Raw genomic sequence first — 72,089 nt, forward strand, 5'->3', positions numbered from 1 at the left:
ACACAGTTGATTGATCCTTGTGAGCTGTTATATGCCCGTTGCCATTGGAGCTTTGAAGTTCATTGATCTGGCGATAGTATTCCAATTTGGACTTAAGAGGGGGATTCAGAGGGAGCTATCTAGCTCTGCGATACAGGTGCCCATGCAAGGAAACAAACCTTGCACCGGAGGCAGTATCAGTTGCATTATTGTTCTAGGATCCTCTGTTGGAGTGATGTACCAGTACCAGCAGTTGGATTATTGTAACAGATGACCCAGTGTATCATTACTAGATCAGATGAGTGTATCTAGCACTTGCAGCCTAGGAGCAACAGTTCCAGGTTTCCAGTGATTGTGTTGAGGCTATTCGTGCCGCGAGGGGGCTTCTTCGACAGTACCTGTGGCAGTCTTTAGCGGTGGAGCATCACACGACGGATTCCTCCAGTTGTTCCAGCGGCATACCCTGAAGTAGGTTAGAGTGGCTGTCCCGGGCCTCTTGCACGTTGCCACGAAGACAATGGAGGTTCCTAGGAGGGGTGTGGAGGAGCGTGGCCAGATTTGCCCTGAGGGGCTGCATGGTTGTGACCTTATAGGTGCCCTACATGAGGGCTGGAGAGTAGAGGGTGGGCCGACCTGCAGGTCGGTCACCTTGGCTACAGTCAGCCCCACTTTGGGGGGATGTGTGCCCTCTCTATAGGGTCATATGCAGCCCTAGCAGTGGGTTGGCCCACACTTGCTGGTCGGCCCCCTAGGAGCCCTTTTGTAGGGCTCTGTGCCCAGCCCTATGTGCTGCAGTCGGCCCACCTACCAGCAAGAGTCGGCCCTAGCCTAGTAGCACCTTGGCAGAGGAGCAGAGCCAGCCCAGTCTTGCACTTGAGGAGCAGGGTAGTGGAGCAATTCATCCACTTCCTAGCGCTCCCTTCCTCTTGGTTGTTGAGCTGTGTGTTGTGAGCTCTCGAGCAGCCTGTTGTTTCTGAGGTTTTCCCCTAGTTGTAGCGGGGTTTTCTCTAGAGATCACTTGCAGTTCTCCTGTGCCTTTCTCTCTCCTTTCTCTCCTTCTCAATGTGTGTGTGTGAGGCATTCTATCTCTCTCTCTCTCTCTTCTGTTCATTTCCGCTGCACTTCTCACAGGAACAGGATGGATATTCATCCAAAAATGACGATTTCTTCTGCAGCAAGTCGGGGAAGAGTAAAACAGCCACTAAACCAGTAGTAGGTGCTCCGAAACACTTTCAAAGAGGTCTGAAAATGACTGTTTTAGGTCTGCACCGACAGTAGGTGATGAAACCGTACCCAAACAGCAGAAAATGCTATTCCAACATCTCAAAACTGCTCCAAAAATAGCACAAAGCAGTTGAGCTTCTTCACAAGAGCTCCAACTGGAACAAGCTTCTAGAAGGTCTCCATGCCAGAAACAATGTCCCCAATGCGAAACAGTAAAGAACAGGTTCGCCCAAGTTTAGAAGAGCTCCAAGTGACCTCTGACAGAGGTGGCCAGCCTTGGAAAATGTGCAGACAGGAAAAAACTAGATTGCCAGCATCAGAAATGCGTCGAAATCAACACCAGAGAGGTTTCCCAGCTTGTAGAACTGCACAGGAGGTGGCGCCCTGCTCGGAAACAGGTCGGGGAAGAGTAAAAACCAGTAGTAGGTGCTCCGAAACACTTTCAAAGAGGTCTGAAAATGACTGTTGTAGGTCTGCACCGACAGAAGCTGCCGAAACCATACCAAAGCAGCAGAAAATGCTATTCCAACAGCTTAAAACTGCTCCAAAAATAGTTCAAAGCAGTTGAACTTCTTCACAACAGTTCCAACAGGCCTGGAACAAGCTTCTAGAAGGTCTTCCTGCCAGAACCAATGTCTCCTGAAACAGTAAAGAACAGGTTCGCCCACGTTTAGAAGAGCTCCAAGCAATCTCTGACAGAGGCAGCCAGCCTTGGAGAGTGCAGACAAAAAAACTAGATCACCAGCACCAGAAATGCGTCGAAATCAACACCAGAGAGGTTTTCCAGCTTGTAGAACTGCACAAGAGGTGGCACCCTGCTCGGAAACAGCAGTAAGAGGTCGTGGCTGGTCCAAAACAGGTCAAAATTAGAACAAATCGCTCCACATAGTAGCCGCCCACTCAGAAAATAGTAGTAGAACTTCTCTAGAAGTGGCATACCCAGTCAAGAGAATGTGTAGGAAGCAAAAAAGAGCTTTTCTGCAATAGTTTTCGTGATGGAACGTGAGATTCTTTGCGATGGAATTGATCCACCGGGCTCGGGCAAGCACGGGGAGGTGTTGGGAGGCAAGGAGCAGCCTACTCTGATACCAATGTTGGAAAATGGAGAGAGGGTTTGAGGATAACACAAGTGGGAGCAAGCTGTATTGACAATTCAACAACACACAATGAGAAACTACACTAGGGTAGTCACACAGACAAAACCATAAAATGGACTGTAACTGTCTCAATAGACGTGTTGATTGACTCAACCACAAAGTCAACCACTAACTATGGGTATGGGTGAAAAATCTTATAAAGCGAAAAAGTGTCCCTAGCCCTTATTATATTGGCCACTGCCTTAGAGATTAATATTTCTAATAGTCGGCTAGGGACAGAAGAGATTAATTCAGCCAATAGTGGCTTTGGCTCTGGTGAGGAAGGAAATCAACAATAGAGGGCTGCTGATGCTCAGCTTGATCAGTTTGTTTGGGCCCTCTCTTCTCGTCTGTGGTCTTAGGTAGCTCGTCATCTAGCGAGCACCACTGCCACTCTAGTAGTGTGTCTCCCCGAGTAGAAGAGTAAAGCGGAGATAATTGTGGTTCTCATGTGTGGGTAAACTCAAGGGTGAGTGAACCGTTTTGTGCTCTTTGGCTTCCTTGTTGCCTCTAGCTTTGGTCATTGTTATGGAAGAAGTCTATGTTTGTCCTCTGGCTAGACTCTGACGGGCCCTCATGGTCTCGTCTTAAAATCGAAGGATTTTGGTCTGTATGTTGCTAGGCCTTGAGTAGGAAAAGATCTTCAAAGAAATTTGAGAGTGGTCAAAGCCCCTTAAATACATAGTAATGCTATCCACGGTTCTGATAGTACAAAGGGCATTTGAATGCAAAGTGCTCCTTTGTCTCAACCTTCTGCATGCTGCATAGAGTGCAGAGCGGGCATGGGGTGCCTTGTGGTTGTCCTATTTCAACACGTGTAGGTGAGAGGATACTTATAATTGCCCAATCGCGATCTTCAAGGCATATGGTGACAAAATATGAAGAGGGGAGAGGAGAAGAGTGGAGATGAGGAGAGAGGGCACAGCTAGAGAGCACACTACAAATGACTAACTGTACACTAGATTTAGTTGAAAAAATAGAATATATACAAACCCTTTTAGGGTTAGGATTAGGGGATGTCACGGGGGCGTGAAATTCTAAGTACTTTAATGTACTACAAGACCGTGACAACTTTGGTTTTAAAAGTCCAAGCATGGGCTTAATAATGTGTAATTAAACGCGGCATGGTGCCTAGTACATAAGCGTAATTAATCCCTAGGCCCAAAGGCATTCCAAGGAATTAAAAGAGTGGTTGTTGGGAAATGATGATGTGGCATTTTTAATGGGCCCCCTAAAGGGCCATGTACCTTCAGTGGCCCCCCTAGACTTCCAGGTGGCTCTAGTGCCTTCTACATGCTCCTTTGCCATTCCTGGGGCCTTCTAAAATTCACATGTGTGGTTTTCTCTCTCATCTTCTCCCTTTGTTGAGATTTTGGACTGGTTTTTCAGCCTCCTTCAGCTGAATTCCGTTTTTCTTCATAACTCCTCACCCGTTCGGATTCCTCGACTTCCGTTCGGCCCGATGGCTTCCCCTCTGCCTCCCCTTCGTAGTGATATGCTTTTCCCTCGGTGCGTTTGGTAGAACGGGCAGAGCTGAGCACATCTTTTGCTGGTCGAATTTGCAAAAGTGGCTTTTTTTGGACCTTTTTGCTTCTACCGCCTCCTGGGCCTCTCCTCTTGCAAAGCTACAGCTTTCTGTTGAATTTTGAGTGATCCCACGCGCTGGTTGACTGGTTTTTCTCAGTTTTGGAGGACTTTCCGGCGATGAAACTTCTCCAAAACCTTCTCAATGCATTCCTCTATGAAGCACGCTTCTTTTGAGCCCAAGAACTTCCTCGTCTTCGTGACAGAAGTGCTTCTTTTCGCATTTTTCAGTGGAATTCTTGCTGGTCGGCTCTTGTAAATGCTCTTTCTTCATGCCTTTGCACTCCTCTTTGGCTGAGAATGCAATTGGGCATTGGCTACTATGTCCTCTTGGCGATTGAGGACTTGGTTCGAGTTTTCAGGGCTTGGTGAGTTGTGATTTTGCTACTGCAATTTCTTTTTGCCATAAGCTATTGGTTGGCCTCGTGTGCCGCCTCTTTCTCGGCTCATAGGTGCCCAGGCAGTGCTACATGAGTCATTCTTTGGTTGGGTACTTTGCTGATTTTATTTTGGAGCTTTGAAAAGCTTTGTGAATACCATTTGGAAACCACTCAAAGAAAGTGCAGCTGGGGTGCAGTGTGATTGCATCTGGACAGCCAATGGAATTGCACTCGGAAAAGAGAATGCCTTTGGGTTGAGCCTATGGGTTAAGTGCACTTATGTGATGGTGTTCTATGCTTGAAAGCCTTGCGAACGCTTAGTGAATTGGGGCTGCGTGCTCAGTTGCAAGGAAGGTCTCCCAGATGCAACTTGTAATCATTTCACTGTGAAATATAAAGAAATACGGAAAGGGGCGCCACGGTGTTTGGGTCCAATCGGGTGCACTTGTCTATGTTTGTTGAGCAGGGGCATTCTAGCCTCCATCCCTTTTTTAGTGGTTTTGTTTGTGAACAAATGGGTAAATGCCAAATGGTGATCATGCAATGGTTAATGGTTGTGATATAATCTTTGTGAGCTGTAAATAAGTGCTGAAGTGATTAAAGGTTTAGTTTCACTGCCCTCTGAATGATTAGAGGCCGGTTTCATTGGTTCCATTGTCGGGACACCACACACTCTTTCTCAAGAGGTGGGCCTTGGTAGTTTGGTGGAAGGATATCTTTGCTGCACTTTTTGACAACTGAATATTACAACCATAAACATGGTGAGTAAGAGAGCTCCACAACTCCTCAAAGGAGAAGGCAAGAAAGCCTTAATGATCCAGCTAGTGTACAGCTGCAGGGAGCACAACAAATGCCTTTTGAGCAGGCCACATATGAAGCTAGAACTGAGCTCAACGGTGATACTAGTTCTAGCAGTGAGTCAGATGATGCTACTATGTTGAATGCATAGCTTGCAAGTGCAGTGACTGCTTTGACTCAGCTGGCTCAAAATTTGGCTCAGATTGTGCAAACAAATGCCAAGAAGAAGAAGAAATCAAGAAAGCACAAGCACGGAAAGAGTGAGTACACACATGCATCAGCTTCTCATGGCGGACCGCACACTCATGCATCAGTTTCCCATGAGGGACAGCCATCAAAAATGACTCAGAAAGTGACTTCCAAGAGAGAGGAATCGCCCAAAAGAGCACTTGAGAAAGAGGTACAAAAAGTACAGCCAGTGCAACAGTATGAGCAGCCAGCACAAGGCCTTCGTTTGGGTACTTCTACTCCTCAAAATAATAATGTGCAGTCCATAAATGTGGCTCAACCACCTCAGCCATATTTGAGGCAGCAACCTGAATATTTTGGTACAGATTCTATCTTTGATGCTATGTTGATTTCACCGCCAATTGGGCATAGAAAGCAAGCCATGTATGACAATGTGGGAACGCAGCCAGGCATGCAAGCCACAGCATATGCTCCCATGCCTAATGTTCAGCCAAGCATGGCTCTCCCTAGTGAAGGGAATGCTGCAAATATACAGCCATCTTTGGGACAGCCAATATCAAATGTATATAAAGAATTTAAGGATGGTGGTTCTCATGTCAAGTTTGATACATATAATGGAGTACAGGACAGGTACAAAGCCCTCACATTCCTTCAACAGTTTGATGCTGCATTTCTTGGGGGTTTGTTTACAGAAGCATCCAAGATGAGGAAGGTTGCCACATTTTTGAAAGGCAATGCACTTAAGTGGTACACCAACCTTATGCTTCATGGAGATGCACCTGCTACTTGGCTGGAATTTAAGCAAGTGTTCTCTTCTACTTGGCTTACTCCAACTTTTGAAGTTGAAGTACTTTCACACTGGCATGACTTGTCATACAAACTTTGCAAGAATCTTGATGATTACACCCAGAGGTTTTGGGATGTTTTACTGCCATTGAGCTCTTACAGGCATGTTTCTTTAAAAGAGCAAATAGAGAGGTACTGTTGTGGATTGCCTAGTGAGCTACGTGATTATTGCATCAAAACCAAGGTGGGTTCTATGACTCAATTAATTGAGAATGCAAGGACAGCATATGCATGGATGCAGGAGAAGAATTTGGGCTTTATGGACAGCAAGAAAGAAGACAACAAACGGGCTGTCAAACATTAGGATAAGGACATCAAATCTAAAAATAAAAATTATGGCAAATGATCGTTTTAAAAGGGAGGAAAAGCCCAAGGCTGGTCAAAGGCGTGGACAGCCTAATAAACAGCCCCATACCAAGTTATCTGATGAAGAGAAAAAGTCACTCATGGAGCAAAACAAATGTTTTATATGCAAAGGAGAGGGACACTGCTCTTATGATTGCCCATCCAAGAAAAGAGACAGGTCAGATGATGATAAGAATGGTGATAAACAGGCTGATCGGAAGGGCAAAAGGCCTAAACCTTCCACAGGACTTCTTCTAGATGTGATTCGGAGTTTGCCACATGCACATGATGAAGAGGAAACGAAAAAGACTGAGATGTGCAGAGCATGGGGAAAAATCAGAAATCAGAATTGTTTGTTTTTCTTTGATTCTAGGGCAAAGGTGAATTTCATAACTCCTGATATGGCAGGAAGGCTTGGCATCAAGCCTGAGGAAATAGGGCCATCCGGCATGTGTGATATGGCCAACCCTGAACTCAACACACCTGTCACTCCTATCATTGGCAAGTTGAGGATGCATATCCAGGGATATTAGGATGTAGAGGACTTCTACATTATGCCTTTGCTAGAGTGTGATGCTTTGCTTGGGATGCCTTGCATATCCCTGTGTCGATCTCCTGGTCTCATGATCTCCGGCGTAGTCACTGTCACAGTATCCATGCAATTATGGATGACTTTCTCTGTATTCTATCCCAAACTGTCTTGTACCTTTGATATATCTCAAGACTCTTTTGGTTGCATTCCAATGAGACTGCTTTGGATTTGCCATAAATTGTGCTAGTGAGTTTACTGCATAACAAATATCTGGCCGTGTGATTATCAGATATATAAGAGATCCATTGTAGTATCTGTTATTGACTGTAGGCTTTTCTGAATCTTTAGTAAGTTTCAAACTCTGTTCCATGGGAGTGTCTGCAATCTTGCAATCTGCCATATGAAACTTCTTCAGGAGACTATCAACATACTTGAGCTGACTCATGAATGTGCTATCTGAATTTCTTCAGAACTCAATTCCAAGACAATAGTGCATAAGTCCAAGATCTTTCATGTCGAACTCTGCAGATAAGTCTTGTTTCAATTTTCTGATGAAGCTATCCTTGCTTCCTGTCACAATGAGATCATCTACGTACAAAAGTGTAATAGTAATGTCTTCCCCTTGAACTTTGTAGTAGAGAGTATGATCTACATTGGACTTCATGTATTCCAGATCAGCAAAATACTTGTCAATTCTGCTGTATCAACTTCTGGGTGCTTGTTTTAAGCCGTAGAGACTTTTCTTGAGATAGCAAACCTTATTCTCCTTTCCTGGTTCAACATAACCTGCTGGTGGTTGCATGTAGACTTCCTCGTCTAGGTAACCATTGAGAAATGCATTCTTGACATCAAGCTGATACACATTCCATTTGTTGAGTGTCGCTAGTGATATTAAGAATCGTATGGAATCCATCTTTGCTACTGGAGCATAAGTCTCATCATAGTCTTGACCATATTGTTGTGCAAATCCCTTTGCAACTAATCTGGCTTTGTATCTCTGAATACTGCCATCTGGATTGTACTTCACTTTGTACACCTATTTGTTTGCTATGGCCTTCTTTCCTGATGGAAGTCGCATAATTCTCAAGTATTAGTCTTATACAAAGCATCCATTTCTTCATTCATAGCAGTTTGCCATTCTGGCTTGTCTACTGCGTCTTCGAAGTACACTGGCTCTTCTGTAGCCATGATGGTAGTCATAAGAGCATAGTTGGTGGTTTCCACCTGAATTGCTTTGCCTTTCTGAGCATATGTCAATTTGGCTGGTGGTTTGCTTTCCCTAGTAGATCGTCTGAGCTGCTATGGCTCTGCTACAGGTGTTGGTGGCAATTCTTGCTCTTCTTCATCAACCTGTTCTGTAGATGAGTGTGAAGTCGATGCTTCTATCTCCTGTGTAGGTGAGGTTTTCCATTCTGATTCCTCATCAAAGATTACATCTCTGGAGATAATGACTTTGCGATTGATGGAAAGTAGTTAGCTGTAGCTATTGCTTCTGCCGAATACTGATTCAGAAGATGCTTTTCACTAAGCATTGCGCTAGCATTGTCTGCTAAAGTCCCATTCTTCCTTTCAGCTCTTGCATTCTGCTGAGGAGTATCTGCACATGTGAATTGTCTTCGAATGCCGTGACTTTTGTAAAAGTTCATGAATGTTGAAGACATGTATTCACCTCCTCTGTCTGATCTCATGACCTTGATCTTTCTGCCTGTTTGGTTTTCTACCATGGCTTTGAATTCTTGAAATCTGAAAATTCAGAAAGTAGACCTAAAAATATCTGCTGTAGTCGTCGATGAAAGTCAAGTAGTACAGTGAACCATTGATGCTGCGGGTCTGGGCATAACCCCATACATTTGTATGTATCAAATCAAGAATACCTTGTGCACGAGAGATACTTTTGATAAAGTTGGTTCGCTTTTGTTTGCCGAAGCAGCATGCTTCGCAAACTTTTTCAAGAAACTATAGCTTCGGAATCCCAATTGCCATATTTTGATTCCCAAGATCTAACAAGTACTTGAAGTTGACATGACCATATCTCTTGTGCCATTTTGCAGATAGTGGCATTTGTTGCAGTTGAGCTGACATGGCATGCTTATCTGGTACTGTAGCTAGCATTCTGTATAAGCGTCCTTCCTTGACACCTTTTGGCTACTAGCTGACATCTTTTGGATTTGTCTCTGATAGTGCATTTATCACCGTCGAAGATGACTTTGTAATTGTGTTTCGTCCTTTGACCTACTGACAAAAGGTTCTTGCTGAGCTTCGGAACATAGAGCACATCTTTGACTAATTCTTTTGTACCAGTGAAATTGTTCATAGGGATAACACCTGTCCCTTGAACTGGATTCGGTGTATTGTCTGCTGTGTAGATGACATTTTTCTATCCTTCTAATGGCTTCATTTCTGTGAACCATTCTTGATGATTTGTCATATGAGATGATGCACCGCTGTCGATGTACCAAGGATCTTGTTCCACTTGGTCGACTTGATAGCTGAAATCCTCTTTGGGATTGAAATCAGTGTCTAGGTACACTGTATCAGTCTGATGCAATTTCTCGCTTGCAAGAAACGTATTTCCATATTCATTTGCAAAATGACTGTGACTAGAATATCCACCACGATGATTTCCTCTGCCTCGGGAATTCCCTCGATTACTATTGGATTAACCGCCTTGGTCGTACTGCTTCTTGCGGCAATCTCTTTCATAGTAGCCAAACTTGTGACAGTAGTTGCACTGGATGTTTGATACGTTGGTGGATGCATTCCCTCGTCCTTGGAATCTTCCTCGATTGGATTGATTTCCTCTTTGCTGATTTTGATGTTGCTGAGGATGATGTTGATGCTGATGCTGATGTTGATTCTGGCTTTGATTTTGTTGCTGATGACCACTTTTCTGGTATGATTTACCTCTGCCTTTGCCTTTGCCTCTGCTTCTGTTTGAAGTTGTGAATGCCTGATCATTAGAATGACCTTTACGTGCTTGAATGGCCTGAGTCTTGAGTTCTTCACCAAGTAGGACTGATTGAAGTTCTTCCATTGTTGGAATTTGCCATCGGATGGTAATACTTTGGACTAGATTCTCGTATCCCCCCTCTCCTAGTCCATTCAGGATTACTTGAACCATTTCTGCGGGGTTCATAGTCTCTCCTGCTGCTGCAAGTTGATTGTTGTAGTCTTTTATGCGGAGTACATAAGCATGACCGGTTTCACTGCTGTTGCGGAAATTCTGGTTGATCTGGTTTCTCAGGGTGAGAATCCTAGATGTGTTCTTGGACTCGTAGAGAGTTGCGAACATATCCCATGCTTCTTTTGATGTCTTGACTGTGTTGAGTTGTCCTAGCATGACATCTTGCACATTCTGCTTGATCAGGTGATAGGCATACTTGTCTTTCACATTGCCCGAGAAAGGATCTGCTATGGCAATGGCAGGATCTGCTACTGGTGCGAAAACTGTTTGTGTAGATGTAGATCTCGTTGCTGTTGCTGTGACAACAGATGGAGTAGAGCTACTGGTAGCTGGATCCGCCAATGGTCTAGGTGTAGATCCATCGACATACTCCCATTTGTCCTGAAGCACAAGAATGGTCTCCATTCGGTATTTCCATGTACCGTAATTGGAGTTGTCTAACTTAGCAGATGCCTCTAGATTGAGGTTGCTAGTCGACATGGTGCAAGAAATGTACTTAGGTGTCGTGAAAATCTCTGTATGAATCAACTGCAAGTACACTGACTATGCCAAGTGAAATCTCTGTACCATCGGTGAAGATAGAACTGCAGCATATAAAATCTGATATGTATTACAAGGCTTGTGGCAATGATGCCAGGAATAGCCAAGAGGCTTTACAAGGCTGAAATGATGTGCACGATGCCGTCAGATAGCCGAATAGGGTTTACAATGGTGGCATGTGTGTGTGAAATCAAATGCTATTAGCCCACTGAATCAATCTGCAATGCCTCTGAACTCTGAAGTCTGCTCACTGAACTGATGAATGTAAGGTTTCAGGTAATGTAATGATGTGAAACCGTATGTGAGCGTATGGACTGACTCCGAGTAGGTAGTACTAGTCGAGAATTTTGGGCATGGCTTAGATTGGCAACTTGGGGAAATTCAAAGCGTCCCCTCTATGGCGATCTAGTCTACTCTGATCTAGATCTAAACCAACCGTAGATCGATGAAAGAACAACAAATAATTTCTTTTCTTTTGTTCTTTTTAAGTGTTGGGTCAGATGCGTCGATGTAGAGGCAAATGTGTGTGAAGGAAGTGGTTTTGTCGGCGAGGCTAAAACGTGAGTGTAACTTGCATCGAAATGTGCACGTGATGTTACGAGTGCGTAGAGCACGAAAAAACGAGCGACTTTCCTTTTTGGAGCGCCCTCAAATTCTTTCTGGATCAAGAGATACGACTTGATCTAGGTGGAGGGACAAAAGGAGTGCAAATGGTGCTCAATGATGATGTGTCACTGTGAGTCACATTCAGTGATGATGTGGCACTGTGCCTAGCAAGAGGGGTGCCAGTGGAGCCTATGCTGAGGTGGCAGAAGTGGTCACATGCAGTGATTGTGAAGAGGTAATTGTGTTTGCAAGGAGGGGTCAGTGCTAACTGGACAGTTGAGGTGGCACAGATGATGTTAGCAAGGTGACGTGGCAATGATGATGTGGCTGTGATGATGTGGCATTGATGACGTGACAGGATGATGTGTCTTGATGTCATGGCAATGGTGACGTGGCAGTCGATGATGATGTGGCAGTCGATGATGACGTGGCAAGTTGAGCTGGATGGTGACGTGGTAGATAAGCGTGCTTGTTGACGTGGCAGATAATCTACCACGTGTCAAATTGTTGACCACTCCTGAGTTGAGTGCTTACCCTCGGATAGGGTTGCCACGTGTTGTAAATGGGTGTATGCCTTATCCTCCACGTGTCGGGTGTGGGTAGCCGGAATCTTTAGAGATGCTCTAGAATCTTTGAAGATTCCGTCGATAGAGTCATTGGTCCGCGGGCATGGAAGGAGCTTGGGCTGCGCCTCAAGAGCCGCGGTTGCTGGCCGCGGTTGCTGGAGGAGCACTGTTGCTGAGATGAAGAAGACCTGTGAGAGTCGTCGGTGCTGGTGCTGGCGCTGTCCGCTAGCTTTTCGACTAGTGTGGTGTGGTGATCCTTCGTTGTTGGAGGAGCTAGCACTGTGTGTGCTGTTGGAGAGGTCGTTGGGCCGTGAGCGTTGAGCCACTTGCATGGAGCTGCCTAGAGCATGGAGCCACGGATGGAGCAGCCTAGCTGTGTGGAGGAGTTACGTTGCTGTCGGCGGGCAGACGTGAGGTTGGAGATGCGTGCTTCAATGGTAGTCCGGTTTGTAGGAGCTACAGCAGGTCACAACTCCACTGTATGCAAATCCGTCAATAGATTTGGAGTTGGAGAGGTCTGTGGCAGCCCATGAAGATGCGCTGGCTGCAGGGTCGGCCGGTGAAGAGACTTGTGGTAGATGTTGGAGTCGCGTCTATTCATAGGCGATAGAGGTAGAAGCTCGTTGTTAGCTTGGCCGTTGCAGTCCCGGAATAGAGCAGAGTCGCAAGGTTGGAGCTTGCTACCGTGAAGCCGTTGATGGGCTAAGGTGCTCAAAGAAAGGTTGGCCTTCGGAGATACGTTTGGAGCGTTGGTATTGTAGCTGGCTGTGGAGAGCTCTCGTGGGCTTTGAAGACTAGTCCACTGCTGAATTAGTGCTTTGAAGGCTCGAGGAGGTGCGCGGCTATCTCCACTAACAGCATTAAGCTTTCTATCTCTCAAACAAGACTCTATTCATGCATTATCACAGCAGAATTTCTCCCTATATCTCTCTCTATATCTCTCTCAGTTAAGGGAAGAATACCTCGCAAGTAAAGCACTCTCTTTGTCTCCCTAAGAAGAACGGAAATTTTCTCTCAAATGGACGGATGAAGATCTCTCACCGGAAGTGGACTCTCACGGAGAACACTCAAGAGAACTCTCAATCTCACAATCTCTCTCGCACTCTCAAGAATCACAATGCCTCAGTGGAAGGCAAGGGAGCTCTGATACCATGACAAAATATGAAGAGGGGAGAGGAGAAGAGTGGAGATGAGGAGAGAGGGCACAGCTAGAGAGCACACCACAAATGACTAACTGTACACTAGATTTAGTTGAAAAAATAGAATATATACAAATCCTTTTAGGGTTAGGGTTAGGGTTAGGGGATCTAACCCTTTCCTTTATAGCACTCTATAAGGTTAGTGCTATGCACATATGATCACGTGATGGTGCTATGCACACATGATCACATGATGTTGAGCGTGAACTCTCAACATATGGGAGATGGATCCGAGGATAACTAGGGGGCTCGACAAACCCTGTTTTGAGATCTGTAGGCAATGATCTCAATACAAGCTGAGTTCTACCAAAAGCTCATGGGGTGCTAGGTAGGTCGTGTATGTGTGGAGCGGTAGGAGGTCCTCTTTGCTATCTTGGTTCACCTTGTGATAGGTGAGCGGAGTGGATGGGTCAAGGCTATACTGAAATGGTGGTAGCCTGTCCATATGGAGTCCCAAGCATGCAAACCATTTGCGTGTTCGAGATTACCAGCTGCTCTGATCTCCCTTTGCGTGCAATGCCATAGACGAGGTCAGAAGTAAGAAAGGTCACTTTACATGGCTCCAACATAAAGGTGGTGATCTCATTGTTTTAATCTTCATACAAGGAGACCGTAGATTCCTTTATCCCTTACCTCTTTATTAGTTTCACATGCATTTATGATGGATGAAAGAAAGAAAGTTTATTAAAGTCTTCGGAAGACCGATGGTCTATGAGATTGTGAGAATCATGATACAAACAAACTGTGAGGGTGGAGCTACGAAACGAGCATCCACCCCAATGCATAGTACAAAAAGCTAGTGCTAAGTACTACATAGTCATGTCAGAGTGATCGACTACACGCCAATACATCATCATCATCATCATCATCATCATCCTAATCCTCATCATTATCAGTTCATCTAGGTGGATGAGATAGCAGGAGCATGAAGTTGGCAATAGAGTGTTGTCGGCTGCTCATGGGCGTGGTCTTGCGTCCTCTCTTGGTCATAGCTCTGCGCCTAACAAGGGCTATAATGACCCTTGTCGGTCGAGCACCGACTTTGAATAGAGAGGGGATATCCCCAAGTGTAATCCATGTGTCAACCCTTTGTCTGAGCTGTCGTGTCGCTGGCTCTGGATCTCGATCATGTCAGGGCCTCGTAGTAGTGTGATCGAGCTCTGAGAAGGGTCTATCAAGGAGGTGGTCTGCTCTTTTCTCCTAGACCGAAGTAGATGCTCGCGGTGCTTGACTGCCTCATGGATGAAAGCTGCCAAGCATCTCTGGTTTGGATGGGAGAGAAACCGAAATAACATCCCAGAACTGTCTCTGAAGAGGCAGTAGAAGCGTCCTCTGAAGAGAAAGCAGTGTCCTAGCTTCTTGTATTGGCCAAGGCCAAGCAAGGCACTCAAAATATTCTAAGGTTCAGTGAGCATACAGCTTTTGTGAAAGCGATTCCTTGGTTACCTCATCAACATGGAACTTCTGGTTTCTGGTGGTAGTACTGCAGAGAGATGCATAAGATTCGGGAACACAAGCAACACACACTCACATGTTGTCTTTGGACTACGTTAGCAGCAGGGCAGTTGATAGGGCATTCTATAGCATTTTTGGACGGTCATTTATATCGTGGCATTCTTATTGATGAACTGATTTATCCTTCCCATGTATTGTTTGTCTGCAGGTCAAAGAATGCCAATGGACTTGTCAGCACACATCGATATTTACAAAATCAGATAATTGTGTGGTGTGACCCCGCAATGTCAAAGGCAAGCTTTCAATTTGTATTTGGAGATTTAGATTGATCCAAGGGTCTGTTTAGAGATGTCAGAGCATACACAAAGAGGCATGATCAAGCCAGCAGCTGTCATCAATGTTAGCACTAGTGTAATAACAAGATATCTGAGCGGTCAGAATGACGATCAGCTTTCCAGCTACCATATTTTTTTCCATGTTTTGTTTTCAAGTCCAATGGGGAGCTTTGCTTTTCTGAAATTGCCATGGTTTGTGCAGACAGAAAGTCTTAAGCTGTGCAACTGGCTGAAATAATATCTTGCATCACACTCCATCATTTGGTTTGCAGTACATCATTGTTGTGCTAACCTCAGGTATATTTCTATACTTTTTTACAGAGATCTCTCTGGTACAGCAGTTTGCTTCATTTTGGTTGTGAAAAACCATTTATTTCTGATTGATCGTTCCAAAAGACTTTAGTTTGATCTGCTTTTCAACTACCAACTCACTTCCATGATTTATTGTAAGTTCAGTTGGAAGCTTTGCTTTTATGAATATTGCCACGGGTTGTGAAGACACAAAAAATCTACACACAATTTGCCATGCTCCTTCTGAAATAAGATCTATTTTCTGTCATACAATTGGCTGGCAGGACTTCGTTGTTGTGCTAGCCTCAGGTAATATTGGTATGCTTTTTCACAGTTCTCTTTTGCTTCAGCAACTTTGCTTTACTTTGGGTTGTGAATTTTGCTGTTGGTAAAGGTGCTACCATGGACTGTGACGGTCCCACCACAATCTCTCATATTGATTCTGGTCTTTTAAAATTGAAGTGCAATCTTGATGCTTACATAAAAGATGCTTGGTTTCGTGGTTCCACCACTTTAGCGCGTGGTCTATGTGCGTAGATCTGGATTAAGGTGCTGCTTTGCTATTCAATTTGTTGGTGCAGAGATGAATTCCGTACACAGAAAGAGGCACCGTCAAGCCAACAGCTGTTGTCAATGTTAGCAGTAGTATAACAAGCAGCAAGATTGAGAGAGGTCAGGATCATGGTCTGCCTTTCAAGCGCCAGATTTGTTTTCATGCTTTGCTCTATGTCCATTTGGAAGCTAGCTTTTATGAATCCTGCCACGGGTGGTGCAGACAGAGATTTGTATACAATTCGGGGTGTGCTACTGGCTGAAATAAGCTCTATACTGCATCAAACTACACCACTGGGCTGGCTGTCCATCATTGTTGTAGTAACATCAGGTAGTATTTGCATGCCGGTCTACACTTCTCCCTCTGCTTCAGCAGTTTTTGACTTTGAACAGAGGCCTGAACTACTTTTATTTTAGGCCGAGCCTGGTTTTTAGAAGATGTGCACGACTCTTTAGCATTGACTGACATCACTATTCAATGTATGCTGCTGCATGGTCTGACACCTGTGAATTAATGATTGCTTCTAGTATTACCTCTTGGTACTGTGCCATCAAGACTTCAGAAGAGGTTGGACTGTTCCTACTTGGACTGCAGCCTAGATGTGCAGGTTCTAGAGTCCAGAGCCATCCACATAATCACTTTTCCAGGTTGGGTGCCTTCTTTACTATTTTGAATAAGAATTACACTTTTCCTGACCTCCACCCGCCCCGAACTCCCCCTTCCATCCCGGCCCCCGAACTCCCCCTTCCATCCCGGCTTCATCATGTTGTAGATTTAGTTGGTTCTTTTCCCATCAAAGGACCTTTCTAATTTAAGTTATTGTCTACCTTTTGGGGGCTGTCTGCAGGTAGAAGATTCTTGTGCAAACCATGGATCCCAATATCCTGCCAATTCCTGGAGAATCGGGTGAGTTTAAATTAGCCCATACTACATTTGGGTGTCAATTCCTCATTGAACAATCATTTTTTTGCACCTTGTGAGCTATAAGCATTTTGTTGAGTGTGAGATTGTATCCCATTGCAAGATTGGGTTTGATTGTCAATGTGTATTTGTATGTCCGCATGGGTATGCTCTCAAAGCAGAGAGTATCGACCTAGCAATTCAGAAGCAAATGAATTACAAATCTGTAGCATCGTGTGAACATATTGAGAAATCCGAGTGAGAGGTCCCAATTGGACAATTAAAGAGAGGGCAAGTGCTAACTCAAGCCTGAGCACGCCCCCCCCCCCCCCAATGGGTGGAGCCTCCAAGCGGGCATCTACACCAAAACAAGTGCAACACAAACATAAAAACACTAGTACAAAATGCTTGAGCCCATGGAGAGGATGGAAGCTGTAGTGCGGCCCAATGCCATGATCCTCTAGATGCTGGTGGAGTCAAGTCAACGGACCCAGTGGTGTATGGGGCTGCGGCGGCATAAAACCCATGATGGAGCATTGGTTCTTTTGTAACCTGCTTGTAGTCAGCACTTATAAGTCTACATGCTGTTCGCTGATGAATGTCTTAACCATTTATGTGCTACTTCATTGTCAAGACAAAGTGAAGAAATAAAAATCCCTCTTACCGGTTACTTGGTACTGTACTTTATTTGTCAAGGCTGCTACTGGGAGTTGCCATGTAAGTTGTACATTTCTCTGTAGGCTTTTAGGATGTGGCTTTTCATGGAAGGGGAAGGTTTGAATGGAACCATCCACTGATCAAGTACGGATACAGGAGTTAGGTAGTGCACGTATGAAGAGAACTTTAATTTTGACGTGCAAATATCAGTTCTGATTGGCCATATTACTTGATTGCGGTGTGTTGTTCTGCTTTTGTGGGAGGAGGAGGGAAACAGAAGGAGCTGGTAATGATTTCAGAGTAGATGACTGCTATGCTATGCTATGTGTGCTTACGGGAGTAAAAGGGAAGAAAAAGGAGCTGGTAATGCTGTTAGAGCTTTGCATTTGTCCTAAAAGAATGGGATCATTAGGCAATTCTGTTGAGTGTATTTGCCCTGATTTGCACAAGGATGAAATGTTAACCTGGAGACTGGTGGATTAGAATTGTGTACTCAGATTGGAATGTCAGGTTGTTCTCGTTCACATGATAACATATGAAATATCTTGCCGCTGTTAGACTATATCGCATTCTTGCACTTGTGTAGGGTAATGCTGTCTTGTGCATCGCATGGAAAGCATTCCTTGTCATAGAAAATGATCTGATGGTTTGTATGGACCATACTGTATTTGTTTGCTTATATGTTTTTGTCATATGCAAGGTTATATCAATTTGTTTCAATGGAAATACTTTTATTAAATAGGCGAAAGCCCCAAGAGCAAATGCTCATGTAAGAGTGCATCATGCATCTGAGTGGATCAAAAACCTGCTCATCAAGAAGAGTCTGTAAAGCTCTAAGGTTGAGGCATTGAGTGGGAATCACACAATTCTTTATTGTTAGATTTGAAGAGTTCCATAGGTTGGTCAGGACTCTTCACTTTGACTACTGGCTAATTCATGAACGTCTTGCTCTAAAAAAAAAGAAGATTCTGGATTTAGGTTGATATTATTAAACGTTGGTGCAGATGATGAAAGGTTTGATGCTGCACAATATGCTTTTTTTGGTGGAGATGTTAGCCAGGAGGTTGAGCTTGGTGGCCTAGATGAAGAGGATGATGGTGGACTAGGTGGTGCTCTTGGGGATGATGATGAGAGGCTAATGGGCTTAAGTGAGAAGGAAGAGGTGACACTTGACTTCTCTAGGAGCTTTCTTAAAGTCAAGGCAGTCGTCTTTTTACCCTCTTGGATTTGCTGGTTTGTTGCATACGGGCTTGGAGACCTCACATTTGTAATTTTTTGCAGGTTGAAGATGCTGTGTCTCAGCCAGACGACATTTCACTGGACATTTCGGAAGTCAGTAGCTCTTATATGGTAAATGCTGATCTTAGTGCTGAGAGGATCTGGATGAGTGGTGCTATATTTTTTATTGATAATCTGATGTGTTCATTTATGGGTTGTCATATTCTTGCAATTACTTTTTTGCTAAGCACAAATCTCTGTATGATGGGTTAATGCCTTTTGGGCTCATTTATGAGCTGTCATATTTCATATTCTTGCAATTACTTGTTTGCTAAGCACAAATCTCTGTATAACGGGTTAATGCCTTCTGGGTTCCCTTAGATCTGCAGTGAATTTTTACAGCTGTTTTGCTAAGGAAGCCGAACCTGTACGCCCATAGAGTTTAGAAAGGTGAAAGCGGAGCAGTATGTCTAAATAGGGCTCTTCCGAGCCTGGTACTGTAACCATTGCATGAATCCAACAAATCTTACATCCCACTCTCTGGTCTTGATAAACACAATAGTTCTCGGCGTTTTATCTTCCAACCATAGCTCTAAAACGGACAGTGTTGAGCTTGGACCAAGTTTTTAATCCATTTCCTGATTTTACCAAAAAAATTTCTTGTGCTTCATTCAATTCTTGGCTCTCATAGACTTGGACTCTTTAAATAGTAACCTTTGTTAGTACTTGTCTTTAATCTCAGAGGATCCAGTGTTACAGGGACATGTTTTAGGTCCCATATTTGACCAGTAGCATAATGTAGTGGTCGATTGTCTAGCGCCAAGCTCTTGGGGCTAGTCTTCAACTTGGTCGACTGCATGAATTTTAAAGTCTCATGCACCTGAGAACCTTTAGAGTGGCCTTTTGAACACTTCAGAGCAGCACATCTCCTTGAAGGCCATGTCATTGTTCCCTGCAGCCTTCCCTTATGCCTTTGCAATGAAGTCTCCCCCTCTATCCACTATAAGGTTCTTCACTTTGGCTCTTACTTTCCAAAGCGCACTGTCTCTTACGAACTTTCATGAAGCTTTTGTTGAGCTCTTTGGTGCTTGGCGTTGTTGCTTCAGTGAAATTACTGCATGTAATCATTCCTTGCTTGAATGCACCAAATTTCTGCTTCTCCTTAATTTTCATGTTTCTTTGTTTGAGACAATGGTACTTCTTTGGCTGGTTCCTGGCCTTCTTGTTGAATAAGGAAGGTTGCAGTCCGAGTTCTGCCCCTGCCCATATTGTGCTAATCAGAACCTCTGATTGGCCTCCCTAATGCCCTCAGTGGCCTTTTCTTTTTCCAACTTGTTGTTTGGCTTCAGTGCTAATAATTCTTTGTTCTTTCTACAGTGATGGCCCTTCTCGTCTTGGCTATCGATCTTCAGTTATAGGTGTGACAATGCTCTATCGGTTCTTTATTGGTTGCATATTTTGTCCCAATCAATTCACTTGCATGGTTGCAAAAAGATGATGACAGCCTCTCCTACCAACAGCCCAGCAACATAAAAAAATGTAGTAGTCAAATTATGGTACATGGGGAGGCATGTTATGGATGGAGAGATTGGCTGGAAGAGGGAAGCTCAAAAGAGGAAGATAGAGGATGTGAAGGAGAAAGAGAGAGAGAAGAAACATGCATAGTAACCAAAAAACATGTTTCGTCAGGTCAGAATGGGGCAAAATGCTTCTAGCAGTAACATGGATTTTGTCCACATTTTCACGTTTTCCTTAACATGTCATTCATGATTGCCATTTTTGTTCCAAAGTTGTATGAAAATAATGTTATCACGTTTGCAACCTGGAAAAATCACTGGTGAGTTGGATAAATATAGTGGTGGTAATATTCTTAACACTGGCGGTAACATGCTTTATATTGGTAGTACAAGCAAGAATACCGGCGGATTTTTAAAATTACTGGGGTATTCGTCTTTGTACCACTGGTATTATGATTTAGTGTTTTGAAATTTACTGGTGGTATTTTCGATTGGCTTTCTCGCCTATTTTTTTTCTTAAATAGCTTGAGAGAGCTTCATGCATCAAGATTGTAGTCCATAGCTCTTGCACAGAGCATGGTGGGGTAAGGTGGACCACAATTGAGTTGTGTGAGAGAGAGGGTGGGGGGGAGAGTTTTCATTGAGGTTGCGGAAGTGGTTGACTGCTCCAATATGTAGCGTATTGGCGTAAGGATCATCCACAATTGCAAGCCAATGAATGTGAAAGAGATTGTGTGGTAATGAGATTTCCAAGAGGTATTTTTGCCTAATTTTTTTGATTTGGGAGATGGCGCAACTTGCCTTTGTATTTGTGTGAGGTGCCAATTTCATTTGGAGAGATTGTGTTGATGTGCGTTTATGCATTAAACAGTTGGACTTTTTGTTTGAAAACCGGATTTGCATCTGGTGCCACCTTTTTGATGCGCGACGATGCAAGATGATGATGTAACATGATGTGATGCATGACAATGCAACATGCAAGCGGGTATGGTGGGCAGACAACTGATGGACAGCGCACAGGATGATGAGCAGAAATAGAGGTGCGTTGAAGCAGATTGATGGTAGATAGGAGCATAAGTGGTTCAATGGTCAATGGAGCAGCTAGACTAGAGGGTGCACAAATGGCGCAGTTCTGGGAGACGCTGAAGCAAATCTGGAGCCAATGGTCAATGGAGCAGTTGCTGGACAAACAGTGGAGTAGACGTTGGATGGCACAGTTCTGAAATGCAACTGAAACCTGGAGCAAACGTGCTCGAACAGTGGGGATGACACAACAAGTTGGTTGGGTGATGGCACCGCAAACCTTGGAGCAGACGAGTTGGAACGTTGGCGCAGCAAGATAGTGTTAGAAATCAACCAACGGAGGGTACGCATAGCGGAAGAATGATAGAATAGCCCAAGAGCTCACACAGTGTGTATGGGGTGTGGAATCACAACTTTCTTAAACTTATGTGCTTCAAATAGATGTGCAGACCCATCAATAGACAATGATCCAACCAGATATAGAAGCTACCAAAAGAATATACTTCCGTCCAAAACTATGGACACAATACAAAGAGTGATAGATCCAGAGTCCCACCAGAGCGCGGTCCTTTGATCTTACCACCACATACTTCTACTATTTGCTGCCGGATATCTCTAGAACTTGAGCCTACGTGCTCCACCATGAGCGTGTGTAGACTCTCCGTCCTTTGACCTCAGCTCCTTGCTGCCGTAGAAGACAGCCAAGGTCCCAGCCCTCTGTGAGCTCAGTCTGCTGCCCTTGTGAACTCCTCTGCCTCTTGGATGTAGGCCTGAGGAAGTGTGCACTGCTGCTCCTGCTGCTTTGAGTCTGCTGGCTGCTGGATTCTGTGAATGAGGCACTAGGCCTGTTAGAAATGACCCAACAGAGGGTACGCACAGCAGAAGACTGATAGAATTGCCCAGGAGCTCACACAGTGTGGTGTGGGGTGTGGAATCACTAACTTCTTAAACTTATGTGCATGACATAGGTGTGCAGACTCATCAATAGACAATGAACCAGCCAGATATTGAAGACACCAAAATAATATATTTCCGTCCAAAGCTATGGACACAATACAAAAGAGATAGATACCAATGGTGTGGTCCTCTAATCTTACCACAAGGTCCTTCTCCTTTCTGCCGGATATCTCTAGACTCAAGCCCCCGTGTTGTAGACTTTCTGTCCAGAATGGTTCTCTCTACCTTACTGCCTGTATTTCAGCCTCAGTAGGTAGCACTTACTAGCTCAGTCTGGAGCCTTCTTTAGGTCTCCTTTACCTCCTGGGAAAAGGCCCAAGGAAGCCCTGTCTGCTGTAAATCTGCTGGTCCAGAATGAGGTATGAGGGCACAAAGGCCCTCCTTATATAGGGCACAAGACCATCCAGAACCAACCGACCAGCCAGCCCTAATATGGCCGACTGGCTCGTCTGTAACAGCCCTAACCAACCGACCAGATGGTTGACTGGTTGGCTGTCTATCCAGCCCTATTTAGGGCCTTTTGCTGGCCCTTTGTTCCATGCAGGGCCCAGCCCTTTTGGACTGCTTATCCTGCCACCTGCCAGCCCTGTTTGCAGGCCATAGACCTGTCCAATACCTGCTGCAACAGTGCGACTCCATGCTGCTACTGATCCGCCTCTGCCCAGCCCTTGTCCGGACCCTGGCGCACCCTGCACACCTTCCGTACACTGCCCTGCAGCAGCCCGTACTGATCCGTACAGTTGCTGTACCCTTGCTGATATCACCTGCCATGTGGCACCATGTTCAGGGCTTGTTTGCAGCCCCTACACACGCTTTGCTGCGCCTCTTCCAGGCTGTTGTGCTGCCCATATGGCAGCCCATGTGCTGCCCATGTGGCAGCCCCTTTAGCCCTTTCCCTATGAGGTGCCCCTTCTCCACCATGAGTCTCTTGCCCACATGACAGCCAAGATGCTGTCCATGTGGCAGGCCATTCCACCTATGGTTCACCCTTGCGATGCACTCATTTGGGGGCTCACAGATGGGGAGGTGACCATTCCAACAAGGCCTCCCTTTTATAGGCCCCAAGGGCCCCTTGAAATGACCGACTGGCCTGCCTCATAGTGGCCGACTCAGCCTCCAAAAACCTGCCCCGACCAGCCCTTTATCTTGGGCTGTGGGCAGCTCTCCCTGGGCTGTGTGCCCTCTGCATTTAATTGGGGCCCAGGACTCCTTGTAGTGTGTGCTAGCTCCCTCCAATCACCCCCATGTATGGGGCTGTGGGCTGGCCTATGTGGCCGATTAGACTGGCCCACCAGCTCCATCCCCCACTGGTGCTATAAAACCGGGGCAACTGCCCTTATTTCAGTGCAGGGTCCAGCCCCCCTGGTTAGCCCATCTCCAGACCTTGGTTGGTTGGCTCCAACCAGTCCCACCCGCCTCTGCCAATGGCCGACCTAGGTGCTGCCGCTTCCTTCCTTCCATGGTTGCGCCACCTGTAGGCTCTGTTTTGCAGGCTGTCCATCTGCTCACAAATGCCCTCCACATAGGTGCCTCTATGTGTGGAATCCCTCCCCATGTCTGCTGCTCTTGACTGACCTCTTGCCAGGCCAGATCCAGGACTTGCTGTCCTTGCCATCTTTTCCTTCCACAAGTTCCATCTGTTGCAGCCATGCTGGTCTCTCCAGATACCTTTCTCTCCTCTCTTTGATTCTTGCCCACATGGCAGACAATACTCTGGCCATGTGTCAGTCTCTCAAGACCCAGGTCCACCCCCCCAATGCTCTCCTCATATGGGGGCTCACAGACGGGGAGGTGACGTCTTATATTCCAACACCCCATCTCACCGACCTGTCTTTGCCCAATACCAGGTCGATGCAGATGCTCTAGTATCTCCTGTTGGGTGTTGGAAGCAATGGAAGCTAAAAAATGGAAGCACAATAGAGAAAAATGAGATGCTGTAATAGATTGCTGCAAAATTGAAGTGTGGAGGCTCAAGGGAGAGCCAACATAACAAAACCCTAGGGCTAACTGCCCTAACTGGACTAAGTGTCCTAATTGACCTAGATGGTACATAAACTAACTGTACCAATAGTCCTAACTGACTATAACTAGGCCTACAAGGCTCATGGTATAAGTGGCATCTATGGATAGCCCATGAGATAGCCTATAAACCCCCCTCCATGGTATGGGCTGAAGTATCCTGGACATGGCTCAGGATACCTAAATAGCTAGTATCATGGTTGCACATGTTCGTCCTGCAGGATATAGCAACCTATGACTGTACAGAGTACAACAGATCAAGTTACAAAAGGTACTAAGTTTAAAGCTTGCTGAAAAGCCTCAAACTTAGGTCGAGGTACAGCCTTCGTAAAAACTGGATTCCGTGCGACAGCCAAAGCACTTTGACTATCAGTGACGATGACAGTAGGAGCAGTCTGACATGCACAAAGATCTGCAAGTAGCTTCCAAAGCCAAACACACTCCACTGTAGTTGTAAAAGCCGCTCTGTACTCAGCTTCACAGCTAGAGGTAGCAACTGTGCGAGAGCCAAAGCACTCTGACTATCAGTGAAGATGATGGTAGGAGCAATTTGACATGCACAAAGATCTGCAAGTAGCTTCCGAAGCCAAACACACTCCACTGTAGCTGTAAAAGCCGCTCTGTACTCAGCTTCACAGCTAGAAGTAGCAACTGTGCTCTGCTTCTTGCTGAACCAAGAAACACATGAAGTACCAAGCATAAAATAGTTGCCACTATGTGACACACGAGTGTCAGAACAACCAGCCCAATCACTAATAGTGAATCCATGCATGACAAGTGAAGTATCAGCCCCATAAAGAAGGCCTAAATGTTGAGTGCCTTTAAGATATCTGAAAACACACTTCATGGCATGCCAATGGTGCATAGATGGGCTGTGCATATATCTGCTCAACTGGGAGACAACATACTATAGATCAGGTCTCGTATGGCATAGGTAAATTAAACAACCAACTGCCTGCTGATAGAGAGTGACATCACATGTACCGCTACCATCCTCAGAAGAGAAGTGAAAACCAGTCTCTAATGGTGTGGATACTGGCTTGCAATCCTCAAACTGAAAACGCTGCAAAAGCTGTCCAATGTACTTGGATTGTGACATCAAAATGCGCCCCTCACTGCTAGCAAATTGAATGCCCAGATAGTAGTGCAGAAGAGCAAGATCAGACATAGCAAATGTCTGCTGCAAATGAATTTTAAAATCTGCAATTTGCTGAGCATGTGTCCCAGTTACAAGCCCCTCCGTCCTGCCCTCTCGCTGCCCCTCCCGTGCTGCTCCTGTTTTGCCCCATCCGCCTGCATCCGCCCTCCTGCAACCCCTCCTTTGCCCGCTGCCGCCTCCCCCATAATGAATGGCAAAGGGGGATGAGGACATGGGACTAGGCGGTAGACCCTTCGGTCCAAATTTACATACGCGAGGAGATGGGGAAGGGGAACGGTGACAAGGGGAAAACACAAAAGCAACTCAGCCTGGAGGACTTTAACAAACGCAGCAACCGGAGCGGTTTGACAGTGGACAGCACCGCGGCCCAGAAGAAAGGGGCCCACTTGAAGCCCATGCCGCTCACCACATCCTCGATCTCTATGGTTACCACCACTATTTCACCACCATCATCCGCCTCATCATCTACGCCACCTCTCTCCTCCCCCTCTCTTGCATCATCATCACAGGTCTCCTCTCCAGTAGCCCCATCACTAGCCCCACCGGCCATGGCTCCATAGTACTTTTCCCTCGTATCCCCTCTACCTCTTAGTCAGCCACCATTCATCACCTTGTCCGGCCTCGCTACTCCTACATACCACTCCCCCGCCCAGATCACGCTGTCCCCACCCTGAGTACAACCTGAGCAAGCCACCTTCATTCAACCCCTCTCGAGATCCAATTCCCACCTGGACTAGGATATCTTAGGCCCCCACAAGATGCTTGGGACTCCCTATTGGCTGAGATACACAGCATCCAGGCCCGTCAGGCAGAGCTGACACATTACACTCAGGAGCGGGCCCGATATACCCAGGAGCATGCTCGCATTATACACGAGCAGGGCACCCTTATCCAGGGGCTCAGACACGACATCACATAGCTTCGAGAGGAGCTTGGGACCCTAAGAGCAGTGCCAGGAGGGATCCGAGTCACAGAGATGGAGGCATAGATAGTCACGATACAGTTGGCTATAGCAGAGATGACTAGATGGGTGGATGTGGCGAAACAGGAGCTCGCAAAGGCAACTGTTCAGCCGCCATACAGGAGCAGCAGCAGAGGGCTTTGAAAGCCCTCAACATCCGGATACGAGGGATCACGCGAGACAGCACCAGCACCACTACGACGCCCATGGAGGAGGCGATCACCTTTGTGACCACCACCATGGGGATCCTCGACCATGGCATAGAGGGAGCATGGCGTGTTGGGAGAGACCCCAACCGAGAGCAGCCCCTAGTCATTCGCTTCAGAGATTCACATGCTCGACTAGAGACACTCCAACGTCGAGCCACTCTACGAGAGCATCCCACCCTGTCCATGGATGAGGATTTGACACCACTATAGATTGAGGAGCGATAAGTTCTTCTCCAGCAGCGGGATGTTGCCCGCAAGGAGGGAAAATGGGCCGTGGTTCGAGATGGTAGGTTGTTGATCGGCACCCGTTGGACTCCCATCCGTACCCCCTAGGGGATGGGGCCTATGAGACTCAGGTTTCCGAGACCCTAGCCTGCACCATTTGGAACTGTAATGGTACCTTATGGTCAAACCCAGGGAACTTCTCAGAATCTTACACAAGATGTGACATAGTCTTTTACACGGAGACACACCAGAGCCCAGAGCGTCCACTACCGATAGTCAATGGCTACACATGGGAGTTGGTCTTCAGGGAAGAGACGAGGGATACAGGAGGAGTTTGAGGATTAGGCGGGGTCGCAGTATTGTACAGGTCTTCCCTCGTTGGAGCCATCTCCACTGAGACGAAGGACGCACACTCCCGATCCATGTGGATCCGGATCCGATGCAGAACCACTCTTGACCTTTTCATAGCAATATGCTATTTCCCGCCAGACACATCCCACTTTGCCAAAGTGGCACGAGAGCAGGATGAGACATCGCCATATGCACCCTTACATCAGGATATCCCAGACCTTTCTGCCTGCGGGGAAGTTCTCCTTGTTGGGGACTTTAACGCTAGGATGAGCACGCGCTAGGCACCACTCTTGGACTTTCAAGATGACTCTATCGTGCTACCAGACATGGACCTAGACGGAGCAGGTATGACCAGGATCTCATTGGACCGACACGGGCCCGTTACACCATATGGACACGCGCTCCTTGATGTGGGCAGGATGCATGATCTCATCATCTACAATGGGCTTGATCTATGGCCCTCCTTAGGTGGTTTTACTTGCTTTCCACACGCGCGGGGGGGGGGGGGGGGGCACTAGTGTAGTAGATTACATCATGGGATCCCCTACCTTCACCTCATGTATCACCGACTTCACCGTAGCACCACTCCCTCCAGGAGCTGATCACACATACCTATTCTTCACTATCGCCATCCCACGCTTAGCCACACCACACGCACCACATAGGAAGTACGACACCTACCATGACATACACTTTGATCATAGCCTCTCTCTTGCCTACTCTGGACGCCTAAACAGACTCCTAACCTACATCGATCACATACCACTCATAGAGGACCGTGTTGCCTTGATTAGTCGCACACTCCACGAGGCTGTCCTCTAAATCTTTCCCCACACCACATGGTCCACTAGACCACCACCTCTTGGTTCTGTACCCTGCAACAACTGGTACGATGCAGAGTGCAAGTCTTATCATCGACAACTCCGACTTGAAACTAGATGTCACCTCCTGAACACACCAAGCACGGTACGCAAGTACCGACGTCTCGTACGTCGAAAGAAGCAGGCATTTCTTCGTCGAAATGAGGAGCTGCTGAACATCTTGTACATCAAGGATTTTTGGCAGAGATTCCTTGAGTGTAGGTCTCCATCACCCCCCACCGACAGGAGAGTTTGGCACACGTATGCACGCCATCTTTATGATGTCCCACACCAACCTACTCCAGATCTCATACACACCTCGCCCCACCACTTGCACGTTGTTCACTAGAGGGGGAGTCAAGGACGCGACATTGAAACTGCACAATGGCCGAGCTAAGGATCACGAGGGGCTGTGCACTGAGTTTATCGCATATGGGATCAACATGTTAGCCCCGATCCTAGCAAAGCTATTCAATGACGCTGTTTGCCTTGGCTTCCCTCACACTTGGACACTCAACACCATCACCCCCATCCACAAGGCAGGGGATCCCATGGACCCGAGTAATTACAGGACTATCATGATTGGACATGTGATGTCCAAGATCTATGCAGTAGTATTGGATGTGTCGGTCAGACTGTTCGCAGAGATGAGAGGGCTCAGAGCAGAGGGTCAGGCTGGTTTCAGGCGAGACCATGGGACTATGGATCACATACTCACACTCAGGAGTGTCATTGAGGAGGCCAGATCACGGAAGGAGAGGGTGTATTGTTGCTTTGTGGATTTTCGCAAAGCCTTTGACATAGTACCTCGAGCTCGTCTCATCACACGCCTATAGACACTGGGATTTGATCAAGAGATCATCTGGGCAGTCATGGCTCTTTATGAGAGTCTCAGGCCGAGTTCGGACAGGCACATGCTGGACAGAAGAGATCATGAGTACCATAGGGGTTAAACAGGGTTGTGCCTTATCACCAACTCTGTTTGGCCTCTACATCGATGAGCTTGAGACTTTCATGGGGGCTTATGGAGAGACCAGTTGGTTACTTATTGGGATCATCATCATGATTCCTCTTTATGCAGATGATGTGGCACTCTTGTTGTCCACACCTGAGGGGCTCCAGCAACACCTGGATGCACTGTAGGCTTTTTGTTTATCCCATGATTTGGAGATCAATCTTGGCAAGACCAAGGTCATGATCTTTAACACCTCTCGAGTAAACATGCAATGGAAGCAGTTCAGTTTCGGTGGGTCACCAGTTGAGATTGTATCCTCATACACTTACTTTGGGGTCATCTTCTCCAGCCCGATCTTCACGATGAGACCAACGATGCAGGCCAAACTGAGTAGGGGATACGCCTTACTGGCTCGGCTAGAGAGACAATGCTTCCACTTCCACTTCTAGGACCCTCAGACCAAGGCTCTTCTCTTCGACGACTCGGTCTGACCAGCCGGTATGTATGGCAACCCTTGTTGGGGGCTTGACATGTCAGAGATAAAGTGGACACGGGTGTACTTGTGTGTTTTTTATCTATCTAAGACTTAGACGTGACGGCTGTTCTACAACGTATCTTTTGTACCTGCATCTCATGCTCTCACGGATGATCTGGGGAAACCATCTGTACAACATCACATCATTCAGGTCGAGTTTGGTGCTTCTCCACTCTAGCTAGATGTAGCCTTTCAGACCATCACATATCTACACCGGGTTAGATCAAATGGGGACTGCACATCATGGAGACAGAGGTTGCCATGGTTGGCTCTCGATTCCTTCATGAGGTTGGCAGCAGAGGGAGACGAGCGATGCTGGTATGCACGGACTCACAGATGGTTTGTGAGACTAGGCTTTCACATCGATAGGATACCTCCTTTTCAGTACAGTTTAGATGCCCCTCCGGTACTCCCACTCACCATCTTGATCGGGCCACACACCAACCAGGTCATTTGAGAGAATCTCATGCAGCTACACACCTTTAGGGCCTCGTTGGAGCCGAGGGAGCTTGCAGTGAAGCTGAGTTTCTACAGAGATTACTGACTTCGTATTTTGGAGGAGGGATTCATCACACCACCGGGGTATATTGAGCTTCATATGCCTCACTCACTACGGATCTATCAAACAGTTTAGGGTATCATCACACCGCCTCCGCATAGAGAGCGGCAGAGTAGAGGGGATTCCTAGGGAGCATCGCATATGCATATTGTGCAACTGTCAGGAGGTTGAGTCGGAGGAGCATTTGCCCAGTGTACTACGAGATCCGAGGTCGCTACTATTGTCTCTTCAGAGACGGCTCCGGGCTCCTTTTCAGGCTCCTTGCCTATCCAGATCAGAGATGCCTCGCGGCCTTCATTCACGAGGGGGCTCGACACAGAGAGTACTTACTCAGGCGACGGGGCTTGGCCACACCATTAGACACCTCTCAGAGCAGAATCACAGAGTTCTTTCCATCGAGTGACATTGATTGTCCAGTCTCTAGCCGCAGACGTGACAGAGACCTCGACCCGACGACTGAGAGTGCTCTCAACGGAAGCAAGAATGGAAGAGGGAGAGAGAGAAACAGAGAGCCACACAAGTTTTGGTGGGTGTAGAACACCCTAATCTTCTTTCATTCATTTATATATATGTGTTTGAGTATTGTACATAACCGGGGTAAAGGCACAATGACCTTTAACCCCCACAACCTCCCACTTAAAGGACAATGTGCCTTTAAGGGTGCCTTTAAGGGAGAACAACCAGGGAGCATACTATCCAATGCCCATCAATACATGACAATACTCAAACCGCTGACTAGGTAGACTCTTCGTCAGCATATCTGCAGGGTTATCATCTGTATGAACCTTGATAAGCTCTATGGGCTTGTCCTCAAGTACCTCCCTGATGAAATGGTACTTGACCTCAATGTGTTTGTTCTTTGCATGAAAGACCGGATTCCGTGCTAGCTGAATAGCACATCATAGAATCACTATGCAATGTCGGTACACCTGTATGAATCCCCAAATCTCCCACTAGCGGATCAAGCCATATAGCCTCCTTGCTCTGTGGCTGCAACATACTCAGCCTCTGTGTAGACAAAGCAACACACTTCTGTGCGCGAGACATCCACGACACTGCACCACCTGCAAAGATGAACACATAACCGGAAGTGGATCTCCTACTATCCACATGCCCTGCATAGTCTGAATCTGTGTACCCAAGTACACGCATGTCTCCTCTACCAAAGCAGATGCACATCTCCTTGGTACCCTTCATGTACCTCATGATGCACTTAACTGCTTCCCAATGCCTCTTTTCTGGATTAGCCATATACAAGCTAATAACTCCCACTGCAAATGCAATGTCTGGTCTAGTAGCTATCATAGCATCCATAAGACTCCCAACCGCTGATGCATAAGGAACCTTGGCCATCATGGCCCTCTCCTCGTCTGATTTGGGACTATCTGTATGACTCAGTTTGACATATGGAGGCAATGGAGTACTTACTGCCTTCCCCCCCTCCATATTGAAACGCTGCAATACTTTTGTAACATACTCCTTCTGTGAAAGCCAAAGGAGTTTCCTACTCCAATCACGCGTGATGTGCATACCAAGAATATGACCTGCAAGTCCCGAATCCTTCATATCAAAGGCCTCATGCAACTTGGCCTTTAATGCATCTAGCTCATCAGTATTCTTGCTAGCCAATAGCATATCATCCACATATAGTGCCAGGATTATCAGGCTATTATCCTTAGCCCTTTTAGTGTAGAGGCAGTGATCAATTTCACTCATTCTAAAACCCTGGGACCGAATGAAAGCATCAAACTTCTGATACCATTCTCTAGGCGCTTGCTTAAGACCATAGAGACTCTTCTTCAGCTTGCAAACTAAATGCTCTTTGCTCTTTTCTTCAAAGCCTTTCGGCTGCACCATGGAAATTTCCTCATGCAGATTCCCATGCAAGAAAGTTGTCTTGACATCCATCTGCATAAGCTCCATATCTTCTGCTGCCACTAGTCCAATCATGCATCTAAGTGTGGTCATCTTCACAATTGGAGAGAATATCTCATCAAAGTCCACACCTTCTCTTACTTGAACCCTTTAGCGACTAAACGGGCCTTGCACCTAGGCACATCATCCCCTGTGACCTTCATCTTGTAGACCCATTTACATGGCAATGCTTTCTTTCCATGTGGCAAAGAAACCAAGTCCCAAGTCTTATTCTTCATAAGTGAACTCGCCTCTGATTGCATAGCATACTCCCACTTGCGTTGATCCTCGCGCATCATAGCCTCTTTGTAGCAAGAAGGCTCCTCGTAATCAGTAAGCATCACATAGTCTACCCCTGGAACAAACCTATCAGGTGATCTAGACACTCTAGATGATCTTCTCAAGGGCATTTCAGCTTGCTGTCCCACCTGCATATCAGCCACATTTGGCTCATCATTTCCACCAATAGATGATCCATCATCTACCCTTGATTGTATACATGTGGGAGTACCTGGTGGTATCATTTCTTGCACATTTGGTGCATGCACAGCTTGCTGTCTATCAACATACGCAGGTGGATTCACATCTTGGAAAGTGATTCTCCTCATTTCCACATCCCTCATGGGTGCCTTCTGCATCTTCTTCTCATTGAAGACTACGTCATGGCTGCGTATGATCTTCTTTGCTTCTGGATCCCAGAGACGATAGCCCATCTCTCCACTTTCACCATAACCCACAAAGATGCATTTCCTAGACTTAGGATCTAGCTTCTTTCGAAGCTCTTTTGGCACATGTGCATATGCCTCACACCCAAATATACGCAAATGAGAGTAAGAGGGCTTCTTGACAATCCATGCCTCTTCAAGAATACCACCATCCAAACTCTTACTAACTTTATTAGAGGCAGTTTTCTTCTCATAAGTGGCACATAGTTTCTTCCACAAATCTTCCGTAGTCTGCTCATTTACTACTGTGAAATAAACTGACTCTGCAAGATGAAGTCTAATAGTAGACTTTGCCAATGCATCCAACTCATTCCAATCATCCTCAGACATATTTGCAGGCTTAGCTTCAATCCCTGCCAAGGGTTTAATCAGCTTCTTTTGAATAAGCGCATCCCTTATTTGTTCTTTTCACAAAGAAAAGTTTGTCCCATCAAACTTTTTAATGTTGAAAAACTCCTTTTCAGACTGGAACTTAAAAGAGGATGCCATGATGCAAATAAAGCAAAATCCCAAATGCTAGTGCCTGCAAGAGAGAATCACACCAAATACTAGGTGCACCCAAATGTGTATGCCACAATAGAGTGAAATATGACAAAAACTTAAAGCTCAAAGCATCAAAAGATACAGCTGACTCATGTGCATGTACTATGCATCCATATGAGCAAAACTGGCCCAAAAGAAAATGCCAACTGCAATGGCAATCCAAAATGCCAATAAGTGCTAAATGGCTCAAGCATAAACACCGTCCATGGGCATATGCATTACCAGTATCTCATCCAAGAGAGCATAACACTATCAGTGCATTACTTGCAATGTGTCAAAGCTGTCCCTCAGCATAAAATAGCATCCATGTGCAAAGCGTCCATAAAAAACAGCATCCCACAAGGCAATCTGGGCCTATCAGCGCATCCAATAAGGATCACAATGCATCCAAATGGCCTATAAATCATCCACTGCAACCCAATGCACACCACAAATGAGCGCACACGGCCCAAACTGCAACTAGAGTGATCTGCGTAAGGTATGCTCAAGAAATCATGGTCCCACGGAAATGAGCGCTACTAAAAATAGAACCTAAGATGCCTCAAAACATGGGCGCATTGCATAATTAGACTCAGTAAGAGAATCTGCAAATATCTCTCTTCTACTGGAACTCCAAAATCCCAACCGATGAGTGAGAAATGGGAGTCAACACTTATCCACTGCCATGTGGCATAAATCTAAGGTTTCAAAACCTTAGAATGAAAAATGCATAATAGAGAGACGAAATCCAATACACAGAGATCTATAACTCTGAAAATACTCCACCGAATCGCGCAAGCGCTGACAGGTAGGGGTTTTTGGGCGTCTAGAACGCAATGGGACAAACGGTTTTGGAAACTGTGGTCTCAATCACAGAGTCCAACGCACGGACTGAAAAACGTTTTTGGAAACAGAACTATTTGTAAACTCCACCGGAGTGCGAATGATGAGCAACATAGAAGTTTTAGGACCTCTTGAGTCCACCGGAACTGACAGATCTGCAAATGGTTGCTCCAAACTTAAGTTCGAACACCCAGGCAGAAAAACGTAGGAACTGACATAGTGAGTCAGAAATCCAATGAAATGATCCCAGATTCAAGAATGAAGGTGTTTCCAAGCTCTTGAAGTGAAGTGGACACCAAAAGCAAGCAATGATTGCCTCTACAAGTTAATACGGAGTCTCTGTCGTTAAATGGAACAGGGAAAAGCTTAAAAAATGACTTTTTCTTTGAAAACACTTTACAGGCTCTCAAAACCACTTCGCAAAATCAAAGTGACTTTTCCAAAGATTCCTCCAAGGTCTCTGCACACTCGGATGCAAGTAAAGTCTCCACAAAGCTTCCCAGAGAGCTTCTCCTTTCTCCCACAGAGTTGCTGAGCTTTCAGCCATTCACGCACGCTCAGCTAGATCACCCGCCAGTGGCCTCTTGGTGGGAGTTCGGGGACGGGAGCCCCCGAGGCGACAGTATAGGAAATATCCCTGAATATTCCATGGACGACTAGTCGGCTAGGTTGACTGGTCGGCTCCACTGACTAGGTTGATTAGCCGACTCCACCGACTACGTTGATCCGACTACTGCCCTCATAGCTATAAAGAGGCGACCTTCCCAATCCATTGTATCACATCAGTTCAAATCAAATCAGATCTTCCAGCTAGTAGCTCTTCACCTAGTATCTGTCTAGATCGCCATCCAAGCTCCACTGTTGGAGCGCACAGGTGGACGGAACCATCATCTGTACTACATCAGTATTGAAGAAAAAGTTTGTTCCTCTTCAATTTGCTGTGTACTCTCTATTCTTTGTTTAGTTTCTATTCTCCTGCGCCGTGTAATTTAACGAAGAAGGCTACCTCAGAGTTTCAAAAGCTTCATTACGACTAAGACAGCAGGACAGAGGAAACCTTTGACGTTTGAGGAATTGGGTCCATTACTACTCCAGGAAGAAGCTAAGGAGAAGGTCTACAACGACGACGACAACGACAAGGCTGGTAAAGGAAAGCGCAAGCCTAACGGTGGTAAAACCAAGGATAACTCTCTAGATGACGAGGACACTGCCAAGAAAAAGAAGCAAAAGAAAAAAGGTTTCTATTGTGACACGTCAGGCCATTTTGCGAAGGATTGTAGAAAGAAGCAGACGGATCAGAAAAACAAGAAGTCCGACTCAGATTTAGAGGGAGAAAGAAAGAAAGAAAAGAAAGAAATTTTATTAGAGTCTTCGGAAGACCGATGGGTCTGTGAGACTAAAAGAAAACCTGATACAAATCACAGTAAGGGTGAAGCTACTAAAACGAGCATCATCACCTGTGCTGAGTCCTAAGTCTGATCATACATAATCAAATACATCTGAGTGTGACAATGAAAAGAAAAAAGACTGGAGCGGAGCGGAATCCTCCGTATGTCATGTCACCATGGTTGGTGCATAGCCGGTGATGGGACGCTGACGTCCCCATCACGAGATGTCATGCGTCTCGGTCTCTTGGAGAAGGCTCGATGCAAGACCAGAGCCACCGTGAATCGTGGGACATATCCGGAGTCTAAACAATGACGGGAGGTCCCCCAGAGTGATCTATGTATCACCTCGATGTCTCGTGTGTCGTGCTACGATCACTGTGGAGGTTAAAGGTCACTGTGCCTTTACCCCAGTTATGTACAATACTCAAACACATATATATAAATGAATGAAAGAAGATTAGGGTGTTCTGCACCCCCCCTGGGACCCCCTAGCTGGAGGCCAGCTGGCCCCCAAGCCCCAACAAGAATAAGGGGCTCCCACACAATCACCTTTCTACCATCAACAGTCTCATTGATAGACCTCATCTGACATGCAAGTGAGGATCCATCCAGTGTCCCGGGCTCACACATGGCTTCTCCTCATATGGGGACCTTACAACTTGAGCACCTTGGACCACTGGTGGTTACTAGGAGGGTGGGGCATTGAGCATATCTAACACCCCCCTCAATGTCCACCAGTAGGTGAATTACCTTCTCGGCCCAATGCCGAGTCTCTGAAGATGACCCTGAAGCTGATCCTTCCCGAGTGCCTTGGTGAAGATATCTGCTCCATTTTGCTCTGTTGGACAGTAGACCAATTCCACTATCTTGTCCTCAATCAAATCACGCACATAGTGATACTGAATCTCTAGCACAGTTGCCTCATCCTCTTGCACTCCCATGTGCCATAAGATCCTCCTCAGCCACAGTGCTTCACATGCAGCAAAACATGCTGCCTTGTACTCAGCCTCGGTAGAAGACAATGCCACTGTTGGTTGTTTCTTATTGATCCAAGAGAAGATACCTGAACCTAAAGAGAGACAATATCCAGAAACTGATTTCCTGGAATCAACATCTCCAGCCCAATCTAAGTCACAATGACCAGCCAAGGAAGTGCCCCGTACCATAGGTGATGCCATAATCAAGAGTGCCCTTCACATACATGAGCACCAGCATCCGTGCATTCCAATGATTCTTCCGAGGCTTATTGGAGAACTTGCTCGAAACGCCAACAGCAAAACTGATGTCCGGTCTGGTGTTGCACAGATAGATGAGACTGCCGACCAACTTCTTGTACCTCTCGATGTCTGCTGATGGTGAGGCATCCTCCATAGACAACCTCACATTTACCTCCATAGGTGTAGCTATCTCCTTGCACTCGGACATACCAAATGCCTTTAAGATCTCCCTTGCATATTTTTGCTGAGAGATGAAGATCTTGCTTGGCTCTTGCCAGACTTCAATCCCCAAACAGTTGTGCATCAAGCCTAAGTCTGTCATCTCAAACTCTGTGCTCAACGCCTTGTTTGCTTTATCGTGTCTTCATAGTCACTTGTAATAAGGAGATCATTCACATATAGAACAATAATAGCAGTTTTGACGGTTGGTAATAACGCAAAATGCGGTGTTGAGGATACAGGTACAGTCTCATTTGTTTCTATAAATGGAGATGTTAAGAAACTATCTAATGTGCTGTATGTTCCACAAATCAAGAGAAATTTGCTAGCAGTTGCTTTCATAATTGACCTTGACCATGAGGTGAGGTTCAACAAGACAGGAGCAAAAATTCTAGATAGTGCAGGCAATCTTGTTGGCACAGGAATAAGGAGGAACAACCTGTATGAGCTAAGTGCTCTTATAGCCACCGCTGGAGTGGACACAAGCAGACTTTGGTATGAAAGATTCGGCCACATCGGATTTGCAGTGGAGAAGGAGATGTAGAAGCAAGGTTCTTCTTGCAGTAGAAGCATTCTCCCTGAAACTTCTTCTTGCCGCCCTTCTTCTTTTTGTCACCACTAGTAGAGGACTCACCTTTGGTGGAGGAACCACCTTTGCCTTTTGCAGTGGCAGAGAAAGCAACATCCCCATTGTTGCCTCGATCTCAAGCTTTAAGCCTCAATTCCTCCTCCATAAGTAAAGCACAGAACTCCTCAAATGACAATGGTTGGGGTCTCACCTGAGTGTTAAGCGCTGTTACTAGTCCATCAAACCTTGGTGGACATATCTGGAGACACCGCTGAGCTAGCTCTTCGCTAGTCTTTTGTATCCCAGCAAGCCATCTGGTCACGCAGATTTTTGATTCAGGTTATGAACACCTCCGCTGTCTCTCCTTCATTAATCTTTTCAGCTGTGAGCTGATTCTCTTAGTTCTGGATCCTTGTTTGATGCCGCGTCTCATACTGACTCTTCAATATGTTCCAGGCCACAGTTGCCTTAGATGTATGCTGAATCAAGGTCAAAACACTATCAGTAGTACTTGTAACCAAGGCACACAGAGCACCTGCGTTCCTGCGTTTCCAAGCTCGTAGAAGGTCGGCATTAGGAGGTATCGTACTCCCCGGATTTGGTGGGTCGGGGTTCCTTGTGGTTTTGGGTCAGTCCCCAGTACTATCCCTAGAAGCTCATATGAATCTAGAATAGCAGTGATTTTAAACTTCCACATAGTGTAGTTCATACCATCTAGCTTACCTTCAGTGAAGGCTGGTGGGCGAATCCTCAACGCTTGGATTGTTGGTGTAGCAGTAGCTGCTTAACTCGAGCCGCTTCCTGTTGCTGTCACTCCGTATGCTATTGAAGCCCTCGCCTCTATTCTATTCTTCGATCCTTAGAGCCGCCTGGGCTTTGATACCATGTTAAATTACACGGCGTAGCGGAACAGAAACTAAACAAAGAAGAGAGAGTACACAGCAAACTGGAGAGGAACAAACTTTTTCTTCAATACTGATGTAGTACAGATGATGGTTCCGTCTACCCGTGCGCTTTCACAGTGGAGCTTAGATGGCGATCTAGACAGATACTAGGTGAAGAGCTACTAGCTGGAAGATCTGATCTGATCTGAACTTATCTAATACAATGGACTGGGGAGGTCGCCTCTTTATAGCTATGAGAGCGGTAGTTGGATCAACGTAGTCGGTGGAGTCGATCAGTCGACCTAGTCGGTGGAGTCGACCAGTTAACCTAGTCGTCCATGGAATATTCAGGGAATATTTCCTATACTGTCGCCTCGAGGGCTCTCGCTCCCGAACCCCCACCAGGGGGGCCGCTGGCCCCTCTGGGACCCCCCAGCTAGGGGCTAGCTGGCCCCAGCAAGAATAAGGGACTCCCACACAATCACCTCTCTACCATCAAAGGTCTCATTGATAGACCTCATCTGACATGCAAGTCAGGATCCATCCAGTGTCCCGGGCTCACACATGGCTTCTCCTCATATGGGAGCCTTACAACTTGAGCACCTTGGACCACTGGTGGTTACCAGGAGGGTGGGGCATTGAGCATATCTAACATTCTTAGTACCATCGAGGCCAACTGGCACGAGTCCACCTTTTGACCAATCGATGCTATTTGATTCTTTGACCTTCATCAAGTGGTCATGTACCAAATCTCCTTCATCCATATCCTAGTTGTAGAGCTGATGTTGAAGAAGCAAGATCCGAGATGGTTACTTTAGAATGGCCCACGCCTCTACGGACGTGTCGGTCATCTAGATGTGAGGAAGTCTACCGTAGTCCCTATGATCAATGCCAGGGCGTGGGCATCTCTATCTTCCCATGCTTCGAAATCCTCTCCATCTACCGGTATGAGTATCCTCACATTGTTGTCCACCACATCCTCTGGATTGGCCTCTGCTCCCGTTAATTTCCACAATTTTCGAGCCTCTAAATGACTCCCTTCACCTTCTAGATAGGATAATTGGTCCCATCCAGTGTCCCAGACTCTCCAAAGTTAGGGAAGGTGAAAGAAAGAAATCGACTGGGGGAGGAGGAAGGGAGAGAAGGGGCTGAAGAGGCTTCTGAAATCGACATCTCTGCTACTAAACCACACAGCAAAATTGAAAAGCAAGCTCAACCTTCTGTAGACCAGAACTCTGTACGCACCTAACTGAACCTGAGTCACCCTCCTCGCAAGTCAAAGTCGATTCCCAAGAGCCTTTGAATCAGGGTCGTCCTTAGCAAGGTCCCTGCCTTTAGGCTTCCACACTTGTGAGCCTCCTACTTAGACTCAGATACCATGTTAGGAATCAACCAATAGATTGTACGCATAGCGGAAGGCTGATAGAATAGCCCAGGAGCTCACACTGTGTATAGGGTGTGGAATCACAACCTTCTTAAACAGACTTCAAATAGATGTACAGACTCATCAATAATGATCCAGCCAGATATGGAAGCTACCAAAAGAATATATTTCTGTCCAAAACTATGGACACAATACAAAGAGAGATAGATCCAAAGTCCCACCAGAAAGTGGTCCTTGGATCTTATCACCAAGTACTTCTACTATCTGCTGCCAGATATCTCTAGAACTTAAGCTCGCGTGCTCCAGCTCTAGCCTATGTAGACTCCCCATCCTTTGACCTCAGCTCCTTGCTGCCCTAGAAGACAGCCAAGGGTCCCAGCCCTCTGTGAGCTCAGTCTCAGTTCTTCTTGAACCCCTCTGCATCCTGAATGTAGGCATGGGGAAGTGTGCACTGTTGATCCAAGTCTGCTGGCTGCTGGATACTGTGAATGAGGCACTAGGCCTCCCTTTAATAGGCCCCAAGGGCCCCTTGAAATGACCGAATGGCCTGCCTCATAGTGGCCGACTAATCCTCCAAAAACCTGCCCCCACCAGCCCTTTATCTTGGGCTGTGGGCAGCTCTCCTTGGGCTGTGTGCCCTCTGCATTTAAGTGGGGGCCCAGCCCCCCTTTTAGTGTTGCCAGCTCCCTCCACTCACCCCCATGTAGGGGGCTGTGGGCTGGCCTATGTGGCCGACCAGACTGTCCGACCAGCTCCATCCCCACTGGGGCTATAAAACCTAGGCAACTGCCCTTCTTTCATTGCAGGGTCTAGCCTCCCTGGTCAGCCCATCTCCAGATCTGGTTGGCTGGCTCCAACCAGCCCCACCAGCCAATGGCCGACCCACGTGCTGCTGCTTCCTTCCTTGGCTGCGCCACCTGTAGGCTCAGTTGCAGGCTGTCCATCTGCTCACAGATGCCCTCCACATAGGCGCCTCTATCTGTGGAATGCGTGCCATGTCTGCTGCTCTTGACTGACCTCCTGCCAGTCCAGATCCAGAACTTGCTGTCCCTGCCATCTGTTCCTTCTACAGGTTCCGTCCGTTGCAGCCATTCTGGTCTCTCCAGATACCTTTCTCCTCTCTCTTTGATTCCTGCCAACATGGCAGACAATACCCTGCCCATGTGTCAGTCTCTCAAGACCTAGGTCCACCCCCCCAATGCTCTCCTCATATGGTGGCTCACAGACGGGGAGGTGACCTCTTATATTCCAACAGACAGTTGGTTGATGGTGCATTTAAGGTCGAAGCAAACAAGCAGGAGAGTTTATTAAAGGTCTTCAAAAGACCGAAGGGTCTATCAAAGTGAAAGAACCTGATACAATGAGCTGAAAGGGTGGACCCTCTAAACGGGCATCAACACCCAAGACAAATACAACATATCCATAATCATAAAGACCGATACCTAAGAAGATCTCTTTGATCCCATGGAGAGGTGGTGATGTGGCATCAGTGTGATGATCATCATATGGATAAGGACAAAGGCAAAGTGGAGAAACACCCAAGACAAATACAACATATCCATAATCATAAAGATACCGATACCTAAGAAGATCTCTTTGGTCCCATGGAGAGGTGGTGATGTCGCATCAGTGTGATGATCATCATATGGATAAGGACAAAGGCAAAGTGGAGAAGCCCCAAGGCACAGAGAAGAAAGAAAGTGTAAAATTGTGGTTCTTGACAAAGTCAAGGACGAAATAAACACAAGGTACACCTGCAGCAGGAATCATGCAGTAGTACCGCTTGGTATTGGGATGGCTGCTCTTTGCTCCTGAGCTGCCCACCCCGCCATAGCTCACCCTCTTCCCTGCTCCTCTTGGCCTCGGCTCCCTTCCCTGCCTATCTCCCCCTCCGCCTCTACTTCTCTCTCCTGCGCTCATTCTCCTCCCCCCTGCTATTTTCTCTCGCCTCTACCCCTCGTTCGCCCTTTCTCTCTCATTGCGGTTTCTTCCCAGCCCCTTTCTCTCCCCTTGCTGGACAGCGTATTGGCGCCAGGAGTCCCATGTGGAGTGCGGGACCTGTTCTTGGGGCTGCTCAGCTTCCTGTGGTGCTCGTGTGGACCTAGGGGGCACCTGCCCGCCCCCCCCCCCCCCCCCCCCCCCGCCCCGACTTGCTTGCTTCCCTTCCAGGCCCCCCCGCAGCTGGGTCATCTCAGCTCGAGGCTGTGGAACAGCTTGAGGAGCTGCTCTCCCAAGACTGTTTTTCGAGGGTCTGTTGGTGGATTTTCTTGGTCAGTTTGTGAGCCGGTTCAGGCTGCTGGGAGCTTGCTCACGGAGCTCTTTCCAGCTCAGCCTTGTTCCAGCTTTAAATCCAGCCTTCCAATATTTTTTTCAAGCTTGTGAAGTCTTTGGGTAGCCTTTTGCCTCAACTCTTACCTGATTTCTTTTGGAGTTTTTCTGCCCTTCCTCTTCCTTCAAGCAGCTTCGGGTTATTGTTTACGCCTCGGACAAAGGAACCTTGGTTTTAACACTTGTCTGGCCAAAAGGGCTCAATGCAGCACCTCCTCAAGACAAACAACTGGAGAAAGCAGTTCAGTCCCTCACGGACAAGGCAGTCGTAGGTCGGATAAGTACAGGCGAGTTTAGCGTTAGAGGGGGACCATATTCGGGAGGTCACTATCTACGGACGAGGGGTCTTTCTTCTCCAGCTTCGCTCACCCGACACCACCCTAGCGCTGGTAGAGCAGAGCCCCATCTACCTTGGCCCACACTTTATCTTTTTCCTTGGTATCACGGCTTCACAGAAGAGGACATGGAGTCGACTCATCATATGTGTCTCGCTTTTTGGTGACGCTTTGCTTCCCAGGGCTCCCCAAGGAGTACATTCCCATTCTTCCCTCCATTGGTAGAGCATTTGGTACAGTGCTAGAGTCCCCCCCAAAGTCAGCTGCTACGGTGGTGGCAGATTGGGTGTCCCTAGTCTCAAGCTGGTAGTAGAGGACCTTGAGTCCCTTCTGGAATGGATCCTCCTTGAGACCCTTGAGGGGGGTGAGCGCCACCAGAGGATTGAGGTGTCAGGTCTACTTGGTTAGTGCCTTTGATGCAAAGAGCGAGGACATTTGGCTAGGGATTGTCCTCGAGATCAGAGATGAGCCCCCCTCAGTAGGATTACCAACGGGAGCACAGGCGGATAGGTCGAGCCTCCCTCGAAGGCATCATTAGTCTCCCCCCCCCGGCAGTTTAGACAGAGTCAATAGCAGGAGCCCCAAGAGACTAGACCCATTGGGCCGCAGTAGGAGTCCTAGACCCCTTGGGTAACACCTTCAGAGGGAGAGTAGACCAAGGTGGTTAAGAAAAAGCCCAGCAAGTGGGCCCCAAAACTCCACAGAGAGCGCGCTCGACGCAAAGAGAAAGCGAGAGGCATCCGCAGAGGCACAGCCAGGGGACCCCCCTCCTGGTGATTCCCCCCCCCCAAACCCCCGGGCGGGCCGGGGTCGAGGTTCCTCCAGTGGATCCTGCTAGTCCGAAGGTTCAACGTCCGCAATCACATGCATGTCAGCATTAGACTCCCGACGTTTTGATGATTGAAGCACCTGGCCTCGGTAGCAGAAGAGGAGGGCTAGAGTTTTGGTTCATCAGGACAGCAAGGGATCTAGCCTTGCCTCCACCCCCTCCCCCTCCTACCGCCCCAGATCCCCCCTCCCCCTCGCGCCTCTTGCTCCTCTTGCTATGGTCACCCTCACCACTCGGCCCCCCTCCCCCGCTTCTCCTTCCTCCGCCTTGGCAGGATCGTCAGTTTCGACCTCCTTCTCCTCCCCCCCCCCCCCCCAAGTCCGTCCAGGATCCCCTGCCTTCTGGCAAGCACAAGGGCGTGTCCTTCTTGGCCTCCTCTGCGTCGCAGCAGACAGTCTCCCCCCTTCTCAGCCCTCAGCTTCTAGGCGGGGTACAATGGATGGGGACTTGTCCTCTTGGGCATCCTCAGTTCCTCAGCTTTAGTCAGGACGCCCTCTTTCGAGAGATTTTTGGAGACGGGTGCCCTAGAACTACCTCAAGATACCAGATCCCTATTCCTTGCCCTTGGAGCTTACGCTACCGTTCCTATAACCCCGAAAAAGGGGTTTGATCAGCGTGGTGGGCTCCCGCACGCATCCGGTTTGGGGCTTCCAGTTTGCTTCCATAGGGGCTGAGAAGTGGACTCCAGAGATGCTCGACGCTATGTTGAGTGACCAATTATCGCGCATGATGGACGATCGCAAGGGCTTGGACTTGTGGCTCGACCATGGCATTGCAATACATTTTCAGTTGGGTTTTACTCGGGAACAACCGATTTGCGGCCTGACAGTAGGAGTGATCCGCCGCCCTGTCGAGGTAAAACTTGATCTTGCACACTACAGGCCGACCGAGAAGTGTGTTGAGATGTCTGGGGTAGACGTCTCATTCATGTGCAATGGGCAAGGAAGGTAGGCATTGAGCTGGTAGACACTTTGGTACATTGGCGAACAGACACGGACTATTTGTCCTCCAAACCCCCCTCGAAGTCATGGAAGGCAGTTTTCGTGGAACAGGCTCCCAAGCATAGGTGAGCCTCGTTTTCTACTCCCCCCTCCCCATGGTGAGTTGGAATGTGCACATGCTACATGATCGTGCACGGAGCTAGCCACAATATCTAATACTCTGCAGGAGTTGCAGAAGGTAGCGGTAGGTCAGACAACGGATTTCCTTTTGATTTAGGAGTATATGTTTTCAGCAGCGGACATTGGACGTCGCCATCACCTCTTGCCAGGCAGAGGCCTATAGGTTTGGTCCCTAGCACAGGTAAGAAGAGAGGGGTCTATATTTCAGCCTCGCAGGTAGTGGCCTCGGAGATTTTTGATCAGGGGGAGCTCATAGCAGGTCGCGTAGTCTAGAAGGGCATTTAGTCAAGGGAGTCCAAGATAGGGATCTCGAACATATATGCACCTGTTTGCCATCAGCACCGCCTTGCTTTGGGGACGATTAGTAGAGCGTCTCCCAAAGGTTGACTCTTGGATTGTTGGAGGTGACTTCAACAACATAGAGCATGCGGAGGACAAGTAGGGAGGAGCTTCTTTCTCTGAGATGCCTGCAGCAAAGAGGAGCACTTAGGAGCAGTTCATTGTTCTCCTTTGGTTAGAGGAGACAGGATGGTCTGTTAGAGCGCATGGACAGATTTTACGTTGGGGATTGGGCGCTACACAGAGGTGGCTCCATAGACATCCTACCAAGTACTAGCATGTCAGATCATTCCCTGATTGTATTTCACCTCGAGCAGCCCCGCCCTAGACTCCCCCAAAAGGGGATTCACATCCCCAACTACCTCTTGCAAGGGAGGATGTCCAGCAGGCAGTTGTGGAGATTTGGCAGCCGCCGCCAAAGGCCGGGCCCAGCGAGGAATGGGCGGCATGGGTTGTAGAGGCGATTCAGAGGAGCAGTGTGGAGCTCTAGTCTGAGGCCCTACGATGGAGGCAGGATATAGCCTCAATAGAGAGACTCAGAGAGCAGGACCCAGCCTCTCAATGGCTTTGGGACCGACATGAGGTTGTGCTACTAGTTCTACATGCCATGGAGGTTCGGAGGGTTGAGTTTATGTATCATTCATCCCAGGCCAGATGGGTTCAGCAGGGGGATAGGATGACCAGACAGTTCTTTCAGACTACTGGGCCTCGCTCAGTAGGGACACAACTTTAGAGACTGTGTGATGCACAAGGGCTGATGTACTCGGATCCTTGGGAGATCCTAGAGATGACCACTGACTTCTATCGATAGTTGTTTTAGGTAGAGTAGTAGTCCCCTGCAGACCAGGAGCTCAGGGAGGCCCTCAAGGCCCTCTTCCCTTAGAAGTGCCAAGAGGAGGATGGCCTGACCCAGACGTTCTTTTTGAGCTTCTGGGAGCGCATTAGCATGCCTTTTTGCTTGGTCTATCAGGAGATCTTCGATTCTGGCTCACTCCCGCAGTCCTTGAGTCGAGGTTGGATTTGTCTGATCCTGAAACGGGGGACAGGTCGGACATTCACCAATGGAGACCGATCACCTTGTTGGATGCCGCATACAAGATCCTAGCCAAGGTCTTGAGCTTGCGGTTGCGACCCCACCGTTGAGACATTATTCATGACATGCAGACATGCTTTGTGCAAGAGCGGAGCATCTTGGACAACATCTTCATGTTTTGGGAGGCAGTAGACTGGGCCAGGGAGGAGTCGCAGCCCCTTGCTGCTCTACTCTTGGATTTTGAGAAGGCCTACGATAGGGTGGAGTGGTCTTTCTTGGAGGATGCGATGCAATGCCTGGGTTTCACGGATAGGTGGATTAGAGGGGTATCGGCTCTTTATGCAATGAGCTCTAGTCAGGTGATCATTGGTGGCCATACGGGGGAGCCCTTTTCTCTTTCCCTGTCGGTTTGACAGGGCTGCCCTCTCGCCCCCTTTCTCTTTCTCTTTGTAGCTGAGGCTCTGGGATATTTCCTGCGTTCCCAGATAGCAGGTCTCACAGGGATGCGGCTCCCCATTAGACAAGAGGAGTAGTCTCTAGACCTAGAGTTCGCAGATGTCATGGGGATGCATGGGGATGTGAATTTAGTAACCGTGACTACCTTTGGCTTGGGGGACTAGCCTAGGGGAAGTGATATGTCACCACAATGTAAATATCCTAAGTCAAAGTACAATTGACCATTTATTTGATCATAATTAAAGAGTTTTATATGTGTTAATTACGGTCAAAGAGTTATTTTCAATGGTCAAAGGATTGACTACGGTCAAAGATACTTGACTCCAGTCAAGTAAACCTGACTGCGGTCAGAGAGTGTTGACTTTGGTCAACAAGACTTGGCATGCGCCAAGAGGGTTAACCCCGGTTAACCAAGATGTGCCAACTCCGGTTGGAGAGACTTGGCTATAATTAAGGCGCCTTGACCCTTGGTCAAAGCTCTTTAATTATAATCAAGAGTGTTGACTCCGGTCAACCAGAGAAAATATATATATATTTATTTGTATATATATTTGTTTAGATGTGCACATGTGTTCAGTGGGGACGCCCACCGTGACTAGGATTAGTCCACAGTTGTATTATTTGCATGCAAAGCGCTAACAATTAATGGGTACCATGGTGGTGCGCTTTAATTAATTGTTGCAGGTACTAGCAAGGACTATTTTTCCTAAGCGAAATGGGAGCCTGACAAGCATCTAGGAAGCGGTTCGTGTGACCGAGAGCTTTGAAGACTCCAGAATGGCCCTTAGTGGCTTGTAATAGGATTTAGTCTAGATTTTAGACAAGTGGCATGTTGCCAATTTGAATGGGGCTTGAAGCTTTTGTAAAAGAAGGAATTCTTTTCACGTTTTGGAGAGAGACTTACGAGACAGCTTTAAGCTGAACTTCTGTATTAAATTTCTGAAATGAATAAAGACCTTCGGGGGGGTCCAGCCCGACAATTTGTCCTGGGCGCTAGTGCATCTCCAGAGAGAGGGAGTGAGGGAGAGTTTTTGAGAACATAAATCCTGTTCTATAGCTATCTTTCACAGTCAGTCCGGTTGTATTGGTATCAGAGCTTGGCTCACCTCCTTTTTGAAGGGGGTGACGATCTAAAGCTAGAAGGCTCACAAGCGATCGACGAAAGCACAAGCTAGTGACGATCCAAGTCATCAAGAAAGCGTGTCGCATCTGAAGTGTAGACTGCGTACACTTTTCTGTCTGTGGTATCCGCGTTGAGGTGGGAACAGGCGTAAAACTCCAGGAGCTCCCTTGAGGTTGGCTATGCTTTTGATAGGGACTAAGAATTTGCCGCCAACATCGCTCTGAGCGTCCGGTAGCGTGGAGCCTGTGCGTAGGGAAGTTCTCTGTCGACGACTATCGAGGCTTTCTTATGTATGCGGGCACAGAGGAAAGGAAGAGTCTGGTTTAATTTCGTCGTTAGATGAAGCAAGGGCTGAAGGTTAGCGCAGAAAAGTAAAGTGCGTGATGCTTCGGGTGGGACAGCGACGCCTTTACGTACCGGCTAACTGATTCGCTGGCTGACGGAAGATCATCGCCTCTCCAGAGACACTAAAACCGCGACGCCCGACGACAATCAGCCCACGACCAAGGTTTGGGCAGGCGCTGACGTGGCGCAGGACACGTGGCAGACCGCACCATTGCTGACGTGGTGCCTAGCCAGGTGGCAGATGATGTGGCATCCAGCTCAGAGCTGACGTGGCACATTGACACGTGGCAGCCAGGCTGGCAGACCTGTGGTTAGTGTGACCTTGTTCAAGCTAACTGCAGTTAGCTGACCCTGGTTAGGGATTTGGTCAGAGGACAGCCTAACCAGACTGGACTGGTGCAGTTAACCAGTTTGCTTCAGTTAGTGGCCAAGTTACAGTCATCTAACCAGACCAGAACAGGACTGATCTGGTTAATGTAACCAGTAGTTACCCATCTGGTCACTGTTCACCAAAAAAAAAAAAAAAAGAGTTACAGAGACAGTTTTTACCATCAATATTCATCTATCTGGTAATCATTTTACTGTCAGAGAATCAGCAGAAAACAGAGAAAATCAGAGTTTTGCTGAAATAAAAGAGATGCATGCCTTTGTGCACAGAGAAGGGGAAACAGATGCCTTTTGAAGCCATCTGCAGCAGTCAGAAAAGGGGAATATATATATTGTTGATGCTTTGGCAATTGTGTGGGTATATGCCTTGAACTGACAGCCAGTAATTGCATAGATTGTAAATGCAAAACACCTCTTGTTGAGGTACCTTTTCTGTTGGAAAAAAAAAAAAGCAAAGGTAAGTGTGCATCAGTTACCCGCACTGTGTGAGAAATCTGCAGATCTCAGAATATGGATCAATCACCTATCCAGTGGGATTCACAAGATAGGGATGTACATCCAGGACAGAGAAATGTGCCGCAAACTCAACAAGAATTTGAACAGATGGTATGCACTCGTATACAAGAGCTGGAAAATCTAAAAAGGGATCCCAGGGCTCAGCATTTGTTTCCAGCAGAAACTATGCCTAATCCAGTATATGACGTGCCAATGCCGGAGGCACATTCTCGTGTACAGCCTGAGAGAGAGAGATCTCACAGATCTCATAGGAGACGGTCCCGTAGAAAAAAGAGATCGAGGCATCATCACCGATCTCCTAGTCCATCACCGTCTACCTCGAGTTCGATTTCTGTGTCTTCTTCTTCCTTATCAGATATACCATCCAGGAAAAGAAGGAAACACAAGAAGTCTGGGAAGAGAAAGTCTTCCAAAGCGACCAGGGAATTTAAAGAGGGAGGAAAATCTGTTAAGTTTATGACCTACAATGGACAGTATGGTCATACAGACAAAGCATTGCAGTTTATCAGACAGTTTGATGCTGCATTCGGTACCGAGAAATTTTCAGAATCCTCCAAGTTAAGAATGGTCAGACTACACTTAACAGCAACGGCTAGTGCATGGTGGAGTGCATTGACCACAGATGGGTCAGCCCCAAGAAAGTGGAAGGGCTTCAAGAAAGCCTTCTACCAGCAGTTCATGCCTAAACAGTTTAGAGACCATGTTCTTCAAGATTGGGACAGCTTGCACATGGATGCAGGAGATACAGTGGATGGGTACAACCAAAAGTTTTGGGATGCTTATTTGCAGGTTGCACCGTTCAAAAAGATCTCCAAAGGCACCCAGATGAGGAAGTACAGAGCAGGTCTTCACGTTCAAAGTTATGTGGATCAGGAAGACTTCTTCATTTCTCCACTGAAACATTATGATGTAGTTTTGGGGGTGCCTTGGTTTCACCGCAAGGCAGTGAAGTTGACTCTTCCTGAAAGAGTGCTGGAATTTGTGCATAGGGGGAAAAATCAGCGTCTAATTGCCAGGAATAAAGGGGACACTATCCCCATTGTATCTGATGTTTCATGCGGTAAAGCAATAAAGTCTGCAATTTCTGCGTACATGGTTTTTGTAAAAGAAAAAGAGAATGATATGCATGCTGAAATGAATGATGCAGACAAAAATAAGTTCCAGTTTCTTGTAAACTTTAAAGATTGCTTTTCTGATGTTTTGCCAGGGGAGTTACCCCCAGAGAGACCAGAAGATCATCAGATAGAGTTAATGCCTGGTAGTGAGCCACCAAACAGACCCCCTTATAGAGTCAGTGCGACTCAGAGAGAGGAGATTATGGCTCAGGTACAAGACTTGCTGTCCAAAGGGTTGATTCAGCCCAGCTCGTCTCCTTTTTGTTCCCCTGTACTGTTAGTACAGAAGAAAGATGGTTCATTCCGTATGTGCGTCGATTATCGCGCACTGAACAAAATGACCATCAAGAATAGATTCCCTATTCCGCGTATTGATGATGTCCTGGATCAGTTAAATGAAGCTTCAGTTTTCAGCAGGATAGACTTAAAGAGTGGCTACCACCAAGTGAGGATACAGCCTTAGGATGTGCATAAGACAGCATTCCGCACAACATTCGGGTTGTATGAATACTTAGTGATGCCTTTTGGGTTGACAAATGCTCCAGCCACATTCAATAGAATGATGGATCGCATCTTCCGGAAGTACAGGCATTTTACCGGTACTTTCTTTGATGATATCTTAGTTTTTTCTAAGACAGAGGAAGAGCACAGAGAACATCTTGCTATAGTGTTTCAAGAGCTGAGAAATCATCAGCTCTATGCAAACAGCAAGAAAAGTGAATTCTTCTTGGAAGAAATCCACTATCTGGGGCATGTAATATCCAAGAATGGGATACAAATGGATCCAGCGAAGATCCGTGCCATTCAGGAATGGCCAGAGCTGAAAACTGTGCATGAAGTTCGAAGCTTTTTAGGCTTGTGTTCTTACTACAGAAGGTTTATCAGACATTTTGCTGATATCGCAGCTCCATTACATGACCTCACTAAGAAAAATGCAGCCTTCACATGGGGATTATCACAGAAGAAAGCATTCAATACACTCAAGGAAAAGTTGACTACAGAGCCTATTCTGGTAGTTCCGGATCTGTATCAGCCTTTTGATGTGGATTGCGATGCTTGTGGAGAATGTGTTGGGGCTGCATTGCATCAGAATGGTCATGTAGTAGCCTATGAAAGCAGACGACTTCGGGATGCGGAAAGATATTTAGGAATCTATGAGAAAGAGTTATTGGCTGTAATTCATGCCATCCATACATGGAAACATTATCTTTTGGGTGCAGATTTTACTGTCAAAACAGATCACCAAAGTCTGAAATACTTTTTGACTCAGACCAAGCTTTCAGAGAAGCATATGAAATGGGCAAACATGCTGTCAATGTATCATTTTCAGATTGTCCATACTCCAGGAATTCGGAACAGAGTGGCAGATGCCTTGTCCCGAAGACCCCAGGTCAATAATGTAACTATTGCTTATCATCAGGACCTGGAAGGCATGAGGGAACAATATGCTCATGATTCTGATTTTGGTGAAATTTTACAGCAGATGCAAGAAGGGCAATCCACCAGTCACTATTCCCTGAAAGATGGGTATTTAATGAAAGATGATTGCCTATGCATCACCCAGGAGATGAGGAAAAAGATTTTGGGGGAATGCCATGCACCTCCCTATGCTGGACATAGAGGAATTACAGCAACAACTCTAGCCCTGGAGAGATATTTCTCTTGGCCAGGAATGCGGAAAGATATACATCAGTTTGTTACGGAATGCCTTACGTGTCAGAAAGTGAAGTATGATAGACGGAAGGCACTTGGCCTACTTATGCCTCTTCCCGTGCCTCAGGCACCATGGGAAAGTATTACAATGGACTTTATTTTTGATTTGCCGAGATCAAAGTCAGGGAATGATGGGATCTGGACTATCATAGACAGATTCAGCAAGCAAGCTCATTTCCTTCCGGTTCGCAAAACCATAAAGGCAGATCATATGGCTAAGCTGTTCATGGCACAAATCTTTAAACATCATGGTATGCCTAAGTCCATTGTTAGTGATCGAGATCCCAGAATGACCAGTCTATTCTGGAGAGCTTTATTTGATAACATGGGGACGAATCTGAATTTTTCTTCTTCTTTCCATCCCCAGACAGATGGTCAAAGTGAAGTAGCAAATTCTACCATTTTGGATATGCTCAAATGCTACGTGGGTGACCAAAGTTCAGACTGGGAAAAGTAGCTACCATTAGTAGAGTTTGCTTACAATAATACAGTACATAGCTCTACAGGGAAAGCCCCTTTTGAAGTCATATATGGGAAGGTGATTTTGCCACCTATATTGAGGACTAAAGATGAAATATTTGCAGCTGATCAGTTTGTAAGAGACCTCCAGACAGCTTACAGCCAAGTCCGGACAGCAATTGAAAGGTCTCAAGAGAAACATAAAAGGGCTGCAGATAAACATAGGAGACAGCTAGATCTCAAGGAAGGGGACTGGATACTTTTGAGGTTTGAAAAAGCTAGGCTCCGCAAGTTTAAAGGCAAACAGAAAGTGTATGCAAAGTTATCTCCCAGATATTATGGCCCTTTTAGGGTTACAGAAAGAATAAACGAGGTTGCATACAGATTAGCATTGCCAGAGCATTGGAGGATTCACAATGCATTCCATGTGAGTCTTCTAAAGAAATTTCAGGGACCAGAGCCTACAGAACCAGTATCAGAAGATCCACCAGAAGTGGATGAGCTGGAGGAAGTCCTTCAGCCAGAGCAAATTGTGTACCATACTGTACGTAAAGGCCCTCAGGGTAAGGAATTTTACAGGTATCTTGTAAAATTCAAGAATTATACGGCATTAGATGCCAAGTGGATGGACGAAGACATGTTATCCGATCATCTACAGCTTTTGGATGTTTACAAGGAAGCTTTTCAGTTGAGGTCAACTGAATAGAAGCCGAGGGGATGTCACCACAATGTAAATATCCTAAGTCAAAGTACAATTGACCATTTATTTGATCATAATTAAAGAGTTTTATATGTGTTAATTACGGTCAAAGAGTTATTTTTAATGGTCAAAGGATTGACTACGGTCAAAGATACTTGACTCCAGTCAAGTAAACCTGACTGCGGTCAGAGAGTGTTGAATTCGGTCAACAAGACTTGGCATGCGCCAAGAGGGTTAACCCCGGTTAACCAAGATGTGCCAACTCCGGTTGGAGAGACTTGGCTATAATTAAGGCGCCTTGACCCTTGGTCAAAGCTCTTTAATTATAATCAAGAGTGTTGACTCCGGTCAACCAGAGAAAAAATATATATATTTATTTGTATATATATTTGTTTAGATGTGCACATGTGTTCAGTGGGGACGCCCACCGTGACTAGGATTAGTCCACAGTGTATTATTTGCATGCAAAGCGTTAACAATTAATGGGTACCATGGTGTTAACTGTTGCAAGTACTAGCAAGGACTATTTTTCCTAAGCGAAATGGGAGCCTGACAAGCATCTAGGAAGCGGTTCGTGTGACCGAGAGCTTTGAAGACTCCAGAATGGCCCTTAGTGGCTTGTAATAGGATTTAGTCTAGATTTTAGACAAGTGGCATGTTGCCAATTTGAATGGGGCTTGAAGCTCTTGTAAAAGAAGGAATTCTTTTCACGTTTTGGAGAGAGACTTACGAGACAGCTTTAAGCTGAACTTCTGTATTAAATTTCTGAAATGAATAAAGACCTTCGGGGGGGTCCAGCCCGACAATTTGTCCTGGGCCCTAGTGCATCTCCAGAGAGAGGGAGTGAGGGAGAGTTTTTGAGAACATAAATCCTGTTCTATAGCTATCTTTCACAGTCAGTCCGGTTGTATGATACTTCCTAGAAGTCCCTAGGAATGCATCCAATGCCTAGGTGCAACCACGAGGCCCAAATGTTAGGCTAATGCTAGAAAAGAGGGGTCTAAAAGTTGGGCGCAAGGGGAGACCAATGTGTCATTAGTAAAGAGGGTTATAGGGGTTAGGACTTTAATGACCCTTCTCTCCTTAGGCTCTTGCATCCAACGTTGGAGGATTATTCATTCATTTTGGTACGGTTTTGATGTCTTCATCTCTCCCTCTTCACACATCCTGAGGTCTCGTCTCTCACTCTCTCCTCTTTTGTGGCACATGTCCCAAGGCGCTCCCTTTAATGTTGAACGGACCTTCTACCAAGTTGTACGGACATCACTTAATGTTGTGCGGGCATTCTTCCTCGCTGTACTGTTTTTGCTGTGTTTGGACCTGATTTCGTGGTTAGTACGCATCCCAAGGCTGCTCCTCTGCTCCAGAACCCTTGGCACGCAGTCCCAGGCCCGGTTTTGCTGCTGTACAGTCAAGTCCTACTCTCCACACCAGGGCTAGAGTCGCCTGGCAGACAATGATTCTACCTCAGTCACGAGGGTTTGGGGACCCGGAGATGCAGAGCAGAGCCCTCTTGGGCGAGTTGGTTGTCAGGGGTCTCACTCCAGGCGCAGAGCCCTGGAAACTCTACAGCAGCGCGGGCTCCTTGGGAACATCCCCCGCATTGGTGGGCAGTGGCAGCAATCACACAGATGGAATTTTTCTAGGCCCCCCTCACAGGGAAGGGCTCTCCTTTGATGAGGAGCCTTTTTCGAGTATGGCAGTGCCTTTCCAGTGGATTCCTTATCAAACCAACTGTTGCAGGGTATTCCTTTGCTTCTCCCCTGGCTTTTTTTTGAAACAAGTGTGAGCTGCCTCGCTGAGAAGCCTTGTCAATTGATTGCTCATATCCGTGCTGCTACCCCTCCAATGATTTTCATTTAGTGCTTTCACTAATTCATATCTGTATACGAGATTCGATGTATGCTATCTTAAGACGAAGCTCTATTTTCCCCCTCCATTTGTTGCCTCTTGTGATACCCAGAATCCTCATCAATGTATTTCTCATCTGGGTGCACTACCCTCCAATGATGTTCATTAAGTGCTTTCTCTAGTTCACGTACTTCATACCTGAGATCTGTGTCACTTAATCTTCAGAAGGAGCTGTTTTGGTTTTCTCTATTTTTTGCCTCTTGTGATAACCCCTAGAGGGAGTGCTTTGTGATCTGATCCATTATCTCGTCATGAATACTGAAATCGTTGATTGCAAAGGACCCGTGTGCAGTTGTACGTGTGTCTTTGTCTGGTTAAAATGCTGGTACCATTGCAGATCTGTAAGCCAATGAAATGCTTGCCAGTGGAAGTGATGTCTTCAGCTTCAGAGGTTCTGTGCCGTCTTTCTACGTCCTTATTATCTATGTCCAGCTCTTCCATAAATGCATGGTTGATTATCTGGAGATGCTCACATTGTTTGCATGGATAAGAGATTGAGAAGGGGCAAAGTAGCATACATCCACACATATCTTTTCTTCATCTTTCTGCATTTCCAACCAAAGATATTGTTTATCGGTGTCTTCTTTTACCACTGTGACTCACTTCTCCCAGCCTGTCATGATGTAGCATGCAAGCCCTCCGAAGCCTGCAATTAGTTTGAGGTTTAGATATTTCTAATTCCTGGAGGATGAAACGTTTTCAGAACTACTGCCATAAGCGCTTCTTTGATGCTGCTTTTAGGAATGTTTCTTGTGGCACTCTAAAGTCTCATTTTCTCTAAAACAATCTAGACTTGTTTTATTATGTGTCTCAGCTTGTGTGCCGTTTAGTGTGAACTCCTGTAGAGGCATGATTTTATGGACTTAATGTAGATGTAATTTGATGTGTTTGTATTCATGATGTTAGTATCAATTTGAAAGACTGATGTGAATCACTAACTATTTGACTCTTTGTCAGAATCTCCATCTAGGTCCTACACATGAGCCTGAATTCGACCAGGATGCTCGTAACTGGTTCCCGCATCATCAGCTACAGATCATGCAGGAAGCTCGTGGTGTGCAAACACCTAACTACCCTTCACAGCAACAGTGGGTAGGAACGGAACCAGGATTTTCACAAATGGCATTCCCCATGGTTGGGCCCTATCGATCTGCCCGTCCACAAGCTATTCAATCAACAGTCCAGAATGGTCCGCAACACGCCGCAGCTTTACATGGTCATATTGCTATGAATTACAGGTCCCAGGTTCCGACCACTCCATCTCTTCCTGTGGGAAGTGTTCTTCCATCATTTTTACAATATGGAGATAACCCTGTGTGGAATACTCCTGCTCCACAAGGTCAATGGTTGGCTTCGCCAAGCATGCAGCTTGGGGGATCTGCAGGGCTTATGCCTGGGATTATGCATCATCAAATGGCCCATCCACGCACATCAATACCACCTCAGGGGCTACTGCAAAGGCAACCAGGGCATCCCAGAATTCCTCCCGCATATGAACAGGCGTTGTATACTCCTTTACCATCAGCACCACCTTTGATGGGTAGATCCAACAATCATTTCAATGTGACAGATGCAAGAGATCAACGAAATGACCTCCAACAGCGAGGCCGGCAAGTCCTACGGCATTTTCAACAAGTCCCTACTGAGTCAAATAATCTCCCCATTAGGAACAATAGCCGACCGCAGTTTAGATCAAAGTTCATGACTGCTGAGGAAATAGAGAGCATTGTGAGGATACAGCTTGCAGCAACACATAGTAGTGACCCTTACATTGATGATTATTACCATCAAGCTGTTCAAGCAAAGATTGCAGGGGGGACACCTCATGGTCGGCGCCGTTTTGCCCCTTCATGTCTTCGGGATTTGCCCTCCCACACACGTGCTCCAGCCACGCCACCTGCTTTTCTTCCAGTTGATGGACTGGGAAGGGTTCCTTTTTCATCCATTCGGAGACCTCGACCACTATTGGAAGTTGACAATGGTTCAGGTCCAGCGGCCATGCTAGGGGGAGCCAGTGAGAATCTGAGGCCTTTGGAACAGGAGCCAATGTTGGCAGCTCGAATTGCTGTTGAGGATGGATTGTGTCTTCTTTTAGATGTTGATGATATTGACCGATTCTTATCAGTGACTCAGGCTCATGACGGTGGGGTTCAACTAAAGAGGCGTCGGCAGATCTTATTAGAGGGTTTGGCTGTCTCCTTGCAGCTAGTTGATCCTACAGCTTCAAGTGCACACGGTGACACAAGTATGAGAGAGAGGAATGGACAGATTGCAGGGCTGGCTTCAAAGGACGATCTTGTATTTCTACGCCTAGTTTCTCTTCCAAAAGGACGCAAGCTTGTATCCCGGTATCTTCAGCGTTTGCCACCAGGAAGTCACCTTGTTCAGATTGTCTGTATGGCTGTTTTCCGTCACCTTCGGTTTTTGTTTGGTGCTACCCAGAAAGACTCTCAGAAAGACTCGGGTGAAGCAGCAGCTACATCTGGTTTGGCAAATACAGTAGCGAATTGTGTTGCCAGAATGGATCTATTTATGCTGAGTGGTTCTTTAGAAGCTGTTGTGTTGTCGCCTGACCAGCCCCCACTTCGACCTTTAGGAAGTGCCTATGGTGATGAGGCCACTGTGCTACTGAGGTGTGCTCTTGATAGGGCTACAAATCTTTTAACTGATCCAAATCTTTCTTTCCCCTTTCAAGATAGAGCAGTGTGGCAAGCAGCTTTTGATGATTTCTTTCTGTTACTCTACAAATACTGTACAAACAAGTATGACAGCATCATACACTCCCTGATGATGTCTACTGCGGCAGGAAGCACAGCAGCAATCAGCTCAGCTGCTGCTGCAGCAATGAGCAAGGAGATGCCTGTGGAGCTTCTACGAGCTAGTCTGCCTCACATGAATGAACAACAACGTAAATCCCTCTTAGATTTTGCTCAGAGATCAATGGCTATGGGGGGTTTAGGAGGGCATATTGCTAGAGACAGCCATGCTTGAAATGCTGCAGTTCCTGGCTGATGTTCAATCTGAAAAGGTTTGTCCATTGGCTTTCTGTGTTGCAATTTAATATTGCGGCTTGTGCCCTCAAATATTAGCTTCATGGTATATCTGCAACTTTTTGCAATGTGAGTGCAAGGAAGAGAGGCCCTACAATTGTGATTATGACTCTAGAATAGTCATCGTATGCCTCTAGAATGGCCATTCTATGACTTCTGAAGCAACCATGTTTGTGTCTCACCTAGTGTTTTTTTAAAAATAATACAGAGAAATCTCACCAAGTGTTAATAAACTTGAATTGTCTTTTCTTGTTGTTGACGTGGCTTATATTTTTGGCATGTGTAATAGCACTCAGCACAGTGGTTCATAGCATGTGTTCTTTTTCTTTTGAATCCACTTGTAATCATTAGTCTACAGGGTCATGATGTAGCCAACAAACTTCAAATGGTGTCGTTTTGATCATGGGATATTCATTTATACTTTTTTGTGTGATATTGAGATAGTATCAACAAGCTTAGCTTACATGTTCTTGTCATCTCTCCACATTGTCTTTAAATAGAGTGTGATAATGCAGTGTCCTTTAACCCATGTGCCGTGCCCCCCACGCATGTGTCTCTTCGGTCTTCCGAAGACTTTAATAAAGTTTCTGTCTTTCTCTCTTTCTCTTTCTCACCAATCACATAGATCCTGAAGGGTCTCAAGAGGACCTTATTACAATCATCTCATCCACCCCACCCTCCCCCCCCCTCTCTCTCTCTCTCTCTCTCTCTCTCTCTCTCTCTCTCTCTCTCTCTCCGCCCCTCTGCCTCTAGCTCCCTGAGCCCGCAGCTCCCTCCTCCGCTCCTGCTCCTCCCCCTGCTTCCCTTCCGCTCCTACTGCTTCCCCCCCGCAGCTCCCTCTCTGCCCGTAGCTCCTTCCTCCGCCCGCAGCTCCCTCCGCCTCTCCGCTCTTGCTCCTCCCTCTGCTTCCCCTCCGCTCCTGTTGCTTCCCCCCGCCTGCAGCTCCGCTTGCTGCTCCCCCCCTCCTGCGTGCAGCTCTGCCCGCCTCCTCTCCCCCGCTTTTGCTCCATCCCAGCCCCTCCGCCTGCAGCTCCCGCGGCCCCTCCGCCTGTAGCGCCCTCCCTCCCCGTCTAGCATCGCCAGCAGCTCCTCTTTCCCTGCTTACCCTCAGCCCTCAGCTAACCCCGCCTACCCTCCCCGCCTATCCCACTACCCTCAGCTAATCTCACCACCCCCTCAGCCCTTCCTGCCTACACTCAGCCCTTTCCGCCCACCCTTAGCCCTTCTCTTCTCTTGTCTCGCCACCCCTCAGCTCTCGAGGTGTGCTTGAGCCTCGTGTCAGTTCCCTGGGGGTTCCTCCCATCATGGGAGGGGAGGTACTCCGCTCCCTCTCTTGCTCCTACAATAAGACTAAGATCTGCACCGAACACGGGTCTATCGAACGAAACGGGAAAAGGTGGCAAGAATGCGGATAAAGTCGCCAAGAAAGACGACAACAAAGTCAAGAAACAAACACAACTGAAACTCGAAGATGTGAACACACACTACAACCGTAGTGGACTCGAAGTGGACAGCAAGGCAAAGGCGAGACTCACCTCTGTCTCAGCTTCAGCTTTAGTCTTAGCATCGGTCTCAGCCTCAGCGCGAGTCTTAGCTTCAGCTTCAACGTCAGCTCTACTTCCAGTTTCAGCTACACTTTCAGCTCCACTTATGCCTATAACCTCTACAGTTACAGCTACGGGCTCTGACACACCCCTATCCATGACATCGATTACTCCACCCTTCCGGAGGATAGAGGGATTGCCGCTGCCACCATATCTTCCTTCTCTCGCTGTAGTTCTCTCCAATTATGACACCTACTTTGGAGGGGTCATACACTGTTCCGCACTACTCGACCTTTCTCTCCCCTCTGTCTCTTAGTTAGCCCATACTTCCACACCTTGCTGGGATCGCCTCCTTCAGGCCACTATCATCTCCATACTGTACCCATCTCACCCAGTCATCACTTAGCGTCTAGTCTCATCCTCACACTTTTAGGACAGCTTTTTCAATTTTTGTTGGAGCACGGACGAGCTGATTCATCAGAGGCTTGGGAGTACTTGTTGATGGAGGTTCAGAGCATCCAAGAGCGTGCGAGAGGGAGATGTCACGCTTCACCCAGGGAGATGTCGCACAAGAGCAGACACACTTCACCGAGAAGTAGGCACGTCTCATACAGGAGCAGAGTCAAGCTATCCGAGTCCAGGCTGATCTTATTCAGGGGCTCAGACAGGAGATCTCATAGCTCCGACAAGTCACTGCCATACGTACAATCCCAGGGAGCACCCCAGCTGTGGAGGCATAGATTGCGAGCATGCAATCTGTCATCGAGGAGACGTCCAGATGGGTCGACGTAGGCAAACGGGAACTTGCAAGGGTAACCGTTTTGGCTACCCTCTTGGAGCAGCAGCAGAGAGCTAGTAAGGCTCTCAACATTAGAGTATGTGGGATTCCCCGCACAAAGGCTACACCGATGACAGATGCGCAGGCCTTTGTGACCACTACCCTAGGGACGATTGAGCACATGATTGAGAGAGCATGGCGGGTTGGGAGGGACCCCAATTGAGAGCAATCCCTTATCATACGGTTCCATGATGTCCAGGCACGACTTTTGGCTTTATGTCGTAGGTCAGCCTTACGAGACCAGCGAACGATCTTCATGGATGAGGACCTCACTCCACTACAGGTTGAGGAGAGGCGTTTTTTGTTGCAGTAGTGGGATCAAGTCCGCAAGGAGGGGAAGTTGACAGTAGTACGAGATGGATGATTCCTTACAGGCCCCCGTCGGGCACCCACCTCTCCTACTGCGTAGGGAGACGGGGTCTATGAGACCCAGATATTTGACTCTATACTGTACCATCTGGATCTGTAATGGTACCTTATGATCAGAACCACGAAATTTCTCGGAATCCTATACTAGTAGTCAGCGGGTATACAGAGTAGTTTGTGTACAGAGATGAGACGAGGGATACAAGAGGGGTTCGAGGGTCAAGAGGAGTTGCGGTCCTTTATAGATTCACACTTTTGGGGCTCGTCTCAGTGGAGCAGAGAGATCCACACTCCAGGTTTCTCTGGATCCGTATTCAAACATATGCCACGTCCCACGTCTTGCACCCTCTTCACGAGAGGGGGGTAAAGGATGTCGTAATGAAACTTCATAATGGCCGAGCGAACGATCATGAGGGACTATGCACTCAGTTCATTGCATATGGGATTAACCTTCTAGTCCTGATCTTAGCCAAGCTATTTAATGAAGGTGTTTGCTTGGGGTTTCCACGCACCAGGACCATCAACACTATCTCACCCATCCACAAGGCAGGGGAACCCATGAACCTGGAGAACTACAGGACCATTATGATTGCACACATCATGATCAAGATTTATGCATCATTACTTGATTTTGAGGTCATTAGATTTGCAGAGTGTGGAGGACTCAGAGTAGCGGGACAGGCTAGTTTTAGACGAGATCATGGGACCATGGACCATATTCTCGCGCTCAGATACATCATCGAGGAGGTGAGGGCACGGGAAGCAGAGGGTTTACTGTTGCTTTGTGGATTTTCGCAAGCCATTTGACACCGTTCCGAGTGAACTAGAGACGCTACGCGAGTACCATTGTCTGGTACGTAGAAAGAAACTTGACTTCGTGCAGCGGAGCGAGGAGCTATTGAACATTCTGTTCAGTAATAACTCTAAGGACTTCTAGCAGAGATTTCTAGAGGGACGGTGCCTCCCACCACTTATTGACACTCAGTGTGTGGTCTGATTATGCATGCACGCTCTATGATATCCCAAATCAACCATCCCCTAACCTTTTACATATGCCACGTCCCACTTCCTACACCCTCTTAACTAGGGGGGGTAAAGGATGCAGTAATGAAACTTCATAATGGTCGAGCGAAGGATCATGAGGGACTATGCACTCAGTTCATTGCATATGGGATTAACCTCCTAGTCCCGATCTTAGCCAAGCTATTTAATGAAGTTGTTTGCTTGGGGTGTCCATGCACCAGGACCATCAACACCATCTCACCCATCCACAAGGCAGAGGAACCCATGAACCCAGAGAACTACAAGACCATTATGATTGCACATGTCATGTCCAAGATTTATGCATTACTTGATTTTGAGGTCAGCAGATTTGCGGAGTGTCGAGGACTCAGAGTAGCGGGACAGGCCGGTTTCAGACAGGATCTTGGGACCATGGACCATATTCTCGCGCTCAGATATATCATCGAGGAGGCAAGGGCATGAAAGCAGAGGATTTATTATTGCTTTGTGGATTTTCGTAAGGCATTTGACATTGTTTTGAGAGCTCGCCTCATACGACACCTACAGGATTTGGGTTACGACCAAGAGATTATTTGGGCTGTCATGGCACTTTATGAACGAGTTTCAGGCAGAGTCCGGATAGGATCTGGATGGATAGACGAGATCATGAGCACTATCGGGGTCAATTAAGGGTGCCCATTATCACCTACCTTGTTTGGCCTCTACATCGACGAGCTCGAGACAGTGATGTAGGCACAGGGTGGGGTAGGTTGCTCCCTCGCGGGCATGCTGATCCGAATATTACTCTATGTAGATGACGTGGCTCTAAGATCCTCCTCAGCAGAGGGGCTCCAGAGACACCTTGACGCACTACAATCCTTTTGCGAGTCTCATGATTTGAAGGTCAACTTGGGTAAAACCAAGGTTATGATCTTCAATACATCTCAAGCCATCATGTGCGATGAGCATTTCACATTTGATGGGTCTCCTGTTGAGATAGTTTCATCATACACTTATCTTGGGGTCGTCTTTTTTGGACCCATCTTCACCATGAGACCTGCGATGCGTGCATACCTGAGTAAAGGATATGCTTCATTGGCTAGACTAGAGAGGCAGTGCTTTCGCTCTCACTTTCAGGATCCACGTACCAAAGGGTTGCTTTTTGATTCCTTGGTTCGTCCAGCATGGATGTATGGGAGTCCATGCGGGGGCCTAACTTGTCAAATACGAGTGGGCTAGGGTGGAGCGGCTACAGGTTCTCATGTTATCACGGATGATCCGTGGTAAGTCATCCGTCCCTCCCCAGATGATTCAAGCGGAGTTTGAGTCACCTCCATTACAGCTAGATGCTGCATTTCAGGGCATTACGTATCTGTACTAAGCTAGGGAGTATGGGGATTACACAATCGGGTGTAACACGATACCATGGCTAGCAATGTCCTCTTCTATGGCACTTACAGCAGGGAGACTAGAGGTGCTGGTGGTATGCACGCACAGAGAGATGGTTTGCAAGACTAGGGCTCCACATGGACAAACTGCCTCCTTTCCACTATAGCATGGATGCTCCTTTTTCTCCCCTCCTATCACACGAGGTCAACTAGGTTATCTGTGAGGATCTACTACAGCTACACACATTCCGGACTTGGTTGGGCCTGAGTGATCTTCTAGTGAAGCTAGGCTTCTACAGAGATCACTTCTTACATATCACAGCGGAGGGTTTCATTGATCCACCAGGATACAAGTAGATTCACCTACCCCACTCGTTGAGGATCTTTCTTGGGCAGTTCTGGGTCTATTCACATGGACTTCGTATTGAGAGTGGCAGAGCAAAGCGGTTACACAGGGAGAGGCGCATATGCACACTATGTGACATGCAGGAGGTTGAGACAGAGGAGCATTTTATCAAGTGTCCTGTCTACTATGAGATTCCAGGGTGTTTCTACTGCCTCTTTAGAGGTAGTTATGGAGTTTTGGCCCGTTTCCTTTCCTACCTAGACCAGCGATGTTTGGCTGGTTTCATTCATGAGGTGCTCAGACACCGCGATAGGATACTTTGAGCATAGAGATAGGAGAAGACTTCTTCCTCGACTGATACCTCTCAGAGCTCTATCACGGAGTTCTTTCAGCCAAATCACATAGACCCCCACGAGGCGAGGCCTCGACATGACCGTGATTCGGAGTCTGTGACCCGACAGCTCAGACAGAGGGTTGACTCACAGATCATACTTGGGGACATCCCCTCCTTGTTTAGGGTCAGCGGAGCCCGACCGACGGGGGTCACAGTGGCCCTGGTCAGATGTAGAGCTACGACTAGGAGACATACCAGGACTGCACCCTTGGGGGGGGGACAACGCTCTATTGCTGACCTCATGCCTCCACTTACACACCCTCATCCATCCTGATGTCTTGTACTGCTGTTGATGATGATGATGATGATGGTTATGATGATGTCAATGATGATGCTGAGATTGATATATATATAGTCGAGATATGTACTTAGGATTTCGTATTGTCATTTTGCATTTTTTGCGTTCTGCATTGGTATGGATGCTCATCTAGTAGCTCCACTACCATAGCTCATTGTATCAGGTTTTTCATAGTCTCATAGACCCATCGGTCTTCCGAAGACTTTAATAAACTTTCTTTCTTTCTTTCTTTCTCTCTCCCTCTTCACACACACACACACACACACACATTTTTAGTGAGAATTTCGTTGCTTTGTATTACAAGAGAGCTTCCCAAAAAGAAAAAGCTAGACAATACATCAACAGAAAATCTCAGTATAAGAAAGATATACATCAGAATCTATGAAGTGAGTTTGCAGACAATCAAAGAGAGATTGCAGTAAAGATCTGTGTGAGAAAAAGAAAGTGGATAGTTTAGGATCACGAAAGACCCTATGATTGTGATCTATCCATAGAGTCTAGAGCGCCGAGTATCTAACCCAAGTAAAAAACAAATCAAACTCCGGTCACCGTGGATGAATGCCAAAGAGCCAAAAGAATTTTTAAAAAACAACCTTTGGAAAACAAGCTCTCAGATACTGTCCAATGATATCTAGCATATCAAGAGTATGCGGATTAAGCCAGAAGATATGAAGCACAGATTCCCTCAAAGCATGACATCACTGACAAACAACAGGAGCAATATGTTTGCGTGCCATAAGCTGCCTAGATGAGAAAACTCCCAACAAAACTTGCCACAAGAAAATTTGTTGCCGAAGAGGAACTTTAGAATCCCAAATATAGCGTAGTCTCTTCCGCCACCACTTTGCAGGTCGATGCATATGCCAAATCTGATTTGCTTGGTCTGAAGCCCAAGGTGAAGGCAACAGAACTTTATACAATGCAGATACGGTAATATGAGAATTTCAGCAGATGGCGAGATGTGGGCACAGAAGGTTGAATAGTCCAGTCCTGAAGACTGTCTTCAATCTCGAGAGGAGGAACCGGTAGAAAAGGCTGAAGCATGGAATCAATGGTATGCCACACATGAATGTATGCTTTCAGCTCTCAAAGAGTTGCCTTACATAGAATCATGACCATGCCATTCCAAATGGAACACACACACACACACACACACACACACATGCACGTACATGCCTCTATGCGTATCTTCATATATGTAGATGCGTATGTAAACACACACTTTCTTTTTGGGGGGTGAAAGCCAATTATTATTATATTACAGAAAGCAGTCTCAAAGAAAGGGACAATTTGCTACAAATATTAAAAAACCTCATTTTATGGCAAGAAAGTAGGATAATCTAAGTGCTGCGCATGTAGACAATCATAGAGTGATTGTCGTAACGATGCACATAAAAACTGATATTTGGCAAGCAAAGGATCACCAAAGACCCTATCATTGTGGCCCTTCCATAAGGTCCATAGTGCCCAGTAACAAACCCAGTAAAAGACGAGATCATATCGCTGCCTCATAGGATGGAAACCAAATAGCACACACGCTCGATCTACCCCTATCTCTTGTTGAGTAGCTCTCTCTTGTTATGTGATCTGGCGCAAAAGGATCTCTCTATGACGTCTCATCTCCATCAGATAGAGGCCAACACAGACTTGGTCCTAGAAGTGAATCAATTGGGAGAGAAGCTTGAAGCCATGCCCTCTTGGAAGAGGTAGTGATAATGTCCTTGGATCTCATAGTAAACTAGATAGTACATAAGAAATGCTCCTCCATCCCTCCCCCTCCCGCCCTCCCCCTCCCGGTGTGCATAGTTTGTAGATTTGCTGCTTCCTAGGTGTACTTGTGGCTCTCCCTGTCTCAATCCTCAGTTGATGGGATGAGACCCGCATCTGTCCAATGACAGTCCTGAGGGCACGTGAAACTCGAATGTTCTCCAGATACCGGGGTCTGATGATCACTCCATCCTCCGACACTCTTAGGAAGTGTGTGGTTGTGGTAGAATTGGTGGGGAACTCTTGTTCCCCTCCCCAGGTCCATGATGTACAAAGCTAGAGTAAGTCTAACCGTATGATATGGTTGATCTCATCCCACAGAACCAAGGGACTGCGGGGAGATGATCCATTTGAATGCTGTCCTTGTCAAACCAACTTGACATGCGTACATACGAGGCCATGCAATATCCACTCTTAGTAGTCATATAGATGACTCCAATACCACCCTTGGTAGCCTCCCTCTAGGTAAGGTCTAGACCCTATGAAGATAAGTAACCGTGGCATTGATCTCAAGCAGTTCATAGGAAACTTTGCTAGTATGATTTGGTGGGGGATTGAAGGTTTGCTCCGAATCATCCTAGATCCCATAGTCACCTGCAATCTCTCGAAGTGTTGCCATTCAGTCCTATCAGGTCACATTCTCAGAATGGTGCTGTGTACATCACTGTCAACCTCACCAGTGTGTCAAAGAGCCACTCCTTTATCGAGGTCCTAAAAATGTGCGTGAAAATGTTGCCGCTCTAGTCGAGCTAGAGCTCCTTGCCCTCGTGTAAGATGTGCCCTGGTTGAATAGGTCATCGTAAGGACTAGCCCTACAAAGATTGCCCCTAGATAGGTGTAAGACTGTACTTTGTAGGTGAAGCTATGTCAATGAAATTGGTCTTGCCAAGGTTAATTGTCAAATCTCTCTGTGCGTGCGTGTGCGCGTGTGTGTGCGTGCGTGCATGCGTGTGTGTCTGTGTATCCGTGTGTGTGTGTGCGCGCATGTGCATGTGCATGTGCACGTGGGTAGAATACCTCTAGGGCATCTAGGTGTCTTTGTAATCCTGCTGCTGTTGAGGAGGATGGACGGACTATGTCATCTATGTACAAGTGGCAATCCTTCACTTCTTAGGCGGTCAGTGAATGTCATGATAGCATCATTATATAGCCGAAACAGTGTTGGTGAGAGGGGGCATCCTTGTTCAGCCCTATCATGCTTTTGACCCAATTTGACAGGCATGTAGGGGTATGCACTCTCCCTTTGACTGGCTCATAGACTCATCACCCCCCAAGTCATGACATTTGGAATTTGCATCTCTTGTATTCATATGATCATACGAGATCGTGAGACAGTGTCAAAGGCCTTCAAAAAGTCAATAAAGCAGGCATAGAATTTTTGGGTGCCTCCTCAATGGTTACCCATCGCAGCGTGAAGATATGATCCATGCTTTGTCCAAATGGAGTACAAGCAATTAATGTGAAAGATAGTACAACAAAAGAAGATTAAACAAGCTCTGATTGAATTCCGTCTGAGGGTGATCATTGCCTTCATGGAGGATTGGGTAGCGAATGTTAGACACAGGAGAATAGGAGACTCCTACTCAAAGAGGCCACACCTATTTTACTAGGGTGACAGTCAGATCTGAAGTGTTTAGTCAAACTGACCTCCAACAACAACAAGAGGGAGAAAGCAATGAGGATGTCGACTATGTGTAGAGTAGAGAAGGATCTTGGACGGATTCTACTCGGAGTTCGGAGTATTTAGAAGTGGAGCAAGCAAATCTAAGCCTGACCCTTGCATCACCATCTGAAGTTTTCATTAGAACTACCTATGGATCTTATTTAGCAGCAAGAGTTTGTGTTGCAGTTCAAAGAAATTTGTTCAATCCATTGCCACCCTAGCCAAGAAGGAGACGATTAGTTCCACCACCTGTCATCATGGCAAACCCAAATCCATTGGTGAAAGCTGCAAAGTTCGAAGGGAAAAAAGGACAAGACCCTCATAGTCATGTAGGGCAGTTCGAGACCCGATGAATTGCGAGCGGTTTTCTAGGGATTACCAGATGCTGTAAAGGAGCAGTTTGCAGCAACAATGGAAGGGAGAGCAATGAGTTGGTTCATGCAGTATGGGCTACCACACTTTTCTACATATGATGATTTGAAGGGATCTTTCTTGGGAAAATTTTGGAAGGACAAGACACCGGAGGCAGTGCTTAAAAGGCTCCGCAACATGAAGCAGAAAGACTTATTAGTGGAGGATTATGCACAAAAATTTAGAAACCTATATCGAAGGCTTGCAGCACTACAAAGGCCTTTTGAAGAACAATTGGGAGACTATTTTTGCAAAAGGCTCAACAAGGAGTTGCAGACCACAGTAGCAAGCCATGACCAACTTGCTGGAGCAAATGATTCTACAAATGGTTCTACAAATGTATCAAAAGTAGGGATGAGATTAAAAAAGGACTATTTGGTATTTGACTTTGACTGTCAGCGATAAGATCAAGGATGCAACATCCCATGAAAACAAAGTGACAAATAAATCTTACAAGGAGAATTGCACAAATCCAAATAAGCATGTACAGAAGGCCCCAAAGCGGACATACAAATACATGAAACAAAAGCGAGTCTAGGCAGATCCAGAAAAGCAACCAAAGAGAATAAGAGTAATGAATGAAGATGTTATGCTAAAAATAATGCGATCTACATGCTATAAGTGTAGATGTATGAGATCCATTAACTTAGATGACATCAAGGGCTGTAGAAAACATGTCTGGTAAAGGCGAGGGAGGAGCATAAGAAATGAATACCTACTCACGAGACTCTCTTGCTTTCTTGTAGATGACAGAAGAAGGCGAAGTTTAGGACAACAGATAAGGCCTCTTATAAATGGTAAAAGTATTTGCAATAATGCATATCGCATTATTATAGGATTATCACATGGCACATATTAGAATTTGGCTAATAAAGCAAAGTTTAACATTCATGGAAACACATGAAGGCCCAAAACAAGAGCCTCAACGCGGTTGCGACAACAACAATTTTGAAAGACTACATTCATGAAAATGCTTTACCGCAACCCCATCTATCTGAAATGCATCTCTCAATAGGTTTGACAAAATAAGAAGTATAACTCTATTGGAGAAACACAGTAGCAAAGAGGGCATGCTTTGGCATCTTTTCATACTTTGTATACTCTTTGGAAAAAGAACTTTGGACATGTTAAAATCTCAAAGAGGTAAAAAATGTCAAAGTGCAACGACTATGATGATCTAAAGCGAATAGTTGAGAGTACAACATCTCCAGAACAAAAAGAAGCATACAAAAGAAAGAGAGAATTTCATCATGGACTTGTTCGACATTCTAGAATAAAGTTTTGGATTCCGTAGTTAAATACTTTCGTGTGTAATTCTTGGGACACACTATTAGCCTTCGCTATGGGATACCCTTTGTGGGGGCCATTTCTAACAGACGACCTTGATTCAGAGTTCGGGGGAATTTACTTGGATGTTTGGAGGATTGTACACTTGCGGGAAAGAGTATGTTCAGGTTGAGATAGGTGTATGAGAATTGTTATTTGGTTGCGGACCTTGCGAGATGGAGGAGGGGGCTCAGGTTCACATAGGTGTATGAGAATTGTTATTTGGAAGGAGCAAGCTATTTCTCATCTAAGTGAGTACATGGGCATTATTGTAGATGGTATGGATCAAAATACAACAACATTACCTTGATTTGTTAACACTCCACCTAAGCTACAAGGAAAATACTTTTTGAAGACACATCTATGTGGAGTGTTAGTGCATGGATTTAAGATTTTTGCAGACATATGGATTGATTCCTTGCATCTACATGATAGCAATTAAGTTGTAGGCAATTCACAATGTACATGCAAAAAAAGGTCACCTACCAGCAACTTTGAGAGTACAGGCAAACAATTGTGGATGAGAAAATAAGAATGTACTCTTCTTTGCATTTTGCTCAATGCTAATCGCTCATAGAATATTCAATGAGATTGAAATTGGGTTTTTGTTGGTTGGGCACACACATGAGGATATCAATCAGGTATTTAACACGGTCTCAAGAGAACTAAAACACAAGGACATGGAGACAATGGATGACTTGATAAGTAAATGTGGGAGACCCATCAGTAGGTAAAGGAAGAACAACCACAAACCACCACAGCTAGCTATCACGATGAAGTCATTGCACAATCTTTGGAGAGACCCTTGTTCGAGAGAATTGCGCCATAAGCTTGCCCTGTGATCACAATAGGATCACGACCAACAAACACCTTAATATGCATGCAGCTTAACCATGTCACCTACTACGTGGTAGAGAGCTTGCCAACCCCCCTTGTTCACTACATCCTAGCCCTGACTAGAGTTTTCCCATTCCCAACAATCAATGCTATCTTCTATTACAACAATTGATTAATCTTCTAAGGTTCAAAATGTATCACTAAGGGGCTTCTAAAAAAAGAGTACAATTAGAAGAGGAAAGTCTAAATTTATTATCTATAATCAAGGAGTGTTTATACAATGAGAGAAATTAATATATTTCAATGCTATTTGTGGACAGGTTTAATCTTAGTGAAGGCTAACAATTCTTAGACTTAATATATGTTGTGGAGAGGTCTATTATGTTTAGAAACTTTTAGGCAATAGGGCCTCCAAATCCTCCAACTATGTAAATAGCGCTCTCATTGCCTAGTACCATCACTTCATATAACTTTGATCGTCTTTTGAGCATAAATTCAATTGTAGCTTGGAGACGTGGAGTCTACCGTAGAAGGGCAACGTAGAAGGGCAATGGACTCTTGGGGAACATAGGCTGCAATTCCCATTCCACTAGAGGATTCCATTGAATTCCATTCCAGAGGATTCCATTGAATATGGAGATATGCATGTAAGCATGCTTCTCATGAGAAGCCATGAAGCAACTGCAACACACCCAAAACATCTTTGTGGATAAGACTGGAGCTTGAGAAGTTAAACCAAGAGCTTGAGCAAGTGAAGGAGGGCACAACGTCCACCATAAATTCAAGGTTATCGTATCAGCTAGAGAGAGAACACGTAGCTGTTGGCTAGTCTGGTCAACTAAAAGAGATCAAGAAGCTAATGAAGACGGCCCGAACGCTAAAACTATTTTTTTCATTAGATGCAACAATTAGCAAGAGACAATAAGGAGCGTATATTATTGGCCTTATTATTATTGGCACTACAAGATCAATGAGGATGTTATTCCACCATAAGCTTCCAAGGCTCCCACAACAAGTTTGTGGCCATTAATCTTACTCGTGTGCATACTTCTAGTGGTGGTGATATAGCGGAAGATGTCTTCACTGGACTGGGGGGAGCGCGTTGCATCCTTGAGCTAGCAAGCCACGAACCGGGTTGTCATCCACATTGCTGACTTTCACCTTGTCATGGCATCTGGTTCCACAACCACTCCATGAACGACGATCATCTGCACGATCCAATGTCATTAGCTTGCTAGAAAATTTCCAACACAGTTGGGCCATCTTTTATTCTATTTGCTCTATCATTTGAACAAGTCTAGCCAGAAGATATTGCAGAAGTTCAAGAAGGTGTTTGGGGAGAGGGGTTGGATTTAGAGCTCTTCGACAAGGGTGGACTGCTCCAAGGATAAGCAAAAAACTAGATATGTAAGCATGAAAGGCAATGTGAAATACAATAGGTTAGCCTCACGTAACGCGTAGTGGTAGAAGTCACACCTCATGAAGTCATTGCAAGGTCACAAGTGCATGAGTGACTCAAGTTGGTTGATCGGCTTGGGAAGAGAGGTAGACTGACGCTGTGTTCACACCGGGTGGTGGACACCACCCCTCAAGTATCTGCTTTGACTCCCCCCCCCCTTCTGCCTTTACTTCCCCCTCTAGTGTCCTTAATCCCCATCCCCTCGAAGCTTTGTTTGCCTAAATGAGCAAAGTTATCTCATTTGAAAATGATAGTGCAGGAAAATCCTAGATTACCATATTGATTGATGAATTAATTGGGATTGGTTTGGTCCATAGAGAGACACTCAAGTGAGCCTATGAATCTTGATTCAAGTATTAGGTCTTCGTCTCTATAGTTGTTTAACACTCCGATTAGCTTCCAAAATAACATCTCTACGTTAAGAATCAGCAACTCCGATGCTAACGAGCTACTACGACATATTTAATATTTTCAAGCATTTCATTTAAACTATTGCTTGCCTTATACCCCCATGATGATCAGCTTTTGAGACTTTAGGCTATACATGATAGGGGAAAAGGATTGGCTTTCATTCTTTCAGGATGTAGATGCAAAAATGGAAAGTAACTTTAAACAACTCTATAAAGAAGCTACAATGGAACAGTACAACTATACAGAAGAAAAATAAACATTATCCAAAATGCCCAAAAGAAGCCTCATGTGGCAGCAGCTAATGGAAAGATTTAGAGGATATTAACACTCAAATAGACTCATAGATTAGGATATATGGTGTTAGAAAAATAAATCCCTGGAAATCATAAGTGTGGATTCCAAAGCTACCAACACATGATAGGGGAAAAGGATTGGCTTTCATTCTTTCAGGATGTACATGCAAAAAGGGAAAGTAGCTTTCAACAACTCTATAAATAAGCTACAATGGAACAATACAACTATACATAAGAAAATTGATGATGTATTATTTATTGATGAGGTCACACAAGGAAAGTTTACCCCTTATTGGGGAAGATGACTACACCACATGAATTTTAGTAAGGGCCAACTATATGCACACCAATTGTGTATTAAACATTATCCAAAATGTCCAAAAGAAGCCTTGTGTGGCAGCTAATTAACACTCAAATAGACTCATAGATTCGGATAGATGGTGTTACAAAAAAAAATCCCTGGAAATGATAAGTG

At 46.3% G+C, this 72,089-nt stretch overlaps 1 protein-coding gene across 2 annotated transcripts; it reads left to right on the plus strand.

Annotated features, from left to right (window-relative positions):
• Positions 1-15,098: 15,098 nt before the first annotated feature.
• Positions 15,099-57,488, plus strand: LOC147904198 (protein PAT1 homolog). Of its 2 annotated transcripts, XM_087385275.1 has the most exons (10): positions 15,099-15,195; positions 15,355-15,498; positions 15,771-15,861; positions 15,965-16,072; positions 16,270-16,389; positions 16,590-16,648; positions 18,304-18,461; positions 18,581-18,649; positions 55,179-56,854; positions 57,028-57,488. In XM_087385275.1, the coding sequence occupies exons 6-10, from the start codon at positions 16,612-16,614 to the stop codon at positions 57,101-57,103; spliced, it is 2,016 nt and encodes a 671-aa protein (XP_087241401.1). In that variant the 5' UTR covers positions 15,099-15,195; positions 15,355-15,498; positions 15,771-15,861; positions 15,965-16,072; positions 16,270-16,389; positions 16,590-16,611; the 3' UTR covers positions 57,104-57,488. The 2 variants fall into 2 exon arrangements, with proteins under 2 accessions (XP_087241401.1, XP_087241397.1); XM_087385271.1 differs by having other exon boundaries at positions 55,179-57,488.
• Positions 57,489-72,089: the final 14,601 nt, after the last annotated feature.

The sequence above is a fragment of the Dipteris shenzhenensis genome, chromosome 2 (assembly GCF_047967505.1).
Source record: "Dipteris shenzhenensis isolate YYH24624 ecotype China chromosome 2, Dip_SZ_1.0, whole genome shotgun sequence".
Taxonomy (NCBI): Eukaryota; Viridiplantae; Streptophyta; class Polypodiopsida; order Gleicheniales; family Dipteridaceae; genus Dipteris; species Dipteris shenzhenensis.

Bases quoted from the DNA above. Each gene is read 5' to 3' on its own strand.
- LOC147904198 (XM_087385271.1), top strand. From the start codon at position 16,612: ATGGATCCCAATATCCTGCCAATTCCTGGAGAATCGG. The intron at 18,462-18,580 runs GTGACACTTGAC...AATTTTTTGCAG, and splicing joins GCTTAAGTGAGAAGGAAGAG to GTTGAAGATGCTGTGTCTCA. The intron at 18,650-55,178 runs GTAAATGCTGAT...ACTCTTTGTCAG, and splicing joins AAGTCAGTAGCTCTTATATG to AATCTCCATCTAGGTCCTAC.